At 35.4% G+C, this 72,089-nt stretch overlaps 2 protein-coding genes and 2 non-coding genes across 6 annotated transcripts; 3 read left to right on the top strand and 1 right to left on the bottom strand.

The window, feature by feature from the left end:
• Positions 1-4,362: 4,362 nt before the first annotated feature.
• On the bottom strand, positions 4,363-6,861 carry LOC110600591. The gene is made up of 2 exons (XM_021737458.1): positions 6,546-6,861; positions 4,363-5,015 (listed from the first exon to the last, which is right to left on the bottom strand). The coding sequence occupies exons 1-2, from the start codon at positions 6,859-6,861 to the stop codon at positions 4,363-4,365; spliced, it is 969 nt and encodes a 322-aa protein (XP_021593150.1).
• Positions 6,862-12,590: 5,729 nt separating this feature from the next.
• Positions 12,591-41,483, top strand: LOC110599731 (chaperone protein dnaJ A6, chloroplastic). Of its 3 annotated transcripts, none has more exons than XM_021736293.2 (8): positions 12,591-12,861; positions 25,603-25,773; positions 32,824-32,971; positions 33,917-33,974; positions 38,883-38,925; positions 39,941-39,989; positions 40,082-40,162; positions 40,274-41,483. In XM_021736293.2, exons 2-8 carry the CDS (start codon positions 25,667-25,669, stop codon positions 41,144-41,146), a joined length of 1,359 nt encoding a protein of 452 aa, XP_021591985.1. In that variant the 5' UTR covers positions 12,591-12,861; positions 25,603-25,666; the 3' UTR covers positions 41,147-41,483. The 3 variants fall into 3 exon arrangements, with proteins under 3 accessions (XP_021591985.1, XP_021591986.1, XP_021591984.1); XM_021736294.2 differs by lacking the exon at positions 12,591-12,861 and adding an exon at positions 24,578-24,777 and having other exon boundaries at positions 32,824-32,965; XM_021736292.2 differs by lacking the exon at positions 12,591-12,861 and adding an exon at positions 24,578-24,777.
• Positions 41,484-44,834: 3,351 nt separating this feature from the next.
• TRNAN-GUU lies at positions 44,835-44,908 on the top strand. Its single transcript has one exon. It is a non-coding gene; the product is annotated as a tRNA-Asn (tRNA).
• A 7,776-nt stretch (positions 44,909-52,684) lies between these two features.
• On the top strand, positions 52,685-52,758 carry TRNAN-GUU. Its single transcript has one exon. It is a non-coding gene; the product is annotated as a tRNA-Asn (tRNA).
• Positions 52,759-72,089: the final 19,331 nt, after the last annotated feature.

Below are 72,089 nucleotides of genomic sequence, written 5' to 3'. Positions count from 1 at the left end.
AAATAAAATTTTTAAAATCTAACATTATCCACGATTAATAAACAAGAAAAGAAAAGAAAAATAAAGAATAAAAGCAAAATTTCTTCTAAATGAGCATAACTTATGTTCTTTATTACTACATTCAACAATTCTCTTGGATATTACTATCATCGTATAATTAGAAATTTAACAAATTTTTAATTTGTACTACCACTATCGTACTTAAAATAATTAAATAAATTTATCCTTCTATTGCCATATTCAACAATTAACATTAATTAAATCATTTCTTCAACTCACAATATTTCTGATGGCTTTATTATCTCCTATACTGCTTACTCGCTTCCTATGATTCTTCTAAATCAAATACCGCTTCACCCACAAATCCTCTATTTTTTGAATCCTACAAACCCCTTATTACTATCTAAAGTTGTAAATTTCTTAAACTCCATAAACTTTGTATAAATACAAAAACTTAGACATTAATGATTTCTCATAAGCATTTAATAGCTATACAAAAATAAGGCACAAAATTAAAACTTACAACTCAGCATCAAATCCCAAGAGGATATAATAAGCAAATGATTTAGGATATTAAAAGAATATATGCATTAAAAATTATCGAGCAAACCATATATAAGGTAGTTGCTTGTGATAGGTTTGTGTATAACATTCATAGAGATGAAAGACATTTTAGAATTATCTCAAAGATGGTAATTGCGCCACCAAAATGCATCATAAGCCACTTTATTATTGCTCAAGTTTGTATACTTGTACTTCATTTCTAATATCTCTAGCATTTAGCAGACATAATGTGAAGTTTTGACTCCTTAACAACTTTTTTTTTATGAAGAAAAGGATTCATTAATGTGGCCGAAAAAAGCCAAAAGATTAATTACAACCATAGTTTGCTTCCAATGATTTAACAAGAAGGCCTCATTTCTAAGAGAGAGGAAAGCTAAATGGTGCGCTACACGATTAAAGCATCTATTAATACACTTGAGGGAGAAGGAGGATGAGTTGGCAGAGAGTGTCTTGACATCATTGAGAAGATCTTGAATCTTTAATGGAGTCGGATCAATATCGCCATTAAGGAAACAAAAAAGAGCTTGACAATCTCCCTGAAGGTTTAATAATGGAAAGCACAGAATAAAGAAAGTGAAAGAAGAGAAAATTGCTGCAAAGGATACACTTCATTCATGAGAATTCTTTACATTTATAGTGGTGAACTGAACTGAAAACAGAAATTGACGCAAAACTGAATCCACGATATCAATAACTGAAGTAGTGTTTGATAGCACAAAAAAAAATCTGTAGATTCCTAAAGACTCGATCTAATATTATTTAGATTGAAATCAAAATAATTTAAAAAAATAAATTTAAAAAACACATGACAAACACGTGAGTTTGAAGTAACAGAGGCAAAAACTAATACTCCTCCTTGCTTTTGTTATTGCAAACTCCAACTTTCTGCCTTAGAAGCTCAAACTTGTTAACTGGGAGTGGTTTTGTGAACAGGTCTGCTATTTGATCTTCAGTTTTGCAGTAAACCAGTGTTGCTCCTCCATTTTCTTGTATCTCTCTCAAGAAGAACAGTTTGATGTTGAAATGCTTTGTTTTTCCATGAAAGACTGGATTGTTAGAGATTGCAAATGCTGCTTGATTATCAACAAAAATCTCAATACCACTTTTCTGCTCCATATTTAGATCACACAAAAGCTTCTTTATCCACAAAACTTGATTAACTGCTACTGTTGCTGCAATAAACTCAGCTTCAGCAGTAGATTGTGCAACAATCTCTTGCTTCTTTGAGCACCAAGAGAAAAAACCTGAACCAAAATTGAAACAGTAGCCTGATGTACTTTTCATGTCATCAACTGAGCCAGCCCAATCACTATCTGAGAATCCACATAGCTTGAAATCTTTACTTTTTCCAAATTTGACACCATAAATGATTGTACCTTTAATATATCTTAACACTCTCTTTGCTGCAATTAAATGTAACTCACTAGCACAATGCATAAAGTGAGATAAGAGATTTACAGCAAATAAAATGTCAGGTCTGGTGGCAGTAAGGTACATAAGGCATCCAACCAAGCTTCTATAGTAGCCTTCATCAACTTTCTCGGTTCCATCTCCTTTGCTCAGCTTCTCTTTTTGATTCATAGGTGTAGCAACTGATTTGCATTCCCCCATTTGGAATTTCTTCAAAATTTCTTTGGAATATTTCTTTTGACAAATGAATACTTCATTCTGGCTTTGTGTAATTTCCATTCCAAGAAAATAGTTCATGATCCCAAGATCCGTCATTTCGAAAACCTGCTCCATTTCTTGTTTGAATTTTTCAACCAGCAAGGCATTATTTCCTGTCACCAAGATATCATCAACGTAAAGAGAGACTATAAGAATATTATTGTCCTTATGTTTAACATAAAGAGTTGCCTCTGATAAGCTTTTTTTGAAGCCTAAGCTTTGCAGATAATCATCTATCTTGCTATACCAGGCCTGGGTGCCTGTTTCAAGCCATAAAGAGCCTTTTTGAGCAAGTAAACTTTATCTTCTTCACCTTGCACAACAAGACCAGTAGGTTGCTCCACATATATTTCTTCCTGCAGAACACCATTCAAAAATGCAGATTTAACATCTAATTGAAATACTTTCCAGTCTTTTTGAGCAGCAATGGCTAGAAGCATTCTAATTGTGTCCAATCGAGCCACAAGAGCAAAGGTGTCTGAGTAATCAACACCAAAAATCTGGACATAACCCTTAACAACAAGTCTGGCCTTGTGTTTGTTGATGGAGCTATCAGCATTTAATTTTATTCTGAACACCCACTTCACTCCTATGATTTTTCTGTCAGCAGGTTTGTTGATTAACTCCCATGTTTTGTTCTTTTGAATCATCGACATTTCCTCCTCCATTGCTTTTTTCCATTTTGGATCTTTAAGAGCTTCTTCATGTCCAGCTGGTTCATAGACTACCATATTATACTTTTGATAGATTTCAGAAAGTGACCTGGTTCCTCTAACTGGTGAATCATCAACATTTTCTTCCAGCCATTTATCTTCTGATTGCTCTTCGGGAAGACTAAGCTCTTGTAAAAGTTTTGGTGAGTCATTCCAATCCCATTGCTCCTCTTCATTAAAGTGAACATCTCTGGTAATAGTCATCTTTCCAGTTTTGTGGATGATAGACTTTGTAAACTTTGGAAACTAAGCTGTAACCGACAAAAATACCAGGAATGGCTTTCTTGTCTAGTTTATCACGCTTATTCTGTGGAACATGAACAAAACAAACACTTCCGAACACTTTAAGAAATTTCAATGAAGGCTTAAAACCATACCAGGCCTCAAATGGTGTTTGATCCTTCAATGCCTTGTTTGGAAGTCGATTTTGAAGAAATACAGTAGTGTTGGCAGCCTCTGCCAAAAAACCTTTAGGTAAATTCTTCTCATGCAACATACATCTCACCATCTCCATCACATATATGTTCCTCCTCTCACCGACTCTGTTTTGTTGTGGCGTGTAAGGAGCTGTGAATTGATGTTCAATGCCAGCTTCTTCACACAAGGAGTTGAATTGAGATGAGGTGTATTTAGTCCCATTATCAGACCTCACAGCTTGAATTTTGCAGCCACTCTGGTTCTCCACCATATTTTTGAACTTCCAGAAAACTTTAGCCACTTCTGACTTGTATCTCAAGAAGAAAATCCAACACATTCTTGTAAAATCATCAATAAACAGAATAAAGTAGAGGCTACCTTGGAGAGATGGAGTTCTTTGTGGTCCAGCAACATCAGTATGAATTAACTGTAACTTCTGTGACGTTCTCCAGGATGACTTTGGAAAGGGCAATTTGGTTTGTTTACCAAATTGACAAGCATCACAGTTTGGCAATTGTTCAGCAAGCTTCGGCAAGTCTCTTATCATATCCCTTTTCTTCATCTCCAGCATACGTTGAATATGACAATGGCCAAGTCTCTTGTGCCATATTTCAGTGATGTTGGTTTCTGTAACAAATGCAGCTTGCTCCTCCTCTGTTGGATAAAATGAGAAGCTTTTACCTCTCATTTTGACTCGCAGAACATGCTATCTATTTGCGTCATAAATGTCGCAATTTCGATCTTCAAAAACTAATTTGAATCCTTTTTCAACTAATTGTCCTACACTCAACAAATTTTGATCGATGTCAGGCACAAAAAGAACATCAGACATTGTTTTTATACCTGACGTTGTTGTAATTGCAACAGTCCCCTTTCCTTTTGCTGGGATGTAGACACCATTACCAACTTTGACTTTAGTGATCTCAATAGGATTCAAGTCTTTAAAGAGAGTTCTGTCATAAGTCATGTGGTTTGTACAACCGCTATCGATCAACCAACATTATGAACTGCACTTAGAAGAAAAACATGTTGCCACAAAAATATGATCTTCTTCATTTTGATCAGCAACTTGTGCATCTGCTACTTGCTTCTTGTTTTTGCAAGTTATAGCTTCATGTCCAAGTTGATTGCACTTCTTACATTTTGCATCTGGCCTCCTCCAACATTTGAATGGTGAATGGCCTGTTTTGTTACAATGTTTGCAAGGAGGATATTCTTTTGAGCTTCCACCTTTGCTACGATTGCAATCAATAGTAATGTGCTCATCACTTGAAACAGCTTGCTTCTTTTGAAACTCATTATCTTCATGATGCCTGACGGGAAGAGCTCCTTCAACAAAACCATTCTGCCTCATAGACCTTTTCTGTTCTTGAGCCTGAAAAGAGTTTAATAATTCTGCCAAGGTGATTGTGGACAAATCCCTTGTATTCTCCAAAGTGGTGATCGATGCTTCATATTTTTCAGGAGCAGTAACTAACATTTTCTGGACAATTCTAGAATCATCAAAGGAAGTGCCAAGTAACCTTACTTTATTGACAATATCAAGCAGCCTTTCAGAGTATTCTTTGGCTGTCTCTGATTCCTTCATCCTTTGCAGCTCAAACTCTCTTATGTAATTGAGAGCTTTCATGCCTCGAATCCTATCATCGCCAGCTGATAAGCGGTTGTCGAAGCCGTCAAAAATAAACCTATTAAACAATCAATAATAAACTTGTAGATAGTGGCAATAGGGTCGAACCACAGGGAATTGACACCAAGTATCTTCCTAATAATGACTAAGGCAAGTAAATAACAAATAATTAAAAGAGGGGGGTTTTGATTTGATGATTAAAATTAAATAGCAAAAGAAAGCAATAACTTAAATAGATGAGAATTTCAATGAGAAAGAGATTCTAGCTGAAGTGTGAGTCTAATTCAGTTTGTTCAGAATTGATTATTGATTATTAAAGACTCCTATTTGATTTCAATAAATCAGTTTTGGTTGTGGAAGACGCTTCTCACAATCCAAATTCTTCCTTAGTTCTAGTTTGATTAGGAAACGTTCGCTAATCAAACACTAATCAACAAGTTGCCAAGGAACGTCCTTGGGGCATTGTAGCATCGAACAACTGTTGACTGCATTAAGACTTAGAAAAACCCAATTCTATCCTTGCCAACCGCGTGGTCAAGTTTAGATTATGCAACTTGATTAAATGTGTATTTGAACAACCTAAGCAATTACGGACCTAAATCATTCAAACAATATTACTTAAACAATTTAAAAGCAATGGGCCCTTATTGATTCTAAAAGCAAAGTAATAATTATGGAAAAGATCAGTTTGCATAAATATTGAAACAAACAAGAGTTCAACAATGGAGTATTAAACCTCCCAATTCATCACAAATCTGAATATTCTCAACTTCAACTAGAAAAGAATGAATTTAGCCACTCATGGTGACTAAAATACACAAAAGATGAAAAGAAAAGAAAGAAAAGCAGCTGCAGAGTTTCTGGCGAGGGAGAAGGTGCTGAGTTCCTGATCAGAAAAAAGTGCCTTTGCTGGTTTGGAGGCTCTCCTTTTATAGCTGAAGAATTCTATCTATCTAGGGTTTTGAAATCCCTTTTTGATTTGGTGTTTGGCTCCTCTTTTGATGTTGAATTTAATTGCAATTGGAATTCCTTGGATGAGAAACTCTTTCGTGGCTCTTGGTTTTATGTTGGTAGTGATTGGGTTGGATTTGGACATCTGAAAATTCGGATTTCTGTTTTCTGCCCAATTTCCCGCTCTGCTGTCAGTTTCTGCTGTCAAAGTGATTTGCCCGGTGATTTGACCAGTTTCTTCAAGTGATTGGGCAAATCACTGACCCAATCACTTTTCTGTGAGTCAGTCCAGTTTTCTGCTCTCTGTCTTCTGCGAGTGATTTGGCCAGTGTCTTCGAGTGTCTTGGGCAAATCACTGCCCATATCACTTCTGCCTGTTGCCTCCAGGTTTCTACTGTCAAAGTGATTTGCCCAGTGATTTGACTGTTTTGGGCAAATCACTGACCCAATCACTTTTCTGTCAATTTTCTGCACTTTTTCTCCAATTTTCCAATTTCTTCCTTTTCTGTAAAAACAAGATAAAAACCATAAATTAAACTAAAAAATGTGTAAATAAACAATAATAATTATGATAAAAATGTGGCTAAATTATGCTTGATCACCAGCGTACTCCTCCTTCATATAATCCCAAACTTGCTTAGCTGTTTTGAGAGACATAATTCTGGTGAAAATAGTGTTTGAAACAGCAGAAAATAAACAATTTTTGGCCTTTGATTTTCTGGTTTTCCTCTCCTTATGGTTTTTTATTTGAGCCATGGTGGGATTTTCAGGCAGCGGAACAACTTCGTAATCCGCCTCCACGACTTCCCAAAGGTCAAGGGCATCCAAGTGGGCTTCCATTCTGATTGCCCAAATTTCGTAATTTTCTCCATCAAAGATGATTGGAGCATTTGGAAAAAAATTTCCCTCAGATTCCATCTCACAAGTCCCTTAAGAAAAGGGCTCTGATACCAATTGAAGGTTTAATAATGGAAAACACAGAATAAAGAAAGTGAAAGAAGAGAAAATTGCTGCAAAGGATACACTTCATTCATGAGAATCCTTTACATTTATAGTGGTGAACTGAACTGAAAACAGAAATTGACGCAAAACTGAATCCACGATATCAATAACTGAAGTAGTGTTTGATAGCACAAAAAAAAATATGTAGATTCCTAAAGACTCGATCTAATATTATTTAGACTGAAATCAAAATAATTAAAAAAAATAAATTTAAAAAACACATGATAAACATAAACACGTGAGTTTGAAGTAAATTAAGCAAAAACTAATACTCCCTCAAAGCTGACATAATTAAAGCTTTTGGTAAGAGCTAGGATTACACTTTCTCTGCCGGCCAACGTCTCAAGAGTAAGAGGGTCCATAATACTAGGGATTCTTTTACAATACCAACCACATGCATGGTTAAGATGGTTACAAGCTAAAATTGTAATAGACCCACAATTCCTTTGTTCGTCAACCGCTGCATCAAAGGATATCACCAAGGAACCTAGTAGAGGCTGTGGTGGAGCCATTCGTTGAGATGCAAGATTAGAGGAGGAGGAGAGGTGCTGCTGGTTGTTATCTTGAGCTGCAAAAAAGGCATCATGGTGGTTTAGAGCTCTTTGAATAACCTCACAGAAAGAAACATGTTGGTGTTGGAAGCAGAGGGTATTCCTGTTCTTCCGTATGTGCCACAATAAGAAGATGAATCTATTAAACAACTCTAATCCCTGCTCCTACTGGCTAAGGAAGTTCCAAACCTCACTTCATACATCTTGCGCTGTGATTCCAGAAAGTTTTGAGGCGCGCAATTCGAGGGGCGAGTGTAACCAAACCTCAATAGCTTTTGGACATTTGAAAAAAAAATGTCGGCAAGTCTCAACTTTTCCACAATGCTCATAATTCATAGGGATATGGGGCATCAATCTATTTAAATTTGCATGGGAAGGGAGTTTATCTTTGACCATTCTCCAAAGAAACACTATAATTTTCTTAGGCACTTTGAGCTTCCAAAATAGTTTCCAAAAAGATCCCATTCTAGCTATTGATTGTGGTCCCGAGCCCGCTTGTCCTTGTTCTTCTATAGTTTTGACATATTTCTTAGCAATATAGCAATCTGAATTAACAGCATATTGTCCATGTCTAGTATAATGCTAACTTAATTTGTCAAAATTCCTTATCATCAGTATCGGAATAGCGAGTATTCGTTGAACTTCCTCCTCCTCAAAGACGTTCCTGAGCTTTGCTGTGTCCCAAGTTAGTCTAGACTCATGCATCAAATCTGCCACCCAGTGTATAGAAAGGTCATGTTGAGCCTTTACTCTTGGTGCATTTGGGAATGACTTGGGTATCCAGTGGTCCAACTTACAAAGAATAGACTTCCCATTCCTCACTTGCCAACGAACTCCTTGTTCCAACACCTGTCTTTCCCAAATCAAACTTCTCCTTCCCTATGATGGATTATTTCCAAGTTCAACATTCAAGAATGACCATGTGGGTAGTATCGATTCTTAAGGACTTTAGCTAGAATAGAATCAGCATTATCAAGCAATCTCTAGCCCTGTTTGGCTAAGAGTGCCAAGTTAAAGCCTTCCAAGTCCTTAAAACCAAGACCCCCCTATGCCTTAGGTTCATACATATACTTCCATGAAACCCAATGTAACCTTTTCTTTTCTTTTTGCCCCCACTAGAAGTTGGAAATAAGAGTACTGATATTCTGGCAAATAGATTTAGGCGTTCGAAAATAGCTTATAGCATAAACTGGGATAGCAGTTGCCACAGCTTTAATGACAACCTCCTTGCCCCCCGTAGACAACATTGTTCTTTCCAGCCTAAGATCTTGCCTTGAATTCTTTCTTTGATGTTATGGAAAACCTGTTTCTTAGACCTTGGAAAAATTGTAGGAAGCCCCAAGTATTTATTTAAACCCTCTAACTCCTTAATTTGCAAGATTTGGGAGATGTCCGAGCGAATAGTTCCAGGTGTATTACGGCTAAAAATATAGTACTAGATTTATGGAGGTTAATGGTCTGATGGCTTGCTTTTGAATAACATTGGAGTATTCGCTTGAGCATCTCCGCTTCTCTAAGAGATCCTCTAGTAAAAATTATGAAATCATTTGCAAATAGGAGGTGAGAAATAAAAAGGCCCCAATGGGAGATGGCAATACCTTGCAGAGAAGAGGACTTCAATTTATGAGATAAGCCTTCCATACAAATGAGAAAGAGGAAAGGTGATAGAGGGTCCCCTGTCTAAGGCCTCTAGATGGCTTGATTGAGCCCACCTTTTGGCCATTTAATTGCAGAGAATATGAGACAGATGTGACACATGAATAATCCATCGAATCCATTTTGAATCAAACCCAAAGCATCTAAGCATGTGTTTTAGAAAAGCCCATTCGATAGTATCATATACCTTGTTGATGTCAAGTTTAGTAGCCATTCCATAATTCATTCCCCTCTTCTGGTTCTTCGGATTGTGAAAGATCTCATGACAAAGGAGAACATTGTCTGAAATTAACCGATCCTTTGTAAAGACACTTTGTTCAGCACCGATTAAATAATTCATGAAGGGTTGGAGCCTCATAGTCAAAACTTTAGAGATTATCTTGTAAAGTACATTGTTGAGTGCTATGGGGCGTAAATCTTTCATTGTTTGCACATTCTTCACCTTTGAAATGAGAGTGATCAGTGTATGGCTCACACCGCAGAGAAGACGCCCATTATAAAAAAATTCAGTAATAGCACTACACACATCATCCCCAATAGTATCCCAATAGTTCTAGAAGAATAGTCCTGTGAGCCCATCATTGCCAGGTGCCTTTGAAGGATTAATTGAGAAGGTTGCCCTTCTAATCTCTTCCTTGGAGATAGGTTTTGTAAGCTTTGAATTCATAAGGGAAGAGACTCTAGGAACCATACCTTCTGTGATAACATGAATATCAACTAGCCTAGAGTAGGTGTACAGGCTATTAAATAATGGACGGAAACATTCGTAATGTCATTAAAGGAGGAAGTCCACCGACCCCTCTCATCTTGAATTTTCAAAATATGGTTCCTCCGTCGCCTTTGAATAACTTTGTATGGAAAAAGGTGGTGTTTTTATCTCCCGCTTTGAGCCAATCCAAACACGCCTTTTGAGACCAAAATAGATCCTCCTTAAGCACTTCATCAGTTAGATCTTTCTCAAGCTTCCTCACCTCAATCCCATTCTAGCTTGCAACATCTTTTTTGACATTCTGAAGTTGTTGTTTTATCTGAGCTATGCGATTGCTACTATTTTGGTGGTTCTGTTTGTTCCACTTTGACTATAGTATGTCTACAATTCTTGAGCTTTGTAAAGACAGAGAATATTTTAAAACCTAACACCTCATTCTTCCATGAATTTGAAATGATCTCCTGAACATGCTGGTCATTCTTCCATCGCCCATAAAAAATAAATCTACTTCTTAGTCTGTGTACCGAGGGCTCGAGGTTAAGAAGGATTAGTCTATGGTTAGAGCCCAAGTCGTCCAGACGAAATTCAATAACATTTTGGAAAAGGGATAACTAAGAAGCTATAACAAGGCATCTGTCTAGTCTCTCTTCAATATGGTGTCTCCCATTCCTTCTATTATTCCATGTCATAGTCAGGCCTTTAAAACCCAAGTCAATTAGAGCCAGTCATTAATGAAATTCCTGAAGGGAAGGTAACTAGCATTGGAAATATGGTTGCCACCCTCTTTCTCCCATGACCTCATGGTACTGTTGAAATCACCGATGAAAGCTAAATTAGCATCGAAGTTCATTTTGTAATTTGAGAGAAAATTAAACTGAGCATTACGAGTCTCATCCACACTACTAAAGTACACAAAAACTATATCTATATTAGTATTAACAGATGGGATAAAGATACAAGCATGTATGAAAAACTCCCCAACATTCACAATTGATATTGCAGTCCCATCTTTCCAGGCCAAAGCTAAACCACCTGCTCGACCAATCGGATTCATAATACAAAAATCACAAGAGCCGCAATTGTTCATTTTTCTACGGACAAAAGCCTTTTTATTCTTCGTCTCTATGATGAAGACTATATCATGGGAATGGGAATGGATAATCCCTTTAAGGTGGTGGAATGTTAAGGGATTCCTCATACCCTGACAGTTCTAACTCAAGGTCTTCATTGATCAGATTGGGGCCACTTTTGGCTGGCTATCCCTACTGTCTCAGCATTAGTGTTTAGCAAGTAAAATTTCTTCATTCTCTGTCCTTGATTAGGAACTTCTCTTAGTCTCTTGCCATTTGCAAATCCAGATCTTGAAGGTCTTATCTTCGTTACTCCCATTGTTTCTTCTAAGATATCTTGTATAATAACTGAAGAAGTTCCCATAGTATGTGCTCAAGCTCTCCTTTTTTTAATTCCTCTGGATCCAGAAAAATTCTCTTCGGAATTCTTTGTTTCGCCACTTGCTTCCTTTGTTGGTCTTGAGCTCTTCAAGCTAGGAAGAAAGAGATACACTGCTAACTCAATGAGCTTATCCAGAGGCAAGAGTGTTGTGGGCTCTAGAAGATTACTGGGTATATTGAGAGGGGTTAGATAAGATGAGAAAACCTTCTTGCATGGAGCCTAATTTTTATCACCAAGCCCACTAAGGTCCACTGGGCTTCCACCAATTAGTTGGTTCATGCATGTCCACTAGGCTTGATTGGGTGGGCCTTAAATATGTGAGCCTCTCTTCAGTTTCAGTAGTGTAAAAGGAATCTTGAGCTTGCCCGTGTTTTAATGTTTCTTGTGTCTCCTCTGATACCTTGATTAGCTTCTGGGCGATCGCCTGTTGGAAGTAGAAAGCTAAGTATGAAAACTTTTGCAAGATCTCCTTTGTGTTGACTCTTGGCATACCTATTGAGGCCAAATATTCTGCAAACAAGTATGAGATTTTATCTGTTGTATACCTCTATTCTTCCATGGCTGGCACAGGGCTCAACGCTGTCACATCTTTTGATATTTCATCAGAAGAGTAAAGAACATAAGAGCTTTTATCTATGTGGTGGTTTATCTTTAAAAAGGAAGGATCTCTATGTGTTGGCTGCTCACCAGTGCATCAGATTCCCAGCGGTGGTGGTAGTTCAGCAGAATGGATAGATTCCGGTGAGAGTTTTTCAGGTGTGAGCTTTGAGGTTGGGGATGGGTGTGGAGAAAAAGGAGTGGTGGTTACATTGGGATGAGATGAGTTTTCAACTTCCAAAGCATTAAGGGTGATTGTCTTTGGAATAAAGCAAGAAGGAGTTGAAAGAGATAGTAAAGAAAAATTTTGAGAATCACTGAGGATTTTGGTTGGAGCTGGGTATATGTCTTGAACTAGTAAGGTTAGGGTTTCTGAGGGAGTGTTAGCATGGCTGAGGATGCTCAGTAGGGAAGATGAGTTTGTGTACTAGTTTTCAAACATGTTTAAAGAGATTGGTCTTAAGCTAAGGACCAAATTTAGTTTTGTTAGTCTCTGGATTTTATTCCTGTTCCGACGTCTCCATCTTGGGGAAATCTCTGCTAAGGTGGCCCATAACTCCACAACTATAGCAAATGTCCAGTAGCTTCTCATACTTTAAATTCACCCAATTCTTCTTTCCGCTTGCAGTAGAATAATGAAAACTTGGAACAATGGGTTTCTCAATCTTTATATGTGTTTTGAAGAGGAGGAACATAGGGTTCTCGATCGCTCCCTCCAAGGACAGATCAACCTCAACAAGTTCCCCAATCAGCCACCCAATTTGTTGGGTATTTTCTTTATTTATCATATTCAGAGAAAGGCCATGTGCTTGAACTCATATTGGGGTAGAGCCAAAATTAATCTCATGAAAAGAGAGGTCTGGAGGCCACTCCTATAAAAGAAGTAATTGGTTCTACACACACCATGGTCTGTTGTTTAAGACATTGCCTGCATCTATCTCATGACTGAAGGTAAATATGAACAAATTATTTCTCCTAGAGTGAATAGTAAAATCCAATCTTATTTCCATAATTTTTGCAGAGCTGCTTTTAGGGCAGCACCACTAAGGTTCGTCGGAGAGATGAGCTTGCCAACTAAAATCCTGTGATGTTGGTTCATTTGGCACTGAAAATTGGAGGATAACTTAGGAACTTGATCTACACCGTTGAGATTCATTGCTTTGTCGATGATCTTTGAGACATTCTGTTCGTAATCTGCAGTCCTTAATAAATTGAACCTTCAAAAGTTAATGACAATAATCCATGAATTTTATATTGTTCTACTTTTCAAAAAAAAAAAAAAGTAAAAATACATGAATTTAATTAGAGTTATTGATGACCGCTGGATTTCCCTACCCCCAATCCTGAGCTTAGATTACGGCCACGGCCCATGAAAGGAAGGCCCGCACGCCCTCTCAAGTAAAACAAGCCCGGATCATCAGACTCCTGAGGCCGGACTCCACCAGATTCTTCCTCATCGAGATCGGCCCAGCCCGTATAACCTCCCCACGGATTCCTTCTCCTCCTGGGTTCATCGTCCAGCCCAGCTCTCGGCCCAGCCCAGAATCCAGAACGAGACTCGTCATACAGCCTGGCAGATCCGCTCAAGTGTACGCACGGAGGAGAATCAAAAGCCGTTACGCATGGAGCAGGCGCCTGATACCCTCGTACGCCCATATCTGTATGGCAGAGACTCGTGGTCCAATCATGGGAGAGCCGTTATACGTCACCAGCAAGCAGGAAGAAAAGGATAAAAGGGATACCCCTCTAGAGAGATACGCCAAGTTTTATTCTTCAATACACACCCTTGTAAAACCCTATTCTATTGGATCTCAGATCATCAATTGGCGCCGTCTGTGGGAAAACGACGGAGATCTTTTCATCACCGGAGTTTTCACTCTTAACAAAACCCACTGAGATCCACGATGGCTAATCACCAGGAGAGTAACCTTAACGTCCCAAATGACCTAAGCTCTGCCCAAGATGGGCAACAATTCTCATTTTCTAGTCCTACGACATTCAACAACCAAACGCCTGTTCCTCTTAATCCCTCGCCAAGTTTGGCAGGGAATACTCCCACTGTTACCCTGTCTAACCAGGATCTTCAAAACATGGCTTTCCAGTTACAAAATACCGCCCACTGGTTGGGGCAGATAATGCAACAGAGAGGCCTCAGCACCCCAGTAAATACACTCCCGGTTGTAGAGGAACCTCAGACCAATGACCCCCGACCTGTACCTGACCGTCTTCAAACCAGCAGCCGCGATACTGGAGAAAGAGGGAGAAGAGCCGGGGAAGAGGAAGAACCGGAGGCCCAAATCCATGCGAGGAGGGCGAGAGAGATGATAGAAAATGAGGAGGTGGATAACTATTCAGCCGAAACAACCAGGTGGACGGAAACTGAAGCAGAGGAGGAGGAGTACCACCTGGAGAAAAAACCCAACCCGGAAGACGAGAAGGTGGACCAAAAGTTGAAGAGATTGAGAGAACAGCTCTTAGCCGAGCTAGGTAAGAAAGACCAAAGCCAAACCTCTTTACCTACTTCTTCCCCTTTCTCAAAGTGGGTGCAGCAAGAGACTGTCCCTAAGAAGTTTATGATGCCATCAATGGCGGCCTATGACGGAGCTGGCAACCCGAGGGAGCACGTCATGAACTATAAGACCTTCATGGAGTTGCAAACTCTGTCAGATGCCTTAATGTGTAAAGTGTTTCCAACGACACTCTCGGGACCAGCGCAGGCGTGGTTCAACAGCCTTGAGGCCGAAAGTATCAGAAGTTTCGGAGACTTAGCCACTCGCTTCATCAGTCGATTCATAGTCGGGGTGCCAGCAGAGAGGAAGACGAGCTACTTGGAGACAGTAAGACAGAGAGGGGGCGAATCACTCAGAGAGTATGTCGCTCGTTTCAATACGGAGGCCCTGCAGATTCCCGAGCTCGATGAAGGAAGGACGGTAGAGGCCATGCAAAAGGGAACGACCTCTGCCGAGTTCTTCGGTTCCTTAAGCAGGAAGCCTCCGACCTCCCTGGCCGAGCTGATGAAGAGAGCGGAGAAGTATATAAGGCAGGATGACGCCTTAGTAACAAGCCGATTTGCCAAAGGGATGACAGGAAAAGAAAAAGCCTCAGAAGAAAGGAGGCCGGAGAAACATGAAAAGAAACACGGCAAGAGGCCCGAGCCGTACAAGCAGGCCTGGGAGCGAAGGGATCAAAGGCCTCCCCCTCCACGGGTCCATGAGCCAAGATTGCCTCCCCCTTGGGTCCCTGAGAAGCCGACTCCACTAAATGCGTCCAGAGCCGAGGTGCTCATGGCTGTCCAAGATAAGGAATTCCTCCAGTGGCCCCAACCTATGAAGTCAGAAGCAGACCAGCGGAATCCTGACAAATATTGTCAATATCATCGGACGCATGGCCACGATACCAACAACTGCTTCCAGTTGATAGCAGAGATCGAGAGGTTGATAAAGAGGGGGCATCTCAAGAACTTCGTGAAGAGGGATGTATCAGGCTAGAGATCCCATTATGCAGAATTACCTAGCTAAAGTAAAAACTTTAGAAGCCGAGCTCACAAGTCGAGGAGTAACCATCAGATTTCAGAGAATACCCCGAGAGGAAAACGAGGAAGCAGATCTGCTTAGCCGATTATCCAAAGAAGAATTGGAACAGCTTCCCGATGAAGTGTACATACAACATGTCCATATACCTGCTTTTAATAAAACTAACACAATATTGCAGGTAGAAAAGAACCCGACTTGGATGACCCCTTACTTAGAATACCTGGAGAAAGGTAAACTCCCCGAGGATAAAGATGAAGCCAAAAAGATAGCAGCTCGTGCCGCTAACTACCAAGCAATAAGGGGGACCTTATACAGAAAAGGAAAGTCCAGTCCGTGGCTCCGATGCGTGAGCCCGGAAGAGGCTACGAAGGTGATGGAAGAAATACATAGAGGCATGTGTGGAGCCCACAAGGGAGGAGGGACATTAGCTAATAAAGTATTCAGGCAAGGGTATTATTGGCCCACTGTTAAAAAAGAAGCAGAAGAGTTCGTCCGAAGATGCGACGTATGCCAGAGATTTGCTAATGCCATCAAAACTCCAGCCACTCCTCAAGCCAGCATATCCAGTCCATGGCCTTTCTCGCAATGGGGAATTGACATCCTGGGACCTTTCCCCAAGACTATGGGGCAGAGGAAATTTGTAGTGGTGGCTGTAGAGTACTTCTCAAAATGGCCAGAGGCGGAAGCAATAGCCACAATTACAGCTCGAAAGATGATAGATTTTGTGTGGGGACATATCATCTGCAGATTTGGTGTACCCAGAGTGCTTATTTCAGATAATGGCAGACAGTTTGATTGCAGCACCTTTAGAGCTTTCACAACGAACATGGGTATCTGGCATAAATTCTCCTCTGTGGCTCATCCTCAAACTAACGGCCAAACAGAGGTCACCAACAGAGCCATCCTACAAGGATTAAAAAAGCGGCTAGATGGGGCAAAGGCAAATTGGGCAGAAGAGCTCAACAGCATCCTGTGGGCACTCCGAACCACCCCTAGAGCACCCACTAAAGAAACGCCCTTTGCACTTGCCTATGGTACAGAGGCCGTAGTCCCAGTTGAGTTGCAGATTCCTAATCATCGAGTCCAATTTGCTAGTGAGAGCTCTAACGACGACAAGCTAAGAAGCAACCTGGATGCCCTTGAGGAAATCAGGGAAGAAGCTCAAACCTGAACTGCCGCCTATCAACAACGGGCAGCACGATACTACAACCAAAAGGTCAGAGAAAGAAGCTTGAAAGTGGGAGACCTGGCCTTAAGAAACCTGGAAGCCACAGGAAAAAGGGAGGCAGCTGGCAAGCTAGTACCGACCTGGGAGGGCCCGTTCAAGGTAACAAAAGTAGTCCGGCCAGGAGTATACCGAATTGAAGATATGCAAGGGAACCATGAGCCCCACGCTTGGAATATTCAACACCTAAAGAGGTATTTCCCCTGATATAGTTGTAAAGAAAAACATTGTATTATGATAAATATGAAGGAAACAAATTGTTTACACAATAAGATTATCTTTATGAATAAAACTCCTCCATGACAAAGAAAGAACAGGGCTCGGAGAGACCCCTTAGAGGAACAAGACCTCAGGGAGGTAGGTGTACAGGATCCCCTAAATTTCCTAACACCATGAACCAAACTGAGAAGACAAACAGTCGGCGGGGCCCCGAGGTCACCCCGGAACAAAAACGACCAGGATCTCGTGAGATCTCCTGGAGCACAAACAGCCGGCGGGGCCCCGAGGTCACCCCGGAATAAAAACGACCAGGATCTCGTGAGATCTCCTGGAGCACAAACAACCGGCGGGGCCCCGAGGTCACCCAGGAACAAAAACGACCAGGATCTTGTGAGATCTCCTGGAGTACAAACAACCGGCGGGGCCCCGAGGTCACCCCGGAACAAAAACGACCAGGATCTCGTGAGATCTCCTGGAGCACAAACAGTCGGCGGGGCCCCGAGGTCACCCCGGAATAAAAACGACCAGGATCTCGTGAGATCTCCTGGAGCACAAACAGTCGGCGGGGCCCCGAGGTCACCCCGGAACAAAAATAGCCAGGATCTCGTAAGATCTCTTGGAACACAAACAACCGGCGAGGCCCCGAGGCCATCCCGTAAAAATAAAAGAAGACCGGGATCCCCTAAGAACTCCCGGGAAAACAAAGCAAAAACAGCTGATGAAGGCCTTAAGGCCATCCTTAAGCAAAAAATTCCCCATATCATATGCAGGGACAATTCATAAAAATACAGTTCCGACCTCACAGAAAGATGAGTCCAAAGGCATCAAAGAAAGGTCAAACTCCGATCTCCCGAAGGAGCTCGGAGCACCATAGCCAAAAGGCACTAAACTTAAAAAGTGATCGCTGACGCTAAGCTAGCTCAGCTTACAAAGAGGTCTAGACAGCAAATAGCCGGGAAAACACCCAGGGGTATGAGAAGCATCACAGGCCATAGGTGTAAAAAAGCCTAAGTGAAGAGTGAAGAGCCGAGCTCTCAGCTCGGATAAAAAAAAAAAAAAAAAAAGGGACCGTGCTCATAACTCGAGTCAGTTCGCCATAAATAGACATCCGAGCTCACAACCAAGGAAAAAGGAAAAAATTATTTAAAATAAGCCCCCACAAACATATACAGAGTTTAAGGATTTACCCCCTCAACACTCATGTAATGAAAGGTTGAGGAGGCAAAGGGGCAACTTGGGAAAAAAGGGAGCCCAGCTAAGTACCATTAAAAGGTATGTGATCGGACTTCTCATAAGCTCAGACAATTAGCTGAGAACCGAGCTCATAACTAAAGGCTAGTTTAGTTCGGAAAAAACTTATACAGTGTAAATATTACAACTACGAAAAGAAGAGATAAATTCCAAGATATATGAAAAACAATAAGTAATTCAAGTAACAAGAAATTAAAATTCCATTGAGAAAAATGGCTATTACAATCTATTTATCTGCGGAGGTTGAAGGGAAAATAGTCCTTAAGGGACTTACATTTTTAAGAACATCCTCGCCTACACTATTTTTATTTACAATCATATCTGAAGGAAGCCCGGTATCCTTTGGGTCAGATTTCTCCATATCAACAACCGGGGCAATCTCCAACCCTGGGTCGAGGTCTTCCCCTTCAAAATCGGGGTCGCCTCCTTCAGATTCAGGGACTTCTATGTCCTCCCCATCCGGCTCGGATTCTTCTTCAGAAGACACAGCTAACGAGCCTACAACGCGACAATCACCTCTAGGCATAGGGAAATCATCTTCCCCATATAACACCGGCTCGCCATCAGAGTCCACTTCGGCCATACGAAGCTTTTCCAGAGGAGTATCAGGAGCATGTCTAGCTTCCCTTATGCCGCGATTGTAGCCAGTTACGTACATGCGGAAGGCCTTCTGAAGAACAACAGCTTTCATGTCTGCAGAGGCTTTATATTCATCAAGATGTGATTCACAGGCCTCAGCTATAAATGCCTTCAACTCAGGGGAATCCTTGTAGTCTTGAAGGTAAGCTTCACAGGCCTGCTCAATCTTTCTTTTCAGCTCCTCCGACTCCTGATACTCCGCTAGACATTTCTCGCGTTCTAGCTGGACTTTGCTTTCAGCGTGTTTCACTACCTCGAGCAGGGCTGAACATTTACGTTCCAAAGTCCTGACTTCATGGTTAAGCTGTTGATGGCGAAGTTGGAATTCCTCCACCGATGAAGCCAGGTCTCTGATACGTTCAGAACTCGTGCTCAGCTCCTGCTCAAGGACTTCCACCCGAGCTAGGGCTTTCTCTTTCTGAACGTTCACCTCATTCAGGTGAACCTGAAGTCCTTCAGAATCAGCCTTTAAGGCTTCATATTGGCGTTGGACCTCATTTCTTTGATTCATAGCCTCGTCTCTTTCCCGAAGAGCTTCCGTCATAGAGGACAGCTGCTTTAAAACTCCTTCACAACGAACTTCCACGGCAGCCATCCTCTCATCAGACTCCTTAAGAACCCTGCGAGTACGAGATAACTCTACTTCCAGGGACTTGGCGTGCTCCTCTGTCTCAGTTGCCTTTCCTTCAGCTCTTTTAAGGGCCTCCAACGCAAAATGCAACTCCGCCTGGAGGGATTGGGTATGCTCTCGGGCAGCTAAGAGATTGCCTCTGGCATCGCTGGTGGCAGATATATTCTCCTCCAAGCGCGCGTCTTCAATCCGGCGATCCACAGACTCCCGGATAGAGTGGTCCCGAGCGTCCACCTCCATAAAGAGGCCCGTCACCTAACACAAAAGAACAACCGATTAAAAGAAAGAAATAAAGAAAACCAAAAGAGAAATGGAAAAATAGCTTACCATCAGAAGCATCTCCCTGATTGTATTCCCGAGCTCCTCACGAGATCGAGATCGGAAGGATGCTTGTTCCTTGGTAGAACTGGCTAAAAGACCAGTAAGGGCAAGTAGACGTGGATCCGAGGCCTCTGTGGTTCCACCGAACATTTGTTTCCTAAGAAGTTCGGCGACAGCACTGGCCGGAGATTGAGAGGTGATATTCGCCGCATTCAGAGTATCGTTGTCAGGAGAAGACAACAGAGGTACAATAGGAACATTCTTCTCCTTCCCAATAGAAGGAAGGGCTGGAGAAGATCCTTTGGCAGCCCTGGATTTCTTCCGAGCAGGAGGCGGGGCAGACATCTCAGGAGGGGCTGGACGCTTGTCCCCAGTCTTCTCTATGATGCCTCCAGACCCAGACCCGGTCTTCGCAGGGGCAGCGACATCTGTGATAGGGACCTCTGGGACTTTGTCCTCTATAAGAACGATCTCTTTACCCTTCCCAGAAGCCTCCTTATCTTCAGTAATGGGGGACCTAAATTTCCCCCTGACACCTCTTCAGAAGAATGAGCAAGACCCAACTGCGCTTGTTCAACGACCTCGGTCTACTCCATGATGGCAGAGAAATTTCCCTCACGCCCTCTGAAGAAGCTTGAGCGGACTTAGGCTCTTCAATAGGCTTAATAGTCAAGGCCGACTTGCCACGACTGGATAGCCGAGATGATTTGGTGCCGCGGGAGCTCGGCTTAGGATCTCGGGAGGAAGCCTTGGCAGGAGGTCGGCTAACTTTCTTGGAAGAAGCAACTTGAGCCACCTCTGCAGCGACCTCAGGCACTGAACGCCTAGCCCGAAGGGCATCGAAAATGGCATGCATATTATCCCGAGACAGGACTAAGTTCTTCGGATACTTGATCTCTTCCATTTTAACGTCAGAAGCTGCAAAAACACGAAACTACAAAGAATTAACGGATTTCATGATATCATTTACAAAGAAGAAACAGAATCGCTGGACAAGGCACTATACCCGTGTCCCGGATATCCCTAAGATTAGACACGAACATACACTTCTCGACGTCATATTTCCTCTCAACAGAAGTCAATCGAAGCAACCCCACCTGCTCAATAAGGCTTAATCGGGGCAGGTCATTGCAGCCCGGAGGAACATCCTCCCAACTTAGATCTACTCCCCACGATAAGGCGGATTCTAATTTCAGCTCCGCCACAAGGAAACTCTCTACCCATCCCTTTATGGAATCCTTATAGCCCGTGAAGAGGGATAACCCACTACGAGGGGAGAAATAATAAAAATTCTGGACCGCCTTGACAAGACGGAAGAAAGTGACAAACAAACATGTCGTGGGTGTAAAACCCCAACTTCGGCAGATGGACTCAAAGCAACACATGAACAGAATGGAATTCGGAGACAACATCCGGGGGGTTACTCCGAAGTATTGGAAAACCTCGATAAAGAAAGGGGTAAAAGGGAAAGGTAGACCAAAATCTCTCTGTTTAAGGAAAAAGACTATACAACGCCCCCTTTGGGGATCCATCAAACCAGGAGGGGGAGGGTTTGGAAGAACTATCCTTTCATTTTGAAAAGGAGCTCGAATAAGATAAAGTAGAGTATCTAAATACCTCCGAGAAATGTGTTTAGTTATGGTAGAGGAAGTAATATGCGATCTAAGATTAGCAACGTCGGGGTTGGACCCTCCATGGAAGAACAAAGAAGCGTACCTGAAAACGCAATAGGGTGGAAAAAGCAGAAGAAGTTGCAGGAAAACAGAGAGCAGAAGAGAGCGAGTTTCTTCGGAAGACAGGGAGAATTCGAAATGAAAGGCAATAATGAGATGAAACGTTGTTCTGAGCAGTTTTGTCTTGGAGCGGCGCGATCATTAATTACTCTCGAAGTTTACCCTCTCAACGGTTAGATAGTAACCGGCGAGAAGGTAAAGGGGCAAAGAGATGACCGCTGGGCTTCTCCACCCCTACAAAGGGCCAGGCCCACGGCAATAGCCCATCAGCCGAAGGCCCACACGCTATCTACATAAAACAAACCTAAATTGTCAAAACCTTGAGACCGAGCTCCAATTGAATCTCTCGCTCAGGACGACCTGACATGCAAAATAAAGAGAAAATCATAGAAAGATCCAAGGAGACAAAACAGGGGGAAGCATGATAAAGGTCAGACTTGCTTATCACTTAAAAAGGTACAGGATTTGACTCATCATCATTAAGCAGAGGCTACGAGCCCAGAACGAAGCGATAAGGACGCCGCGGAATCATGCAAAGTTATGGGTCAGAAGCTCAACTCATTGATTAAAAGCAGGGCTCACAAGTCAGTTAGCCCAGCTCGGAAAAAGTAAACCGAAAGCTCAGTGGGCTAGTGGAACTCGGAGCTCGACTCATTGATTAAAGACAGAGCTCGCAGGTCGGTTAGTCTCGCTTGGATAAAGTAAACCGAAAGCGAGCTCGCAGGTCGGTTGGTACAGCTCGGAAAGAGTAAACTGAAAACTCAGATTAGCTAAATGGATTCTGGGTCTGATCAATTAAAAGGCAAGACGAAAAAAATAATATCGCAGATTTCTCAGAAAAAACCATGAAGAAAGCAGTCTCAATACCTCATTCATAATAAAGAAGGAACAGTTCGAGTATGAACGAAAAAACAAAAGTTTCATTACAGCACGTTACGAATACCCACATTACAGAATAAAAAGCTATCCTCAGAGGATTTACATGACCAGATACATCATCTACGCTTCCATCACTATCACCTATCACACTATCCTAGTTTTCGATACAGAGGAACTCTCGGATACGGAAAACGAGTCCTATAGGCCGGCCGAGTTCTGCTTCGTTATTATAGGGGAATTGAATAAGTTGATTCCCACAAGTATTTCTCACTGTTCCCCTATAGGCAAACATTCGGTTGCCCAAGTGTGATTCATGGTACATACGAACAAGCTCAGATATTATGTGCTGTTCGTATATCACGCATGAAAAATATAAGTCTTCGAGTTACGGCTTCAAGGAGATCACAGAGCATATATTCGAAGGCATCGACGGAAGCTTGACTGAGTACAGTAGATCTCAGCCTCTCATAATACAGGTATTCCACACCAAAGGGGACAATAAATTGATCATTTTCGCCACCTCCATTTATATCAAAAGCAGACAACAAGGGCATCGGGGAAATTTCCTTCTCGAAGGAAGGTAAAGTCAAAGCAGACCCCTCAACAGCCCATATCCTCTTTGGAGCACGAACAACAACCAGAGGAGGAGGCCAGCCAAACGATCTGGGCAGAACAGTTTCAACGACCTGCCAAATGGCCCTACCCATCAACCGCCCTACTAGAAGGACCTCTGAAGCAACCTTCAGACTCCCTCGAGGTAATATCAGATTTTCAAGAGGTTTGGACTGACCCATCTTTATCTCAGGTACTGCAAAAAGTTCCAAACAGAGATAAGTCAGGATGATCTTTTGTCAAGACAATGAAAGCAAGATTAAAGCAAACCTCTGGGGCAACAAAGCAATGAAGCCCCAAGCTCACCTCAATCCGTTTGAAGAAGGCGTCAGATAGATCCTTTGCAGAAAAAACAGGAGAATCTCGCTGGAAGAAGGAAATAGACAGAGGGCTGGAAGGAAAGACTCCCCTTCTTCGACAAAGGGCCTAAGAGTGAAGAGGAGTTGACGTTGATATATACTCAAAATCTGAAGTCTTAGCACAAAGTAAAGTAACTCTAGACTCTGAGCCCACGATGTCAGGATCTTTAAAAGATATTCATGGAAAAGGAAAAAAGAGGCATGTCCAGGCGATAATGACAGGAAAGTAAAAAGAGCAGAGTATATGAGGGGCAAGGAAAGGCCAGAAAGGGAAAGAGGTAGATAGGATTCAAGAAATGAGGAATGACAAAAAGATGAAAGGGAGTTATGAAGACACCTACACGCGAACAGGCGCGGTCATAATGGTTCTCGATATTCACCCCCTCGGCAGTCGGAGCAATAACTGCCAAGAAGGTGAAGGGGCAATTGATGACCGCTGGATTTCCCTACCCCCAATCCTGGGCTTAGATTACGGCCACGGCCCATGAAAGGAAGGCCCGCACGCCCTCTCAAGTAAAACAGGCTCGGATCATCAGACCCCTGAGGCCGAACTTCACCAGATTCTTCCTCATCGAGATCGGCCCAGCCCGTATAACCTCCCCACAGATTCCTTCTCCTCCTGGGTTCATCGTCCAGCCCAGCTCTCGGCCCAGCCCAGAATCCAGAATGAGACTCGTCATACAGCCTGGCAGATCTGCTCAAGTGTACGCACGGGGGAGAATCAAAAGCCATTACGCATGGAGCAGGCGCCTGATACCCTCGTACGCCCATATCTGTATGGCAGAGACGCGTGGTCCAATCATGGGAGAGCCGTTATACATCACCAGCAAGCAGAAAGAAAAGGATAAAAGGGATACCCCTCTAGAGAGATAGGCCAAGTTTTATTCTTCAATACACAAACCCTTGTAAAACCCTATTCTATTGGATCTCAGATCATCAGTTATATTCCAATGAAATTAGAGTAGAAAAAGATTTTTAAGTCGTTCTGTAACATACGTGCATACTTACCTTTTAATATTAGTAAAAATAAGAAAATTAATTTGAATGACTTTTTGTTAATAGTTAAAAATTATAAGTAATTTTTAAAAATATAAAAACTGATTTGTAAATGATTATAACATTCAGGACCAAATCGTAAATGACCTCTCTTTAAACTTTAATACAACGTAGTCGATCGAACGGTGGATAATAAGGGTACACGCAGATGAAATAGAATAAGGAAAGCAGGGAAGTGTAACTGAGTTAGTGAGGTTTTCTTCTTCTCCAATGAGAAAACTCTACTTCGATTAAAATATATATATTTATGAAAAAAAGAGAAAGCTCTAGCCCCATCTTTCACCTGCGCGTCTGGGCGTCTCTGCTTCTTCTTCTTCTGCCTGCAACTAATCAATCTCTCTCTCTCTCTCTCTCTCTCTCTCTGCGCGTGGGAGCGAAGTATCCACCGACTCTCCAATTGAAGACGCAGGTCTTTTCATCTCTCTCTCCCCCTTTTGTTGAACAGAAAACTTAGTTTCTTTTGTGGGCGTTTGTTGGTGTATTTCTGTAATCGAAATTGATTACGTTGGGTGCATGAAACTACAAATACATTGCATGAGTAGTAGATGGGCATTTGTTATTCTTTCATGATTTGGAATGTCCTCTATCTGCAATTGGAAGGGTTTTTCTGGTTTTTGAGCTAAACGTCATTTCTAGGCTTTCAAGAATCAGTGTGAATAATTCCAAAATTTCTGGAGAAATAAGGGTTTGTAGGCTTAGTTAAATGTTGTGAATTGAGGCACTTTTGGGCAAAAATTACCGTGCTTTTTACGCGTTTGAGAAGCTCTGTTGCGGAAGTTTTTGCATTTTTTAGTAAATGATCCTTTTTATATTCATATTCTGTATGGACATTTGATTTAGAGACCTATGAATGGTTGTTATTGTCAAGAGTCTCAAACGTCCAGTGGTAAACGCTTGGAATCTCCCTCAACTTTGATCCTGCTGGTTGGGGTGAGAGGGGTTACCAGAACTTCAATTGAAAGAGGACATGCTTATTATTCAATTCCTTTTAAACATGGATATCCCTTGCATTATAATGCTTCAAAGCCTCTAATCTTGTCAGTGAGACATCATCTACTAAAATGGTTTCACCTTTCCTGAACAAAATAGACAAGTGTATTGTTCTTGAGGTGAAATTACTTAGCACATACATGCACAACCATGTCAATGTGATATATACTTTGAATATCCCTGTTTTGTGACTCAGGTGTGATTATGAGCTTTAACTAAATTTCCCAAGTTTTATGTTTTTCAGCCTGAAGAAGGATATCAGGTGCATACTTGTTGATTGGTTCTCGCCATCACCAAAAATCTATTGGATGGCCATTATACCTTGTGGAAGCACATCTGTTGCTGAATGGGGTATTCGACCTCAGTTTGTGATTAGATCGTATATGCACACTGGGGTAGTGACTGCTCAATATGGGTGAGCATATCTATTTAATCTCCCTTCTCTGTTTTTCTCCTGTATAGTTGCACTTTTCTGTGTGTTTGTGTTTAGAGGAACTGAAAGTACAAAATCAGCTAGTTTGGTGTAACTTTTTCCATCGTTCATGTTGTGCCATAACCAGGTTCTTAGTTGAAGTCTATCTGACTTGCTTATAGTGGATTTCTTGCCTTTTGAGTACCTATTGTCATGTGAAGGTTATCTGTTAAGAATTCACTCTAACTTGAGGATTTTGTCAGTTAGAAGAACACATATCCTAGTAAACCTACCCATCTCTGAATTGTCTTGTTTATGTCCATTTCATTACCTGTAGGCTCTTCAGGTCCTAAAATCCACAAATAGTTGAACTAAACCAAATAGATTTTATATCCTAATAAGTTAAATTTTATCAGATCATGTCTTGTAATGTTGTTTTCAAAATGAAATGAGTTGCTAGAAACCTGTACAGTTCTTTGCTTTTCACTAAATTATAATTTACAATGAGAAAAGAAGGTATAATTTGAAAGACCTTATACAAACAAAATATGAGAATCCAACAAGAGAAAGGTGCGTGTTAATAATGAAGAATGGTTTCTCAGTGTCATGGTGTGACTTCTCTACCTATTGAATTTGGGGATCAACAATCACCTGTTTGCTTGTTGATAAAACCTTGTGAGTCTTCCTGCATGACTAACTGAATTACATGCTCTTGTAGTTTAGATTGTTACATAATTGGAATCTCAGTTTGGTTGTCCATCTTTCACCCGTTTCTTTTTTTTCTTTTTTAATTTTAAATTTCTCATTTCGTGATTTAGGAGTTTCTATTTGGTTTTTATTCTTCAATATCAAATAGTAGATTAGTAGTGATTGTTGTGGCCCGAGATTGTGAACTGTGCCATATGGTTCTCCAGATTAGCTTTTTGAGACATGGATGGCTAAATATATGCTTACACCATGGTTTTAAATCACGGTCGTGGTCACGTTCGCGGCCATGTTCGCTGTCGCGGTCGCAGGTAATGGAAATAGGTCTATAACGGCCGTAACGTAACAGTAACGGCTTGGCGTTATGCAAAACTTTCAAAAAAATTAGCAAAGTTCATAAATGAAATGATTTTAATTAAATTTAATTCAGAACAATGTATACAAATGCATAATAAACATAAATACAAAAAATATAGATTATTTAACTTAAGTTAAATATCATATAGTTTAAAATAAGAAAAATCAATATAATCTTTATAGATCGAGTAAACTAATAGCTCACAGTATAATTTTAACTCAAAACTTGTTATAAGTTATAGAAAGTAAATATGTTAATATAGGAGGTAAATATTGATAGATGGGTCAGTTGCTTAATCTAGGGATTGTATAATCATAGACTTGATTTTCCTTCCTATTTAGATACCCTCTCTCATGTATAAATAGATTGTAATCTCTATTGTGAAATATAACAAATATTATCCTTCTACATGGTATCAGAGCTTTTCTCGTAGAAATTTAATTTTTCTCTCCCGTCAAAGTTTTTTTTCAAAAAAAAAAAAAAAAAAAAAAAAATTTTTTTTTTTGGAGACTTAGGGCTCTGTTTATTTGGGTTGCCCATAACGGGTAATATTTGGATCTCACCATCGCTGGAGTCGCCACATCGTTCCCTTGTCAGATCTGAGGTTTATTTGCCGTTCGGGTTTTGGGGAGGTGTTTTTATCGGTACTGTTCATCGGACTGTTCACGGGGTACTGTTCATCGGTACTATTCACGAGTACTGTTCATCGGTACTGTTCACGAGTACTGTTCATCGACACTGTTCACGAGTACTGTTCACGTGGTACTGTTTACCGGTACTGTTCACGTGGTACTGTTCACGCCGGGTACTGTTTTCTGATTCTGTGTTTCTTTTGTTGCTGTCGTTTTGGGTTTGTTGTCATGGTTGAAGTGAAAACCACCACCGTAACTGATGTGATTCCTATGATGACTAAAATCACGGAACACAAATTGAATGGATCTTCCAATCAAGGAATTTTGATATCTGCAGATGAGTATGCACAATTCGTCCAATACCAGGCATCTCTAAAATCCTCTAATTCCTCCTCCATCACTGCAATTGCCGAGTCAGGTAACTCTACTACATGTCTTGTGTCTTCATCCTCAAAATGGGTTATTGATTCTGGTGCTACCGATCATATGTCAGGTAATTCTACCCTTTTGTCCAATCTTGAGTCTCGTACATCGCCTTCTTATGTTACTCTTGCTGATGGCACTAAATCTTCTGTCATTGGTTCTGGTCATGTCAACTTAACCCCTTCTCTTTCTGTATCCTCTGTGTTATGTCTCCCTAAGTTCGCATTTAATTTGCTTTCCGTTAGTAAACTCACTCGTGCATTGAATTGTTGTGTCTCATTCTTTCCTGATCACTGTGTTTTTCAGGATCTTTCGACGAAGCAGATTATTGGTAGAGGGAGTGAGTCAGAGGGTCTTTACGTCTTGGATCAGCAACTACCTCGATCTCCTCGATCTCTGGTATGCTCCACGCGTTTAACACCTTTTGATGTTCATTGTCGTTTGGGGCATCCTTCTCTCTCAGTTTTAAAGAAGTTATATCCACAGTTTCATTCTTTGTCTACTCTAGATTGTGAGTCTTGTCAATTTGCCAAACATCATCGTTTACCTACACTGCCTCGAGTCAATAAACGGGCTTCGTCCCCCTTTGAGTTAGTACATTCAGATGTTTGGGGTCCTTGTCCTGTTGTGTCTAAGTCTGGCTTTAAGTATTTTGTTACTTTTGTTGATGATTTCTCTCGTACTACTTGGTTATTTTTAATGAAGAGTCGTTCAGAATTATTTTCTGTTTTTTGTGCATTTTATGCTGAAATCCAAACCCAATTCAATACTTCCATCCGTATATTGCAAAGTGATAATGCTAAAGAGTATCTCTCTGGGGAATTTCAATCTTATTTGGTACAAAAAGGGATTCTTCATCAGTCATCTTGTGTTGCCACTCCTTCACAAAATGGAGTTGCTGAAAGAAAAAATCGACATCTTCTTGAAGTAGCCAGAGCTCTCTTATTCCAAATGAAGGTACCTAAATGTTTTTGGGCTGATGCTGTCTCCACTGCTTGTTTTTTGATCAATCGCATGCCTTCCTCCATCCTTCATGGTGATATCCCTTATAACATTTTGTTTCCCACTAAATCTTTGTTTCCTATTGAGCCACGTATGTTTGGTTGTACATGTTTTGTTCGTGATGTTCGTCCACAGGTTACTAAATTGGATCCTAAATCACTCAAATGTGTCTTCCTTGGCTACTCTCGACGTCAGAAAGGGTATCGTTGTTTTTCTCCTGATCTGAATCGGTATCTTGTGTCTGCGGATGTAACATTCTTTGAGTCCACTCCATTTTTTCCGCCATCATCTGTTTATAACACTGAGGGGGAGGAAGATGACCTCTTGTTATACACTGTTCGCTCTTTGTCTCCTCAGACTACTCCTACACCTTTCGCTCATATGCCAGGTCGCCCTCCCATCTTTCATGTGTATTCCAGACGCTTAGAGGACTCTGACTTCGTTCCGCTACCTGCTTCTTCGTCGACAGATCCTGCTCCCACTGATCCTTCACCGTCTGATTTGGATTTGCCCATTGCTCTTCGCAAAGGTAAACGTACTTGCACTTATCCTATTTCATCTTGTGTCTCTTATGATCAATTATCCTCCTCTTCTCGTTGTTTTGTCACTGCTTTAGATTCTATTTCAATTCCCAAAACTGTTATTGAGGCTTTGTCCCATCCTGGTTGGCGTGCTGCAATGGAAGAGGAAATGATGGCCCTTGACACTAATGGTACTTGGGAGTTGATGTCCTTGCCCCCAGGAAAGCAGGCTATTGGGTGCAAATGGGTGTTTGCAGTAAAAGTAAACCCTGATGGATCTATTGCTCGCCTCAAGGCCCGTTTAGTGGCCAAAGGTTATGCACAAACTTATGGAGTTGACTATTCTGATACATTCTCTCCAGTTGCCAAGCTCGCATCTGTCCGATTGTTTATTTCCTTAGCGGCTACTCATGATTGGCCCTTGCATCAACTGGATATTAAAAATGCTTTTCTTCATGGTGATCTTCAGGAGGAGGTTTATATTGAGCAACCACCTGGTTTTGTTGCTCAGGGGGAGTTAGGTAAGGTTTGTAGACTTCGAAAATCCCTTTATGGCTTGAAACAGAGTCTTCGAGCATGGTTTGGCAGGTTTAGTGAGGTGGTCCAACAGTTTGGAATGAAGATGAGTAAGTGTGATCACTCAGTGTTTTATAGAAATTCTGATAGTGGAGTAATTCTGCTTGTAGTATATGTGGATGATATCGTTATTACAGGAAGTGACATTGCTGGCATCACATCCTTAAAAGAATTTCTTAAAACACAGTTTCATACAAAGGATTTGGGTTCCTTGAAATATTTCTTGGGAATTGAAGTTATGCGGTGTAAGAAAGGCATCTTCTTATCTCAAAGAAAATATGTTCTTGATTTGTTGGTAGAAACAGGAAAATTGGGTGCTAAGCCTTGTAGTACCCCAATGACCCCTAACCTTCAACTTACCACAGAAGACAGTGAGCCATTTGCAGATCCTGGAAGGTACAGAAGATTAGTTGGTAAGCTGAATTATTTGACTGTGACTCGTCCTGATATTGCATATTCAGTGAGTGTGGTAAGTCAGTTTATGTCCTCTCCTACTGTTGCCCAGTGGGATGCTCTGGGACAGATTCTTTGTTACCTTAAAGGGGCCCCAGGGCGAGGTCTATTCTATGGTAACCATGGGCACTCAAATATTGAATGCTTTTCTGATGCTGATTGGGCAGGCTCGAAAGTTGATAGGAGGTCAACTACTGGGTATTGTGTTTTTGTGGGAGGTAACTTGGTCTCATGGAAAAGTAAGAAGCAAAATGTGGTCTCCCGTTCTAGTGCTGAATCTGAATATCGAGCCATGGCACAAGCCGTTTGTGAAATCTTGTGGGTACGTCAACTGTTGGAAGAAGTTGGGTTTTCAAATTCGGTGCCTGCTAAGTTGTGGTGTGATAATCAAGCAGCTATCCACATTGCCTCCAATCCAGTATTTCACGAGAGGACCAAACACATCGAGATTGATTGTCATTTTGTTCGTGAAAAGGTTCAACAAAAGATAATATCAACAGAACATATCCGAACTGGAGAACAATTAGGAGATATTTTCACTAAAGCTCTAAATGGGACTCGAGTCGATTATATATGTAACAAGTTGGGCATGATTAACATTTATGATCCAACTTGAGGGGGAGTGTTATAAGTTATAGAAAGTAAATATGTTAATATAGGAAGTAAATATTGATAGATGGGTCAGTTGCTTAATCTAGGGATTGTATAATCATAGACTTGATTTTCCTTCCTATTTAGATACCCTCTCTCATGTATAAATAGATTGTAATCTCTATTGTGAAATATAACAAATATTATCCTTCTACAAAACTAACATTTTAATCCACAAAAACTTTAAAAAATGGGGGAAAAAACAACAATTAAAAACTAAAATAGATAAAATTTAACTAACCTTTTAGAAGAAATAAGCTTGGAAATAGAGTAGTTTATGATAGATCTAAGCTTATATGAGAAATATGTAGAGAAAGATTGAAATTTGAAAGAGAAAGGGAAGAGAAAACTTAAAAAATATAGTCTTTGAAGCCGCTGAAAAGTATAGAAACTAATAGAAATGAGAATAGAGAGCGAGAATAGAGAGCGAGAATAGAGAGCAGAAGAGGAAGGATATAAAAGAATTTTAATTATTGATAATGGCCGTTGATCACGGGGGGGGCCGGTGTATAATGGGGTAACCGGGCTGTTGTATAATGGGGTAACAGATAACTGCCGCTATTTAAAACCATGGCTTACACCCTTATACTACTTGGGGTTGACCTATTAAACACTTAAGTAAAAATCACAACCCATTGAATGTGTGAACTTATAAAAATCATAACAAGCAAATAAAAATTAGCCATGTCTAATAAAAAGTTAGAAATTGCCCTATTTCTTATTGATTATATAAGTTTTGCTCACTGTGCTCTAAGTTTTTATGCAATGACAAAGTTACCCTCAATAAAATTGAAAATTTAGAGCACATTTAGCTAAATTTAAAGTGTGATTGACAAAATTTGAAGTAAAGTCAGCCAAGTGATTTCTGACTTTTTTGTTAAGATGTGGCTAATTTGTGTTTAATTTTTATATTTTTAAGTTAGGTGTTCAATAGGTTAATACCAAATAGTACAAGAGTATAAGTATGAAAGAAGTTAAAACTGATGCGGATGAAAACAAGAAGCTTGAAGAATCTATCCTAGTAAACATAGAAAATCAAGCCTTAGAAACTTCAATGGAGACCAAAGAAAATCAAACAAATTTTCGAATACCCTTTTTGCTTGTGAATTGAAGAGCCATTAAACTTTAATTGCAATTGATTTTCTATTTAGATGTTTCCAAGGATGCAAGGGAAATTTGTGAAGCTGTCTTTCAATCTTGTTACCACAAGAAAATAAAGTTGTTGTTCTCCAAAGTTAATTCTTGATTCTTCTGCACTATAAGACTCAAGTTTGTGTTTTCTCCAACTAGGCGAGAATGTTGCAGTATTAATAGAAGACTCAATTTAAAATAATTAGGAATTATATTCATTGTAAAATTAGAAAATTATATTTTTATGCTAGATTTTTTTAAAAAATAATTTTGTTAGGTTTATTACCTCCTAGTTAGGATTGGATGATTTACTTTGTCTACAATTCTAATAGTCTTTGATTAAGGTTTCTTATTCCTAACCGCAGAATATAGGATACTTCTCTTAGAATTATTGTTATGATATTACTGAAATTGAAAATAAATGAAGCTTGGAGAAGTAGTTTATCTAGAACATTTGGTTCTCTTCTTTTGAATATTGAGAATTTTTTTTCTCTTGATCCATCGGTTCCTTCTTGCTTTACATCAAGAACACTATTGATAATTTCAGAGCTCAGATCTAGTGCCGTAAAAGATAATTCAATGAATTTAAACCCTTTTGCAGTTTTAACAACAAGATGAGCTATTTGGCAGCAACAAGTTCAAGCCTGTTTTCACGGAATTCCTTCTCCATATTATCTTATGTGGGGCCATCTCAAGCTTCACATCATCATAGAGGATCACGATTTACAGTTAGAGCTGATGCTGTGAGTGTAACCACTTTTTTCTTTGCTTTATATGACAATCATAGTTGTCAATTTGAGATTCGAATCGAGAATCGAAATCTTTATTTCATAAATTGAGAATTGAGAATCGAATCCAATCGTAAGGTTTGCTAAGAGCCTAAGACTTCCAAAAATCAATTAAAAATAATATATATTCTAAAATTAAGTAAAAAAATATCAATAATGGCATTTTAATAAATAAAGAATTATCATTTATCTAATTAGAAATATTCTTCATAATAGAATAATATATATGTATCATGTTATAAATTATGAAATTTGGAATTGTAAACAATAGTTATCATTTTACATATATTGAAACTCTCATTTAAATTTAATCAAATAATTAAATAGTAAAAAAAGATATCGGATTAGAATATTGTAAATATAAATTGTCATAACTTGACAAATACAATTAGTTAAATAAATTAACTAAAAAGAAAATGACAGAAGAGGGAGAGGGAAAAGAATGGTTGGTGGAAGAAAAATAGCTAAGAAAATGTTTTGTATAAATATTTTTTATAGCAAAAATGAATAAGATCTTAAATTTTGAAAATATGAGTCCTAACAAATTCTTTATAAAAAATTAATTGGATTGAGTGAAATTCGGTCGATTCATATTAATTCACCTTATTCATTATCAATTTTTTTAATTTAGTCACAATTCATGTATCCTTTAGATTTGAATCATTAGGATGTAGAATCGAATCAAATGGAGAATCGTAAGATTTAGGTACATTTAAGATTCACTCCATAGATTTTAATTGATTTGTTGGAAAATAGATTTGAATTGTAAGATTCGAATCGAGAATCGTAAGATTCTAACAACAACGATGAGAATGAGGGCAATATTGGCTCTCGCTAATGTACTCTCTGCTTTTCAAAATATTTGCTTGATTCTATAGTCAAACACAAACATTTTTTGAATTGCAGGATTTCTACTCTATACTTGGAGTGTCAAAAAATGCAACTAAATCTGAAATAAAAAACGGTATGTGCACCCTCTAAACTCGGTTTATTGCAGTATAAAGTCATCCTTCCTTTGATGGATTCTGTGTGGAGGGAAACAGGATGCCTGAATGCCTAATATTCCATAAATGGTTGACAATTTGATATGAAAATAATTTCATTTCATTTTCCCCCATCTTTATTATGGAGATTTTATTTGTTATATAGGAATTTCTGTAGAGAAGGAAAATGTAAATGATAAAAAATTAGAAATGACATAGCAACTCCAATCATATAAAGCAATCCAACAAAAATATCCCCTTTGAAATCTCCAGATGCAGAACACCATTGAGAAGTTGAAAACAATTTTTTCATGTAATAACTACAAAGATTGATACTGACCTTTAAAAGTCATTGCTCTCCTCTCTAATTAAATATGCCAAGTACAAATGTTGTGCAACAACATAATTGTTTGGCCCCTTTCTGACACTTAAATTCATTGAATAATGAATTCTACAAATTTTGTTGGTGTACTTATTATTCCGTAGAAACGTTGAAGTCTGTGAGTCTGTTTTAGATTTTCCAAGGGATGTAACAGTGGAAAAAAGAATATAATTGTTGTACTTGCTGCTAGAATGGTGCAAAACACAAAGTTGGGAACATCAGGAATCAATGCTTTGGAAGGCCTTCTCATCTGTACAAATCATTGTTTTTAATTCAATTGATTACTATTAATTAACTTAAGTAAAACATTGACTTCATAAAAAATTGTTTGTTCACTCTACTATTCAGTGGCAGAATGAACTGTTATTCTGGGTGACCTTGGAAAGGATAGAATTGCTGTTCTCATCTAAGTTGGGAGAAAATACAACAGTAGAACTGTACATCTTCTGCCCTGGTTAATTTGTGGGATTTTCTATGTTGTTGGCTTGTTGCCTTGTGTGCTTCACATAAAATAATGATGTGAGCTTCTGCAAGCATTTTTAGTGTAAAACTTAGTTGCTCTATTATTGTGGAAGTCAATAAAAGCCATTAAATGAAAAGGACACTGTACCATCATATTTCTGCTTGACACTGTCAAACGGCAGTGGGAGGATTGATGTAGCATCTATGGTTCTAATTCTCATAGAAGGTTCAAATTTTAAGTGTCTTTACCTAGAAGAATAAAACTAGGACTAGAATTTTCATGTCAAATTAGATGGAAGAAAGACGATTTTGCTGGATGATTTGTGGTTCCAAATTGAGGAAATCAGATGCAGGGACATCTTGCAGTGTCTGAAATTTCAACTGGTTATTTATTTGGTGAGCTAAACAAAGACATCACTTTAGATGATTGGGCAAGAAAGACTGATAAGGTAGCTGTTCAAGGTGTTTGAAATTGAAGCATCAAAAATAGCTGAGGATTTTAATTAAGCTGTTGGGGAAGAATTTTACTGTTATGGCCATTCCTATTTATTAGGGTAGGAAAGATGGTACATAATGGATTTTGACCTTCTGTCTGCTTTAGAATAAATGCAGTATGACCCAGAGATTATTGTTTTTCAACTTGTTATATTTGTTATAATAACAACATTGGGAATAACTATAAAGGAGGAGGAGGGTGAAGGATGGACTGGAATAGAGAACAAAGATAAAGCGATGTGGACATTGTTAGACATAGTGGAATAAACTTCCAACTGATGTAGGCAGCATCAGAGAAAGTAGGATCTTTTGGAAAAGGAAATTGATAGAAATAAATTAGGGTTTTCCAAAAGAAGTCTAAGAGATGTCAGCTTTCCCATCTAAATTGATTTGGGTATGGCATGATTGATTCTATTGGAATTTTCTTTTGAGGTTAAAGTTTGCATCCAATCTCAACGAAATTGCAGGAAATTATTTGAGATAGTTAGGGTAGATCATGCAGCAACATATGTAGAGTTACTAACTTCTTGGAGTTAACTGGGAGTTATGGAGGAACACCTTAGAATCTTTAGATTTTAAGTTAAGTAGAACTAGAAATGCATTGCAATTTTATCAATTAAATTAGAAGTGATAAAAAATGGGATTGGCATACCTGTAAAGCACACACACTTAAAATATCTTGGCTCTACCATATAAAGAGATGGGGAGAGTGAGGAACCATAAGATTACAACCAGATGGGTGTAGTGGAGTGCAATCACATGCCAACAAAGTTATAGGGAAATTTTAGAGGTGTTTTTTGACCAGCAGTATCCATGAGGGTGTTAAGATGGATTTCCCAAAATACAATTGGATAAGTAAATGAATAATTCATAGGAAGATGCAAGTGATACCTATTGAGGAAAGTTGAGAGAAGGGACGTGTATCATAGACCAACAAATGTGTTTACATGGAAGGTTGAGCCAATGAAGCTGTAAAAGATTAAAAAAAATAAAAATAAAAATAAAAATAAAAATAAAAATCTTCTATGATTTCCCATTTCTTAGCTATTTTGATGGGTTTCTTCCTTGAACATTTAAAAAATATTCATATAATTTCTCAAATATCTCTTACTTGTAGCTGTAAGATCAAGAATCAAAATTTTCATTTGCATCGGAAATTGAGAATCAAATTGAATTGTAAGGTTCTGAAAAACTTTAAAAATTAATTAAAAGTAATATATGCTCTAAAAAATAAGTATAAAAATATCATAATCACATATTTTAATAAATATAGAATTATCATTCATCTAAGAAAAAATATATTATATAATAGAATAATATGCTTATTATGTTATATATACAATAATTATCATCAAGTATGTGATGAAACTCTCATTAAATTTTGTCAAATAATTAAATAATAAAAAAAGATAGATTGATACATTAAAAGATTAAAATATATTAATATAAAATGTCTTAACTGGATGACTATAGTTAGAGAAGCAAACAAACTTAGAAAAGAAAAAAGAAAGAAAAAGAAGAGGGAGAGGGAAAAGAATGGGTGATGGAAGAAAATAGATAAGGGTTTTTAAGTGCACTTTTCATAGCAAAAATGAATGAAATATGAAACTAACAACTTTGAAAACATAATCCCTTGAATTGAGTGAAGAATCTATCTTTTCATATTGATTCACCTAATTCACTTGAATTATCGATGCTTTCGACTTAGTTGCAATTTAGGTACATTTGTGATTTATCTCACAGATTGGGATCGTTAGGATGTGGAATCGAATCAAGAATTTACATATTCAAATTAAGAATTTTAAGATTTTTTCAACTTAGTTGCAATTTAGGTACATTTGTGATTTACCCCCTCCCCCCAGAAGCGAATCATTAGGATGTGGAATTGAATCAAGAATTGTAAGGTTCGAATTAATAATTGCAATAAGTACATTTAAGATTCGCGGCATATATTTGAATCGATATGGTGGGAAATAGAGTCAAATCTTAATCGTAAGATTCTAACAACAACGATCATACTCACCATCCAAAGTACGTTCTAGTAAACTTATTTGAGTAATTGTCTTTCAAGATCTTGACTAAGAAATTCAACTTTTACATTTGATTTAGCTTTTGCCGCTTGTCAAAGAATTCTACAATATTAAATCGATGCAAGAATGTTAGGAGGATTGAGAACTTCTGGAAATTAATGTAGCTCGACATGGAATTCAAATTTTGCCTATTTTTGAAACTTGCTTTTGATTTCTTTTTATATATATATCACGGTTTTAAATCTCAGTTGCGGTCATGAGTAACGGAAATTGACCGATAATGGTCATAAGACAACAGTAACGACATGTCTAACGCAAATCTTTTTGAAAAATTTGCAACGTTCGTGAAATTAGCAAATATATTAAGATATAATCAAAATTAAGTTATACAACTTAATAAGGATAAATATATCTAATAAACATAAAATCTATAGTTTTTAAACATCATATATAATAACTAACCTCAATTACCACTAGAATGAACATTTACTATTTACATTATGCAAAATAATTTAAAATATTTGAAGAAACTACATTTTAATTCAAAATCATGTTCTTTTTTTATGCTAATTTCTTGGGAGGAAAGTGGAAGGTTTCAAATGTGAAGAAAAAAAAAAGCGTCTTCTACTTTCAATAATTCATACATTACATTATAAGTGGTCTCTTGCAGCAATTCTAAAGATTTCTACCCATCAAATGAGGGTAACAGCCTTTATGGCTGTTAAGTCACAGCCAATAACAGCCTAGACCATTACAGCTGTTACCGACACAATTTTTTATTGATGTGAAATAACAGCCTTATTGGTAACGGTTCCTTTAAAAAACCTTGAAATAACGCTGTTATTTTTTAAAACCATGATATATATTTGTTTGGGCCTTGGTTGAGAGGGTGGGGGTGGGAGGAGGTCAATTTCTTTTTCAGAGTGTTTGGGATAAAACAACAAACTGAGGCCTTTTTTTTTAAAAAAAAAAAAAGAAGAAGAAAAATGAATAAGTGGGTCAAACTTGCAATATGAGGTGCTCAAGTGGTCCCCACCAGGAGTTGTAATGCCAAATGAATTCACATAGTGCATAAGAAACTTTTACCCTTTTTAAAGAGATTAAATGTTTATTGGTATGGTGTAAATTAGGTTTAAACTTGAATTACATAATTCCATGTTTTGTTTATAGAATAGTATGGGATTGGATTACTATTCCATATTGAATAGTTGTTCTCAACTTTGGTTCAAAATTTTGATGTGGAATCGTTGTTCTATAGAGTAACCAACTATTCCACAATCTCAACTTTGGTTAAATACACTAGTAAAAAATAGCCATTTTACAACCTTCGGAATAGGCATGGATATATCCTATTTTGTCAACCAAATGAAGCACAAATCTATATATCATTTGAACTCCAAAATGGGAAAACAAAAATTTTAATGACTTCAAAACACAAACTTCTATATAGTGAAGTTAATTGAGCTATTATTCTAAAAACTTAAGATGTACTAACTCTTTTTATGCTTCTTGGTTTTCAGCTTACCGAAAACTTGCTAGGAGTTACCATCCAGATGTGAACAAGTAAGTTTAGCTTTTAGATGAGCATGATCATTCCCCTTCCTCTTTTATCTCATTGGTATTTTTGTTGTCTGATAAGTTCTGAAGCATTCTTAGTTTATATTTTGAGCTGTGGGCTAAATTTAGGTGGTCACTCTTGTCATTCTTTTAGTGACACTGATATCATATTTAGTTGCATATGATGGGTACAAGCCTATGGAAGATAGTATCCTCTGACTGGCTTCTCTGAGCTTCCCTCTCCCTACAATCCTGACTAATGATATTTGGACTGGCTAATGAATGCTAAATTTAAGAAATGTACAATGTACAATGTGTCATAACTCATAATTGTTCTTGCCATGTATGAAGGTAGCCCAGAGGCACTTTATGTCATTTGTCATCTTCAGTGCAAATTCCCAACTGTGCAGGAGGCTATAGCTTCAATTCACACCCCTTTTTCTTCTATATAACCCATTCAAAGAGAATCTATATTATACAAGTGGATCCTGCCCCTAATTTTGCTGAGAACAGGGGTACACTACTTACTGACTAGATCAATACAGGACCTGTTTCATTACCCTTTATATTGTTTGGAGGTTAAAATAGGGAGCTAATCACATTTTTGGGCCTTTAGTTTTCAATGGGGCAGCACCTTTTTGTTTCTTTCTCATGTCCTAAGGGTATTAAGTTTCCTAGTTGTATGAAATGTGGTCCATGTGAAGATAACTAGTTGTGTATGGGGACAAAATTTGCTGTTGAAGGGGCATATGGATTATAGCTTTACTAACAGAACGAATGTAAACTCATTACGCGTTGCTTAGAGTGGTAGGGGTGTCATCCTACATCCTATAGATCTTATTTTATATTTATACTCAAATATATAAAAGAAACTTAGAAAATAAAAGTTATAGATCTTCAAAAGTCGGTTGCTTTTCTACTTTAATTGCATGGAACATAATGTTATTGAAGTTCTGGTTTGTGGACAATATTTCTTGCATTGTCCAGACCTTTTTGAATTATATTCCATCCTATGTTGCAGGGAACCTGGGGCAGAGCAGAAGTTTAAGGAAATTAGCAATGCATATGAGGTAGTTCATTTTCATGGTTATGCCGTTTTCTGGTTTAGTATTAGGCAACTGCGTATTTTTATCACCATGATCTACAATAATTTGTCCTGCAGGTTTTGTCAGATGATGAGAAACGATCTTTATATGATAGGTATGGTGAGGCTGGACTTAAAGGTGCTGGTATGGGCATGGGGGTAAGTTAATTTCCGTGAATGCATAATATCATGGCTTCTAGAGTTCATAGTCTGTCATCTTTTCATTTTCTGCCTTCACATTGTTTGGTCTGTGTCTCTGTGATATACCAGGACTTCAGCAATCCTTTTGATTTGTTTGAATCACTATTTGAGGGCATGGGAGGAATGGGAGGCATGGGAGGCATGGGTGGCATGGGAGGCATGGGAGGTAGAGCTTCCAGGAATAGGGCAGTAGATGGCCAGGATGAATATTACAATCTTGTCTTAACTTTTAAAGAAGCTGTTTTTGGGGTTGAGAAAGAGATCGAGATAACCCGCCTTGAGAGCTGTGGAACCTGCAATGGTTCAGGTGCAAAACCTGGGACCAATCCGTCTAAATGTAGTAAATGTGGTGGCCAAGGTCAGGTTGTCTCATCAGCAAGGACTCCATTAGGTGTTTTCCAGCAGGTAATGACCTGCTCTTCGTGTGGTGGGACAGGGGAAACATCTACCCCTTGCAACACATGTTCTGGGGATGGCAGAGTAAGGAGAACAAAGCGTATCGGTTTGAAAGTGCCAGCTGGCGTGGACTCTGGAAGCCGTTTGAGGGTCCGATCTGAAGGTAATGCTGGAAGGAGAGGTGGCTCACCTGGTGACCTCTTTGTTATTATTGAAGTCATCCCAGACCCTGTGCTAAAACGTGATGACACCAACATCTTGTACACGTGCAAAGTCTCGTACATAGATGCAATTCTGGGTACAACGATTCAGGTACCAACAGTTGATGGTATGGTTGATCTCAAGGTCCCAGCTGGAACTCAGCCGAACACCACACTTGTAATGGCGAAGAAAGGAGTCCCTGTGCTAAACAAAAGCAACATGAGGGGTGATCAGTTGGTTCGCGTACAAGTTGAAATCCCAAAAAGATTGAGCAGTGAAGAAAGAAAGCTCATCGAGGAGCTTGCAGAACTAAGCAAGAGAAAAACAGCAAGTAGTCGAAGATAGCTGCCAAGACATCATCTTTCTCCATTCATATGCTGCTGGCCAGATCAGTGATGAAATCTCACTCCCCCTCTGGATGCAACTTTGGAGTTAATTGTTGCATGAAAATTTAGCACTTGAGAAATCTTAATAGTTTTAGAATGAGTAAGCAAGTTTCTGAAATGGTAAGCCAAAGCCATTGTGATAATTTTGTCCCATATAATTTGATAGAGGAGATGAAATAGGAAATGTTAGTTGGAGATATATTGCCCTTTAATTTTATGTCTTGGTTTTGGTAGTACTCGACACTTTCTTATTAATTATTCTTTGGGATAGGCAAAAGCATAATCTCTTGCGTTTATATTTCAACTTCATTTGTCTGTGGATTGGATTGTATCAATTATTAAAGGATGCTTGAACTGCTTAGTACAGAAATTTATCTTGAACTAAGTGAAAAAGGAAAAATCAATTACACTTTTGTTTTGAGCTATTATGTTTTTTTGATATAATTTTTTTATTGGTATGTCTATTAATTAACTATGGTCAAAATTTATTTTTGTTTGATCTTATTATCAATGGTAACATATTGGGTAAAAATAAAATGCAAAAACAATAAGCAAAAATGGAGGTTGATGTAATAAATTTTTTTAAAAAGTAATATAAAAACAAAGTAAAAAGATAATAAATTATTTCAAATGGTTATATCATCATATATTGAAATAATTAACTGTGCATATTAGACCTCAATATAACATGAAAAATTTGAAGTTAATTGAAAAAAAAGTTAAAAAAAAAGTCATAAATTTGGCATAGAGAAAGAGTAAGAACTTAGGACAAAAATCCATTATTCTATTGATAAAGCTTATTTGAAAGAGAAATTATTAGGAGGATAAGTTTAGAGATTTGAAGGTGGGTGTTGTTGGGCAATAGAAGGACAAGGATTACAAAAGCATTGCCCATCACACTTGATTGCAACCTATCATTCTAGAACATCTTAAATGAAATGCTCCTCCTCCTCCCCACAAACCTGCCGATTCATATCTTACTAACTCAAATTTTTATAAATAATTTATTATATTTGCAAAAATTTTATTAATTTTTTTTAATTAAAATACAAACGTATTAAATTTCATATCAGTCTGGAATAAGATAACATGTTCTAGATTATTGCGCACTTCTTCTCCCTTACATGAGAGCCTTCCAATAATGTTGAGGCTATTGTAAATAACTTGAAATTAAAAAAAAATACTTAATTAAAAAAAATATCCAATCCATTATTACTAAATATTTTTAATAATAATTAATTTATAGTTAAAATAACAATATAGATAATATGAATAATAAAAAATAATTTTTTATACTTTAAATTTATAAAAAAAAATTATTATCCAACATTATTATAGTTAGCAAAAAAGTAAAATAAAAATAAATAACTTAAATTTTATATTATAAAATATAAATGTATAAAATTAGAAAGATAAATGAAGATTTTAATTTAAAAAAATAAAAGAGAAAATAGTTAACTTTTTAATAGAAATTTGAAAAAACAGATATAACCGTATAAAACTTTTAAATTTTCGTAGCTTTTGAAAGAAAAATTAAATAATAAATTATTTTAAAAAATTAAATAATAAATTATTAAAAAAATAAATAATGAACTATTATTATTATTTAATGGTAAATAACAGTAGTTATTATTATAGTAGCCTAGCCACCACAGGAATAAATTTTTATTACCATTTAAAAAATATTAAAAGATTTTTTGATAACATAGTAACCTTTATTTAAAACTATAATAGAAATTTCTTGAAAAAATGCTAGTCCCACTTGAGAATATTTCACTCCTCATAGTCTAATAATTCTATTTATACCCTTTAAAAATTCAAAATAAAAATTTTTTTAGAATAATAAAAAAAAAAGTTGTAATTGATCCTATTTGTTTTTGGATTTGTTTTCCTTCTATATCTTGACCAATCAATAAACATGTGGTCATGGTGGTGGTGGACGACAGAAGCTCATGAAAAGGACGACTAATCCCAAGAGGCAACAAAGAAAAAATGTCAACTTAAGTGAAGTTGTTTCCACTGTCTCCAGCTGAGAAGAAGAAACACAAAGTTGTGTACCTGATTTGGATTGTGAGAACCTTCTCAGAAGAAGAAGAAGAAGAAAGAAAGAAAGAAAGTGAGTTTTTGTTTATGGATTTTATCAGATTTTCTTTACTTTTCAACAGAATCTGCTGCTATTAATTGTAATCAGTTCATTTCCTTCCACTTGTATTAAAAAGATCAAGTGTATATTGGAAATACTTCGGTAGATTTCTTCTTATGGTCAAGTTAGATTTTAGAATTTTGTATTGTGAAAACTTCAACAGAATTGTAGAGAAAGAAAAGAAAAGAAAAGGAAAGGAAAAATCCTAGTATTAAAAAACAGCCTTTTTTTCTAGCATTTCTTATGAGCAGTGGAAGAATATTTTTTGGTATATTTTTAAGTTAGATGATTTTTTAAATTAAATAATTTTATATATTATCAACGGTCAAATTTAGAGATTGAATTTATTCTATATTTTTAGAGAGTTTCTATAAATGAATTGTTTATTCATTCAAAATTAAAATATAAGGCTATGATTATGAAAAAATTTAAAGATTTTATTTTATTTTTATCTAACATGCTTTTATGATTTGAAATTAAACATTATTAAAAATTAAAAAATATATATAAATATAATATGTGAATTTAATTAAAATTAATTTTAAATATTAATTATAATCGTGATAAAATTAAAATAATAAATTTTATCATATGAAATTGAAAGATTAGGGTATAATAGTCGAAAAGGGCAAAGACTATCTATATGAGTAGACTGCTTAATAGTATTTAATTTAAATTAAAAAAATTGATTGAATTTAAAGATTGGATTTGATTTTTTTATTTTTTATTTGATTTTTATTTTTAAAAAATTTAATTATTTTAATTTAAATTTAATCAGAAAAAATTAATAAAATTAAATTGAATTAATTAATGATAATAGTATATTATTTTTATAATATAAAAAATTATACTATAATTAAAATTAAAATATTTTAATTAAATTTTAAAATATTAAAAATAAAAATTAAAAATTAAAAATAATCAATTAAACCAAATCAAATCAAATCAATTTAATTCATATTAATTTTTATGATATAATTTTAAAATCTAAAATTAAATATTAAAACATCTACACCATTAAAAGTAAAAAAAAAATTACTATTTAATTTTTTCATAAGAAACTTATTATTTTTTTAAAAAAAATATATATTAAAATATTATTTTAAATCATAAAAAATTACGTAAAAAATTAAAATATCCTCAATATAAAAAAATTAAATAGTAAAAATTTATACGAAATTAAAAAAATTAATTAATGAATTTTTTATACTATATAAATTAAATAATAAAATATTTAATGGATTAAATTAATAATGATAAATTAATTAATTTTTTAGAATTTTTAAAAAATTTAATATATTTTTTAAATTAAAAAATTAATTAATTAACTTCTTTAGAATATAGATATTAAATAATAAAAATATTAAAAATGCAGAATGCAGCTAATACAACTGGTAACCGGTATACGCGTAAAACGCAGCCTTAGTCGCTCACACCTAAGCCTCAACTCAAAGCTTGCTCTGTCAAAGAAATTAAATTACAAATTTGACTTCTATTATGAATAGCTGGAATAGCTCAGTTGGTTAGAGCGTGTGGCTGTTAACCACAAGGTCGGAGGTTCAAGCCCTCCTTCTAGCGAATAGCGATATTCAAATTTTCACATCTTTTATTAAAACTTTAAATATTATTTTTCAATAACCTCAATAATAAATGAATTCCCATTAATTTTTTTTAATCTCTACATAAGCGTTATATTTTGTGGAAACTTTTTTTTTTAGTCTTTAGTTTTTTTACTTAAATTTTAAATTAGAGCACTTGAATTATTTTAAACATAATTTAAATTATAAGTTAAATTTTACAATATTTTGAAGAAATAATTTTACACATAAAACTTAAAATTATGAAAGTACAATGTTTACTTAATTATATACATGTGTTTAAAATTATTAAATTAATCAATAGAATTTTAATATTTTTAATTTATTATTGTTGTTTATCCAACCATTTATAAAATGGATAAGTTTATTAATTGTATTATCCATGTATTTTCTGATTTTTCTAGAGTTTTTTTTGCTTTTTTATCTTCTCTTTATTTTAAAATTTTTGATAAAATTATATCATCTATCCCTCACATTCATTTTCATTTTATTACTAAAAAATTTCCCAATTTTAATTTAATCCAACTATCTGCAAGGTTTACAGATTACAAAGAATGAAAGTTTTTTTCCTCCTTTTTATTCCTCTTTTTACTTTTACAATAAAATTAATTACGGTTAATTATTATGTTTATTATTAAAATAAAATGCTATACAATTTATATTATTTTATTATTATTTTGTAAAATTTTTAAAATTCTCTATTTATTTATTTAAATAAATTAATATTAAGAATCCTAATTAAAATATTACATAAATAAATATTATAAAGTAAGAGAGAAAAAATAGGAAAAAGCCATCTTTTAAACCTTCAAACTTATTGTTGCTAGTAGGAAGAATGATTGTTGATGCTAACAAATATAACTCAATGCTACTTATAAGAATATTCTAAAACCTTAGGAAAGTCCTAACAAAAACTTAGGTATAGTGCATGCAAATGGAAGGAAATATGCCTTTTATCGGCCATAATACATCATATTGCTTCTTCATATTCATGAGTACTTTGATTAGTTTTTTCTCTTCCATAAAGTTGGTTTTGTTGGAAATAATCACTAAAAGTTTTTTTTTTTTCAGCTCCTAAATATGCATATTTTAGGTGGCTTGGTAGTGGCTTCAATTCAAATTTAGGAGCCTACAAAAATGAGGGCAAAAACTGAAAAAAAAATAGAGGATGTAAGTGGTGAAGGCTGAAAAAAATCTATTTACCTTAATATCACAAAGGGACCTGTACAAATATTTATATACAGGTTACATATCAATTCTTTATGCACTTAGCAACTTGATTTGGCATTATTAGTGCTTGATTTCTGTAATGATCTAAAAATCAGATCGCTACCGATAGTAGGGTTTAGATCGACTTAAGATTGTAGGAACCCGTAGCAAGACTGCTTTACATCCTACTACATCTGACACAATCCCAACATGATCTTAAAAAAAATACATAAAATATTATTATAACGTAAAAAAAAACTCGGCGTACATACATAATTGTAAACATAAACCTATGCTAAACCCCTCATCAAATGCTCCAGTATAGTCAGTATTACATACCTGTCACATTCTGATCAAACCCATAGTTAGAAATAGTGACACCACTAGTTATAATTAGGCTATTTCACTGTTAGAGCAAGTGGCATTACGGGAAATACTAATATAATTCTAAGTTTTTAATAATTGAATCATAGAAAATTTAAATAAAGAAATAGACATATCTAAAATTAAAGTAGAATGTGATCAGCGAGTCGGAAATGAGTCTCCTCCGGAAGATGCTTAGGGTTTCTCGATATACCCAGTTGAGGTGCTTGTTAAAATCCAACGTGCTTGCCTAGGTGAAATAGACCCCAAAGGTTAAAAGTATAATTTATTAGATCAATTTATGAATATTGAAAATTTAAAAACTAAATTGAAACATGGTAAAAAATTTAATAGGTTAAAGTGTGAATATGAAAGTTTAAAGGCAAAATTAATTTTTAGTCCTTCATTTTTTCACCTCTTCAACTTAGTCCTCTATGTGTCACCTAAATAAATATAAGGAAGACGATAAATCAAAAGGAAAAGGAGTTGTCTTTTTTCTTTCTTCTTATGGTAGAAGCTTACTCCATTAAAAAAATAAAAGTTTTATTTTTCTTTCTTACACCAAATCAACTTCTTTCTTCATAAAAAATTCACTTTAATATCAAGAACAAAAGAAAAAGAGTCATATATTAAAAGAATTGAAAAAGGAAATATTAGGGTTACATATGTACCAAGCTTGAAAATCAAAGGTGAGCATAGAAATATGTAAAAAATAAAAACCTCTCACTTTTTTATGTATGAATTTAAATATAAAGTTTTAATATTTCAAGTTATGCAAACCTTACCTGATATACAAATTGACCTAGGTGAAGGAATAGTAAAGAGAAAGTAGATAGCTAGAGAATAGAAGTAGAAAGCAAAGAGAATTTCAAGAAAGGTTTGGTGTTGTATGCATTTCTATTTTCCTTTGATTTTCTTATGAATGTATGAAATTAAGAATTGATTTTTCTTACTGGAAATATTGTTTTGATTGCATAATATAAATGTTGAAATGATATTTGGAAGGTTTAAAGTAAAGAAATTTATGATGGAAGTTAAAAGTATAAATCTGGCAGAATAAATTTTAACAAGGCAATCTATGTTGGTAGTTTTATACCTCACTATGTAGTTGTCAAAATTAGACCTAAAATATACCAAATAAAATATGAAATAAAGATTTAAAACTTTCATATATTGACTAAATTCTGAAAATGACAAGTGGATCCAAACTGATCATAGTGGTAGTGCATCCACAACAATCTGTATTAATTATACCATAACTAATTTTGTACTCATTGAAATGAGTTAATGCTAATGCCAAATAAACCTTGAGAATTATATTTAAAACTTGATAGCAGACACGTAAGTTTTAATCCATATGCAAAAGTATGTTGCTTTTCTAATAAATTTAAGATGAAATTACGAAAAGTACTCTTCATCTTTTTCAAATTAGGGTTTGAAATTAAGTTTGTGTTAAAATGGTTCTCGTGATTATGCACCGCTAAGAAAGGAAAGCTTTTCACCCTAATACCGATCAATATTTGCTAATGTGGCATCAATTACGATACACATACCTGGTTCACCATAGGTCAAAATATAAATTATGTGTTGCATGTAATTTTTATATGAAAGGACTTATATATTGCATCTTGAGTTTATATTAAAATGGATCTCAACAAGAATTGTCGTATAAAAATATTTTTTTAACTATAAATATGCCTCTATCTCTCTTCTCTCTCCACTTTGGCAGCTATTTGAATTCATGGTATAGGGACAATGATATCGGGTTTATAGACCTCTCCAAGCATTTACATAGAGGTGAGCAGTATTCAGTTCGAATTGAAAAAACTAACCGAACAAAATTAATTCAGAAATTCGGTTCAGTTTTTATTTTTGAAAATTTCGATTATTTCATTCCTGTTCAATTTTAATTAAAAAAAAATGGTAAAACCAAACTAAACCGATTAGCGATAATAGTGTATTATTTTTTATAATATAGAGATATTAAATCATAACCAAGATTGAAATATTTTAATTAAATTTTAAAATATTAAAAATAAAGTATAAGAAATAAAAAGTCTATTAAAAAGGTCAACTGATTAAATGGAATCGAATCAAATCTATTCGATTCATATTGATTTTTACTCAAAATTGGTTCATTTCAATTTTTACAAATACAAAAATTTTATTTTTAATTTATTTAATTCAATTTAATTTTGATCTGAATCGACCGAATACTCATCTCTACATATGCATAATGATACTAAACCTAGCAAGAGAGAGAAAGAATAGGAAAAAACCATCTTTTAAACCTTCAAACTTATTGTTGCTAGTACGAAGAAGGATTGTTGATGCTAACAAATATAAGTCAATGCTACTTATAAGAATATTCTAAAACCTTAGAAAAGTTCTAACAAAACCTTAGGTATAATGCATGCAAATGGAAGGAGATATGCCTTTTATCGGCTATAATACATCATATTGCTTCTTCATACTCATGAGTACTCTGATTAGTTTTTTCTCTTCTATAAAGTTGATTTTTTTGGAAATAATCACTAAAAGTATTTTTTTGAGCTCCTAAATATATATATTTGAGGTGACTTGATAATGGCTTTAATTCAAATTTAGGAGCCTACAAAAATGAGGGCAAAAATTGAAAAAAAAAAATAGAGGATGTAAGTGGTGAAGGGCTAAAAAAAATCTATTTACCTTAATATCGTAAAAGGACTAGTATAAATATTTATATATAGGTTACATATCAATTTTTTATGCACTTAGCACCTTGATTTGACATTATTAGTGCTTGATTTCTATAATAACCTAATAATCAGACCGCTACTGACAGCAGAGTTTAAATCGACTTAAAGTTGCAAGAACCCGTAGCAAGTCTACTATACATCCTACTACATCTGATACAACCCCAACATGATCTTAAAAAAAATACATAAAATATTATTATAACATAAAAAAAACTCGGCATACATACATAATTTTAAACATAAACATATGATAAACCCCTCATCAAATGCTCTAGTATAGTTAATATTACATATCTGTCACATTCTCAAACCCATAGTTAGGAATAGTGACACCACTAGCTATGAATTAGGCTATTTTACTGTTAGAGCAAATGGCATTATGGGAAGTACTAACATAACCCTAAGTTTTTAATAATCGAATCATAGAAAATTCAAATAAAGAAATAGACATATCCAAAATTAAAGTAGAATGTGATCAGCGAGTCGGAAATGAGTCTCCTCTGAGAGATCTTGGGGTTTCTCGACGTATCCACTTGAGATGCTTATTAAAATCTGGCGTGCTTACCTAAGTGAAATAGACCGTAAAGATTAAAAGCATAACTTATTAGGTCAATCTATGAATATTGAAAACTTGAAAACTAAATTGAAACATGGTAAGGAATTTAGTAGGTTAAAGTGTGAATATGGAAAGTTTAAAGGCAAAATTCATTTTTATCCTTCATTTTTTCACCTCTTTAACTTAGCCCTCTATGTGTCACCTAAATAAATATAAGAAAGACGATAAATCAAAAGGAAAAGGAGTTGTATTTTTTCTTTCTTCTTATGGCAGAAGCTTACTCCATTAAAAAAATAAAAGATTTATTTTTCTTTCTTATACCAAATCAACTTCTTTCTTCATAAAAAATTCATTTTAATATCAAGAACAAAAGAAAAAGAGTTGTATATTAAAAGAATCAAAGAAGGAAATATTAGGGTTCCATATGTACCAAGTTTGAAAATCAAAGGTGAGCATAGAAATATGTAGGAAATAAAAACCTCTCACTTTTTCATGTATGAATTTAAATATAAAGTTTTAATTTTTCAAGTTCTGCAAACCTTACCTGATACAAATTAACCTAGGTGAAGGAATACTAAAGAGAAAGTAGATAGCTAGAGAATAGAAGTAGAAAGCAAAGAAAATTTCAAGAAAGATTTGGTGTTTGTATGCATTTCTATTTTCCTTTGATTTTCTTATGAATGTGTGAAATTAAGGATTGATTTTTCTTGCTGTAAATGTTGTTTTGATTGAATAATTGCGTAATATGAATGTTAAAGTGATATTTGGAAGGTTTAAAGTAAATAAATTTATGATGGAAGTTAAAAGTGTAAATTTGACAGAATAGATTTTAACAAGGCAATCTATGTTGGTAACTTCGTACTTCATTGTGTAGGTGTCAAAATTAGGCTTAAAATATATCAAATGAAAGCTGAAATAAAGATTTAAAACTTTCATGTATTGACCAAATTCTAAACCTATAGCTAAGTTAATATAAATGGCAAGTGAACCTAAATCAGTCATAGTGATAGTGCATCCACAATAATCTGTATTGATTATACTATAATTAATTTTGTACTCATTGAAATGAGTTAATGCTAGTGCCAAATAAATTTTGAGAATTATACTTAAAACTTGATAGTAAACACGTAAGCTTGAATCTATATGCAAAAGTGTGTTGCTTTTCTAATAAATTTAAGGTGCAATTACAAAAAGTACTCTTCATCTTTTTTAAATTAGGGTTTGAAATTAAATTTATGTTAAAATGGACCTCGTGCACCCCTAAGAAAGGAAAGTTTTTCACCCTAATACCAATCAATATTTGCTAATGTGGCATCGATTACTATTATAAAAAAACTTACATATAACTGGTTCACCATACCTAGTTCACCATAGGTTAAAACATAAATTATGTATTTCATGTAATTTTTATATGAAAGGACTTATATATTGCATCTTGAGATCATATTAAAATAGATCTCAATAATATAAATATGCCTCTATCTCTCTTCTCTCTCGCTATTGAATTCATTGTACAGGGACAATGATATTAGGTTTATAGACCTCTCCAAGCATTTACATAGAAGTGAGCAGTATTCAGTTCGAACTGAAAAAACTAACCGAATAAAATTAATTCGGAAATTCGGTTCAATTTTTTATTTTTTTCGATTCGATTTTTATTTTTAAAAATTTTGATTATTTCGTTCCTATTCGATTTTGATAAAAAAAAAAAAAACTGAACTGAACCGATTAGTAATAATAGTGTATTACTTTTGATAATATAAAGATATTAGATCATAACCAATGTTGAAATGCTTTAGTTAAATTTTAAAATATTAAAAATAAGATATAAAAAGTAAAAATTCTATTAAAAAAGCTAACTGATCAAATCGAATCAAATCAAATCTATTCGATTCATATTGGTTTTTATTTAAAATCGATTCGTTTCGATTTTCATAAATACAAAAAAAAATTAATTTTTAATTTATTCAATTTAATTTAATTTTAATCCGAATCGACCGAATGATAATCTCAACATATACATAATGATACTAAAACTTAGCAAGCATTTAAGTTAAATACATGGAAATATAGAAATAAGAAAGCCACGACATTAAAAATAAGAAAATTACAAAGATCAAGCCGCTACACATATATATATCAAGATATCAATCATATCAAAGAGGACATTATTAAATACAAAATTATTTATTAAATAAATTTTGAAAATTTTATGACAGGAGAATAAAAAAATATTGTATTAGAATAAATATAAAACATTGTAGATGCTAAAGTTATCATAATATTACATTTTCAATTTAGGAAAATAATTAATAAATATATAAAAATAAACATTTAATTAAATTTTTGGTAAGCATATAATTACATAATATTTCAATGCAAAATTAAACCATAATTAACTAAAAAATTACATCATTACACCATTTAATTTTTTTTTATAGAAAATTTATTAGTTAATTTTTTTAAAAAAATACATTAAAATATTACTAATATTTTAAAATTCTGCTAATTATTCACTTTGTTAATTTTAAACCATTAAGTATTGCATAAAAATTTAAAATGTCTTTAATGTTCATGAGGTTTTTTATACCACATAAATTAAATAATAAAAAATTTAATGGTAAAATTAATAAATAACTAATTAATTAATTTTTTAAAAATTTAAAAAATTAATATATTTTTTAATTAATAAATAAATACAATAAAAATTAAATAGTAAATATATAAAAAATAATGGAACAGAATGCAGCTAATACAACTGCTCACACTTAAGCCTCTAAGTCAAAACTTGCTTTAAATTAAGAAAATTTTTTTAAAAAAACAAAAGCACTTGGTGAACCTACCAAAATTTTTGTCAATATATGTATTTTAATAACCTCAATAGTGCATTGCTGGAATAGCTCAGCTGGTTAGAGCGTGTGGCTGTTAACCACAAGGTCGGAGGTTCAAGCCCTCCTTCTAGCGAAATTCAAATTTTCATTTCTTTTATTAAAAATTTAAAGATTATCTTTAATAACCTCAATAATAAATGAATTCCCATTAATTTTCTTAATCTCTACATAAGCGATATATTTTGTGGAAACTTTTTTTTTAGTCTTTAGTTTTTTTACTTAAATTTTAAATTAGAGCACTTGAATTATTTTAAACAGAATTCAAATTATAAGTTAAATTTTACAATATTTTGAATAAATAATTTTACACATAAAACTTAAAAATTATGAAAGTATAAAGTTTACTTAATTATATACATATGTTTAAAATTAATTAAATTATTCAATAAAATTCTAATATTTCTAATTTATTGTTGCTGGTGAGGGATTATTGTTGAGATAAAACTAAAAGGAGGAATTTTTTTTGATAAAGAAGCGAAGTCGATGGACGAATACAAAACTATTTTTAAAGAATAAATAATATAATTTACTTCTAAAATTTTCTCCCGACCCAATTTTTTTTTTGTGATTATAAAGAGAGAATATTAATTTTATATTATATTATAATATGCTTGTATATCGGACATAAATATGTTTTTATATCTGATATGAATATTTTTATAAATATATTTATTTATTTTTCTATCGAGTTGAAGAGTTTTATATTGATTGATTGAGATTTTTAAATTTGAAGATGTGTTGCTATACAGGTGCTGTTTTGAGTTTGTTAGTTTATCTCTCATTTTAATTGGTTTACTGCTTTTTTACTTTGGTTCGAACCTTGTCCAAGACTTATTTCTACACTACTCCTTAAATTGAAGCATAACAGTATCATAGCACGTATTTGACGAATCCTTCTAGGAGTCACAATTGCAAACAATAACCTTAATAAAAATCTTTAATACAAATAGAAAAGTTCAACCATTTCATACTCAATCACACACAATTTTAAATAGCATTTTATGGAGTGATCATTAGGCCTTACCTTAGTCAATCTCATATGGTTTAAAACTAAAATTCAAGTATAGAAAAGGGGATTCAAGTCTTTTATTATTGAGCACTTCTGATGCCTTGTCTAAAACGTTACTAACCTTTTTATATGGAGGTAAATATTTGTGATATTCACTTTCGGTTATTCAGTTGATCATAATTTCATGCTGGAAAACAAGAAAGGTCATGCCAACGAATGCTAAAAAACGATTAATGATTCAATTCAATTTTAAGATTTCAAAAGTGAGTGAATTAATGGGTCTCGAGATTAAAATTGATAATCTAACTGCAATGTTCATATGGCAAAGAAAAAACTTCATCAAAATGTATGAAAAGAAAATAAAAAAATGTAATATATATATATATAGCATTCCTCCCCCACACTTGACCAACCCGTTGTCCTTAATGTATTTAAACATAAGAAAGTAAAAGAATAAGACAAAGTGTAAGAAATAGACTTTTCTTATCAACATGGACTTGGGCAAAGCATTAAGCGATAAGTGATTGGAAAGAGATCTCAACATGATAAAAAAGACACTACAATATGCCTTCCATCCTCTATAATTAGGCCTCCAATCTATCCAACCGTGTCTCAATAATAGCAAGATGTACAAGTGGGACCTCTTGAGTTGTTGGTATGATATGGTACATGCAAGTGGAAGGAGATATACCTTTTATATCGGCTATAATACATCATATTGCTTCTTTACATCGATGAGCACCCTGATTAGTTTTTCCTCTTCTATAAAGTTGGTTTTGTTAAAAATAATCACTAAAAGTATTTTTTTTCAGCTCCTAAATGTGGATATTTGAGGTGACTTGATAGTGGCTTCAATTCAAATTTAAGAGCCTACAAAAATGAGGGCAAAAACTAAAAGAAAAAAAAAAAGAGGATGTAAGAGGTGAAGACTGAAGAAAATCCATTTACCTTAATATCACAAAGGGACAAGTATAAATATTTATATACAGTTTACATATCAATTCTTTGTGCACTTAGCACCTTGATTTGACATTATTAGTGCTTGATTTCTATAACGATTTAAAAATCAGACTACTACCGATACTAGGGTTTAGACTAACTTAAAATCGCAGGAACCCTTAGCAAGCCTATTATACATCCTACTACATTTGATACAACCCCAACACGATCTTAGAAAAAATATATAAAACTCGATATATGCATATATATATAATTGTAAAAATAAATTTCTACTAAATCTCTCATCAAATGCTTCAGTATAGTCAGCATTACATACTAGTCACATCCCCAAACTCATAACTAGGAATAGTGACACCACTAGTTATGAATTAAGCTATTTCACTATTAAAGTAAGTGGCATTATGGGAGGTACTAGTATAACTCTAAATTCAAATAAAGAAATAGACATATCCAAAATTAAAGTAGACAATGTGATCAGCAAGTTGGAAACAAGTCTCCTTCGGAAGGTGCTTAGGGTTTCTCGACATACCCAATTGAGGTGCTTGTTAAAATCCAACGTGCTTACCTAGGTGAAATGGACTCCTAAAGGTTAAAAGTATAATTTAGTAGGTCAACCTATGAATATTAAAAGTTTGAAAACTAAATTGAAATATAGTCAAGAGTTTATTAGGTTAAAGTGTGAATAAGGAAAGTTTAAAGGTAAAATTCATTTTTCTATCTTTTCAACTTAGTCCTTCATGTGTCACCTAAAAAAAATATAAGGAAGATGATAAATGAAAAGGAAAAAGAATTGTCTTCTTTCTTTCTCTTTATGGCTGAAGCTTACTCCATTAAACAACTAAAAGTTTTGATTTTGTTTCCTACACCAAATCAACTTCTTTTGTAACATCCTCAAACACATAGCTAGAGTAGTGACATCACTAGGTATGAGAGGCTATTTCACTACTAGAGCAAGTGGCATTAGGGGAGGTGCTAGTTTACCCCGAGCTACTTAGAAGAAGTGTTAGTATAACTCTAAACTGCTAATAACTTAATAATAAAAAAACTCAAATAAAGAAACAAACATATCTAGAAATAAAGTAGAGAGTGTGATTAATGAGTCGGGAATGAGTCATTTTCCGGAGGTGCTTAGGGTTTCTTGACGTGCTTGCTTGAGGTGCTTGCTTGAGGTGCTTGTGTAAATTCGTCATGCTTACTTAAGTGAAAAGGACTTCTGAAGGCTAAAAGCATAATTTAGTAGGTCAATCTATGATTATTGAAAGTTTAAAAACTAAATTGAAACATGGTAAATAGTTTAGTAGGTTAAAGTGTGAATATGAAAAGTTTAAAGAAAAAAATTCAATTTCATCCTTCATGTTTTCTACCTCTTCACCTAAACCCTCCATGTGTCACCTAACTATGCATGAAAGAAATTACAACGCAAAGTGAAAAAGTGGGTTGTCTTCTCCACCCACCTCATTGTCATAGCTCACACCATTGAAAAACCAAGATTTGTTTTGTCTTCCTTCCACCAAATCCAAGTCAAAATCTCACCAAATCAACTGCTTTCTTTAACTAAAATTCACCCTAAGATCAATAGCTAAAGAAAGCGCCAAATATTGAAAGAATTGAAGAAGAAAATTTTAGGGTTCCATATACACCAAGCTTAAAAATCAAATGTGAGCTTATAAATGTGTAGAAAGTAGCATCTTCTCATTTCTTCATGCATGAATTTGAATTATAAAGTTTTAATTTATAATTTATTCAATCCTTCTCTAAGATATAAATTGACCTAAGTGTAGGAACATCAAATGGAAAGGAGATAGTTAGAGAATAGAAGAGGAAAAGAAAGAGAAATTCAAGAAAGGTTTGGTGTTTGTATGATTTTCTCATGGATATGTGAAGTTAGGGATTGATTTTACTTGCTGGAAATGTGGCTTTGATTTTATAAATATGTTATATGAAAGTTAAAATGGTGTTTGAAAGGCTTAAAGTAAAAAAACCTAATATGAGAGCTAAAAGTGTAAACCTGGCAGGATAGGTTTTAACAGTGCAGCATGAGTTAGTAACTTCATAACTTATCATGTAGTTATTGAAATTAGACCTAAAATATACCAAATAAAAGCTGAGACAAAGAGCTAAAATTTTCACGAGTTGACCAAATTCTGAAACTTTGGGTAAGATGATATAAATTACTAGTAAAAATAAACTAGACACAGTGATAGTGTATTCAGAATAGAGTGTATTGATTATACCATAACTAATTATGTACTCTGTGAAATTTGTTAAGACCAGTGCCAAATGAATATTAAGAAGTATACCTAAAACTTTGTAGAAGACACGTAAGCTTGAATTTGTATGAAAATGCATGAATCTGATATGTTTTGTGATACTATAAACAAGTACCAATATTGGACTGATTAAGACCTTATTGAGCAGCTTGTAAAAAAAAATTCATAAATTAAGCTAGGGTGATCAGATTTGCATGAATTATATCTTGTTGGAAAGATAAGACATAAATGTACATTTGTTATGAAGAAACTAAAGTCAAATTGTAATTTTAAACTGCTTGAAAAGTTTATGAAATATATGGCAGAATGCAGTTCTCTCAAATTAGAATGCATAAAAATTGACATGCTTGCTTAATCGGTAAAAATTACGCACGTACTGACTTATCGTACTTGAATTTTGCACATGCTTGCTTGATAATAAAACCTATTTGTACATGATGATTTGAGTAAAACTTGTCATTCTTTACTTGTTAATGTTATGAAATGCAAGAAGCGAATTGACTTGATGCGATATTGGAATGCTAAGTCAATAAAGTTTTACACTATTTACCATGATTTTCTCATCTCGTTAATCTTGGCATATAATATATGTACTTTGGAAATAAATTCAAATAGCTTGAAAAGACATGCATTTATATTGAATGATTGATACATTGAATTAATGATACTTGGCCCTGATAAACTTAATAGGAGTCGATGTTAGTTTAAGGGTATGGCATGCCATATAAACATACAAAGTTCACAGTACTGCTACCGATACATGATCTATATTTGAGGTTACATATCAAGTACCTCATAAGCATGGCCACAGAGCCCTGCTATCACAATTTCAGCCTCTAAGCCTACCGTTTGGCACCCTGTGCCTACCGTTGTAACTCCTTATCTACCTAGTCGACCTTACTATGTGTTCATAAAAGCTGAGAACCTAATTAAGATTGATACTTGATTTTGTGAAATCACTAGTGAATGTTAACATGTTTACATCTATTACATGCACTAAGTTATGGTGATTTGCTATAAATATAAAATGTGCAATAAAGGTAAAATAAAATGTTTTTATTGAATGTGAAGGAAATTCCTGTCATGCACAAGGATACATATGGCACTCATATTTTACACTGAGAAGATTGATAAATATGTTTTGTATCATGTTAACAACATTTGAATAGTTTGTAATTGTTTACTTAATTATTTATATATATGAATGTAACGACCCGAAAATCGGACCGCTACCGGCGCTAGGATCCAGATCGGCTTAAGGCCGCCGGGACCCGTAGCAAGCCTAACATGCCTCCTGTTAACATGTTTAATCCCATACATGATCGACAAAATACATAAAAATTTAAAACTTTTACCTTCATACATTCTATCATACACCAAACTCAACCTGTGCATGCACTGAACATAAACATAACCATAATATTGACCCTTCTGTGGGATCTCATCAAAGCCCCAAAGGGCTACATAATATGCGTTGAATTGGTTCACATATACATCATAAAACATCTGAGATCACGTATTACAAGGGATAAAAACATACTATGGTCAAGCACACTTCTAACATCCTTAAACATCATTACATTACATATCTATACTGTACTTTTACATTACATCATTCTACAATTCGTCATGTCCACATTCTATCTATTACATACACAAGACTTCATTACTCTTGCTGACCTCCTGGTCTACCCTATACCTGCAAACCTGGGGGTTAAGGGAGAGGGGTGAGCTACAAGAGCCCAGTGAGCAGAATAATAAAACATTTAAATTATATGATAACATGAAATGCATCACATCACAGCTAATCACATCAAGGATGAATTTGTCACCAATAGTCCCCTATATGGTCCAACTGTGCCAGGGGCGTAGAATGGGCCTCGCTGGTCTTTCTCTTACATAACATAACATAACATGGTCCAACTGTGCCAGGGGCGTAGAATGGGCCTCGCTGGTCTTCCGTACCGTATCATCATCATCATAACATATGAGGACTAAAGGATCATCCAACATTCATCCACATCATCAACATATTATGCAATGCAACATATTCGTGAGTTCTAATGCAAACACCCTATTATATCTCATGATGCGTGAATCATGCTAAAACTGATTTATTTATTTTAAAGCATAGAAAGTTATTCCACTCACCTCTGGCTGAAGCTCTACTGACTCAGAAGCAGCTGAACTCACTGCTGGGGTCCTCGGTTCCTCGGGTCCGAACCTACATAGGTGGACTCAAATGAGGGACCAAACAACTAGAACATAACTCTAAAAACATCCCCCCAAAACCCCCTAGAACATCATGAAACGATCATAGAAAAACATGCAAAAGAGGGCTGGACAGGGCACTTTCGGCGGCAGGTTCGGCGGCCGAAAGTCCCTCCAGAGCCGAAAGTCAGGCAGGTTCGGCGGCACCTTCGACGGCCGAAACTCCCAGACAGAGGCGAAACTCATGCATGTTCGGCGGCACTTTCGGCGGCCGAAACTCCCAGACAGAGGCGAAAGTCCTCTTTCGGGGGCAAGCTTCGGCAACCGAAGGCTGCATCCACAAGCATGTTCGGCGGCCGAAAGTTCCTTCGGCTGCCGAACCTGGTTTCTCCCAGAATGGCAGAAACTCAGCTCTTCTATGCACATTTGCCTCCAAAACTTTTCAAACATGCATAAACCTATTCTACAACACACATATACAAGCATACAAGCTCCTAGGGGCTTCAAACTATCCTAAGCCCCATCTACAACACATCAAACATGCATTGGCAAGCCACATTATTCAAAAACACAACATAAACTCAAAAGTCTAACTATAAGCTAAACATGCATTATACCCCATAGATCTTCATAAAACTTACTTAAAACATGGAATGAGCTTAAGATCGGCTCTTACCTCTTGAAGATCGAGAGAGAGACGACCTAATCTTGGAGATGGGAGATTTTCAACTTCCTTGGGTCTCCAAGCTCAAAACTTGCTCAAAACTTGAAAATCTTCAAAACAAAGTAAAAACTTGTGAAAATTGTGAAAGATCTGAAGGAAGAACTCAAAGATTGGTGAGGGACGGCGGAGAACTCACCTTGGCCGACAATGGGGAGAAAAGCTCGCCCGTTTTCGGCTAAGGGACCCTTTTATAGTGGCTGGCCAGGCCACGTTCGGGGGCCGAATGTGCCTCCGCATGCATGCCATGTTCGGCGGCCGAACTTGAGGTTCGGCGGCCGAACCTGGGTTTTCCTCCAAGGTTGTTTTCATGCAAAACTCATTTCCATCTTGCTTAAAACCATAAAACACATTAAAACATTTTATGAAAACATGGTTTTACCCTTCTAGAGGTCTCCGACATCCGAGATTCCACCGGACGGTAGAAATTCCGATACCGGAGTCTAGCCGGGTATTACAATGAATATGTTTGCTCTATTTTATTATTTGCTTGCAATCACCCACTGAGCATTAACTCAGCGTGTTGATTTTTACCTCACACAGGTTGTAGATAAAGTAGGCACGCGGAGCTCATCAGAGGTCTATATCAGACGTCAAGGCCATTATCATAGCCGGTTGTTTTGAGTCTTTGATTCATAGTACAGTTATATTTTGGCATGTACATATTAAATAGAGTAGCTTATGAAGGTTATGTAAGTCAAAATATTGTAATCATATATGGATAAAGAGAAAGAGTTAAGCGTTTGCATGTGATGAGATTCGTACAAAAAAATAAGTAATGATGTTGCTATGAAATGTGTGCCAAATTAAAAATAGTAAGATGTCAAATGACAATTGATAATTATACATGTGTTTTTCATATGTGCTACAGGTTAAATACTGATGAAACTGAGAAAACTCTGTCAAAATTTTGGTTTAAAATCTCACATTTACTTTAATCACTTTATGAAATTTACGTGAAATAACCTAATAACTTGGTAATTATAGATAAAGAAAATTGTTTAGTTGATATATCTAAAAATGTATAGTTTGAGACATTCCTTGCTCTGTCTACACCTTGATAGGGTAAGGGTTGTTACAATTAGTGGTATCAAAGCAAAGGTTTAAGCGATTCTAGGTCATAGTATGTATGTGTATATGTGTAGTATATGTACATGCCAAAATAAGTTACAGCGATGATATGGTTCTGATGTAAATATCTTCTTTATGTCTTTAGGTCTGATAGAAGATGTCATCTGAGTCACAGAGAGCAATAGATGAAGAGGTAGAAAGTCATGCTCCCTCTGAGGCAACTGCACTTGCTGCTGCTCCTCCACTTGCTGCTGCTAGCGAACTAAGGCAGGATGCATTATTTCAACAAATAGCTGAGTTACTTAGGAGGGATACATAAAATGTGCCAAAGGTACCACCACCACCACCACCTGTAGCAGTCCAGGTTCCCCCACCTGTTGTAGCCTAGGCACAAACTAGGCCTCCAATAGAAAAACTTAGGAAGTATGGTGCTACAGATTTTAGATGTAAAAAGGAAGATAATCCATCAACTACAGAATTCTAGTTACAAAGTACAGAATGGGTTTTACAGCAGCTACAATATTCACCATTAGAGAGTTTAATGTGTGCAATATCACTACTAAAGGATGAAGCCTATAGATGGTGGACAACATTAATACAGACAGTTCGACCAGAGCGGTAGACATGGAAATTCTTTTTGACAGAGTTTAAGAAGAAATATGTTGGGGCCTTATATATGGAGGAAAGGAGAAAAGAGTTCTTGTACCTCAAACAAAGCAGGCTTACAGTAACTAAGTATGAGCGAGAATTGGTCAGACTTAGTAAGTATGCCATAGAGATAGTTCCTATTGAGGAAGAAAGATGTAAACGCTTTGAGCAAGGATCACATGCTGATATCAGGATGTACCTCACAACTATGCACATCAAGGAACTTTCAGTTTTAACGGAGACATCCCACAGCCTGAAGCGAATTAAAGAAGAAGAGCAAAGTAGAAAGCAGAAAGGGCAGCAGAAGAGGGGCCAGAGCAAGTATCAGGGATAATCCTCTGCATCTCAAACAACTAGTAAGAGACAGAGGGAATTTCAGCAGACAGGGTAGAGAGAGCCACCTAGGTAGATTCAGAGACTTGGGCAGAGAGCTATAATGAGGTATGAACAACAGACTACCTCAATATCTAGTACAGCAGGACCAGGTAGAGGGTTGCCACCAATATCTGAGCATTGTGGCAGGAGATATGGTGAAGTATGCAGGAGATTAACTAGGGCTTACTACTTATGTGGAAGCTCATACCACTTTATGAGGGATTGTCCTAGAGGCCAGTCAGTGCAGCTTATGCAGACAGAGAGATCTATGCCGACAGGGTCTAGAGGCAGAGGTAGAGGTAGAGGTGAATATACTAATGTTCAGAGTCACAGAGTATTAGAGACAATATACAGACCAGACATTAGAGCACCTACCAGGGTATATGCTATTTGTGCAAAGGAAGATCAGGACAAACCAGATGTTATAGCTGGTAAATTTTCTATCTTTGGTAACTATGTTTATGCATTAATTGATCCTGGTTCCACACATTCATACATCAGCATACCCATTAGTAATGAGAAGGGAATTCAAGTAAAACCTTTAGAATATGACATATCAGTGACCAATCCCTTAGGACATCTTATGATTGTGAATAGGGTTTACAGATATTGTCCTATATGTGTGCAAGGTCACACCTTTTTAGGTGGCTTGATAGAGTTACCTTTTAGAGAGTTTGATGTGAATTTGGGCATGGACTGGTTGTTTAGACATCATGTTATAGTTTACTATAAGTTAAAGCGAGTTACACTCAGAACATTAGAGGGTTTTGAGGTTCTAATTGTGGATAAGAGGTCAAATTACCTCTCTAATGTCACATCTGCCACTGCAGCTAGGAGGTTGATTAGAAAAGGTTGTACAACCTATCTAGCTAGTGTGATTGAAACTAAGAAGGAAGGTCTTAGTGTGTCAAATCTACCCACAGTATGTCATTTTCTAGATGTATTTCCTGAAGAGTTGTCAGGGTTACCTCCAGAAAGGGAAGTGGATTTTACTATAGAAGTTATGCCAGGCACTGCACCTATTTCAATTGCTCCTTACAGAATGGATCCTACAGAATTGAAAGAGTTAAAATTACAGTTACAAGAGTTACTTGATAAGGGCTTTATTCGACCTAGTGTTTCACCATAGGGTGTACCAGTGTTGTTCGTGAAAAAGAAAGATGGATCCCTTCGATTGTGCATTGATTATAGACAGTTGAATAAGGTAACTATAAAGAATAAATATCCACTACCCAGAATAGATGATTTGTTTGATCAGTTGAAAGGGGCCAGCATTTGCTCTAAGATAGATTTCAGATCAGGTTACCATCAGTTGAGAGTTAAAGGGACAGATGTGCCTAAGACTGTATTCAGGACACGATATGGACATTATGAGTTCCTGGTTATGCCATTCGGGTTAACAAATGCACCTACATCATTTATGGATCTGATGAACCGTATTTTCTATCCATACGTAGACCAGTTTATTGTAGTATTCATTGATGATATTCTGGTATACTCTAAAACTAGGGAAGACCATGCAGACTCTAAGGGAAAAGCAACTTTATGCTAAGTTCAGTAATTGTGATTTCTGACTCAATGAAATAACAGTTTTGGGACACGTTGTATCAGCAGAAGGAATCAAGGTAGATCCACAGAAGATTAAAGCTATTTTGGAATGGAAGCTACCAAAGAATATTGCAGAGGTCAGGAGTTTCTTGGGTCTAGCTGGGTACTACAGACAGTTTGTGAAAGGGTTTTCACTTATAACAACTCTACTGACTAAGTTATTACATAAGGATGTTAAGTATGTTTGGGATGATAGATGTTAGGCAAACTTTGACAGATTAAAGACTATACTCACTGAAGCACCTACACTTACATAACCTATTTCTGGCAAGGAATTTGTGATATATAGTGATACTTCTCACAATGGACTTGGATGTGTTTTGATGCAGGAAGATAAAGTGATTGCCTATGCTTCTAGACAACTAAAACCACATGAGAAGAACTATCCTACCCATGATCTAGAGTTGGCTGCCATAGTTTTTGCACTAAAGATATGGGGGCATTACTTATATGGTGAGAAATGTTACATTTATACAAATAATAAAAGTCTTAAATACTTACCCATACAGAAGGAGCTAACCCTGAGACAGAGAAGATGGCTAGAGTTACTGAAAGATTATGATTGCATTATAGATTATCATCCAGGCAAAGCTAATCTGGTAGCAGATGCACTAAGCAGGAAATTCTTATTTGCATTAAGAGCAATGAATGCGCGGTTGACTGTACCGGATGATGGAGCTATCATAGCAGAATTAAAAGTTAGGCCCAGCTTACTACAACAAATTAAAGAAGTATAGAAAGAAGATATATAGATAGCTTTATGGACTAGACAAGTACAAAAGGGAAGGAAGCAGAAGCATGTGATAAGTGATGATGACTACTTGTACTATGATAATAGAATATATGTACCTAACATTGGAGAGTTGAAACATAGTATTCTTACAGAGGCACACAATAGTACATATGTTATGCATCCAGGTAGCACTAAGATGTGTCAAGATCTGAAGGCGCATTAGTAGTGGCCGGGTGTGAAAATAGATATAGTTAAATTTGTAACAAAATGTTTAACATGTCAACGGATAAAAGCAGAACATCAGGTTCCATCAGGGTTATTGTAGCCTATCACTATACCAGAATAGAAATGGGATAGAATTACCACGGATTTTATAACAGGATTGCCACTCACACCAAGGAAAAAAGATGCTATCTGGGTAAAAGTTGACAAGTAAACTAAATCAACGCATTTCTTGCCAATTAGAATGGATTATACATTAGAAAAGTATGTAGAATTGTACATTAATGAAATTGTGAGACTACATGGTGTTCCTATCTCTATCATATCAGACAGAGATCCAAGATTCATATTCAGATTCTGGAAAAAACTACATGAAGCTCTAGGGATCAAATTAAATTTTAGTATAGTTTTTCATCCTCAGACAGATGGCCAATCAGAGAGAGTAATTCAAGTTTTGGAAGATATGCTCAGAAGTTGTGTAATTGAATTTGAAGAAAGCTGGGAAAGATATCTTCCACTAGTAGAATTTGCTGACAACAATAATTATCAGGCTAGTATTAAGATGGCCCCTTATGAAACATTATATGGTAGAAAATATAGAACCCTATTATGCTGAATAGAACTTAGTAAAGTTAAACTTGTAGGTCCAGAGTTAATAAGACAGATTGAGGAGAAAGTGAAAATTATCAAAGAAAGATTGAAAACTGCAACAAATAGGTAAAAATCATATGCAGATTTGAGAAGAAAAGATGTAGAATTTGTTATCGGGGACAAAGTGTTTTTAAAAGTTTCTCTATCGAAGAAAGTGCTAAGATTTGGCAAGAAAGGTAAGCTAAGCCCTCGGTTTATTAGTCCACATGAAATAATTGAGCATGTGGGTCCAGTAGCCTACAAGCTAATTTTACCTCTAAAGTTAGACAGAATACACAATGTCTTCCATGTATCCATGTTAAGAAGATACAGATCTGACCCGTCACATGTCATTCCATCTAAAATCATTGATGTACAATCTGACCTAACTTATGAAGAAGAACCAATGAAAATTTTAGCAAGGGAAACGAAAGAGTTAAGAAATAATAAAATTCCCCTAGTGAAAGTGTTGTGGAGAAATCACAAGGTAGAAGAAGCTACATAGGAGAGTGAAGAAGTGATGAAACAACAATATCCATAGCTATTCAAAGCAGGTAAAATTCGAGGACGAAATTTCTTAAGAGGGGAAGAGTTGTAACATCCTCAAACTCATAGCTAGAGTAGTGACATCACTAAGCATGGGTTAGACTATTTCACTACTAGAGCAAGTGGCATTAGGGGAGATACTAGCTTACCCCAAGCTACTTAGGAGAGGTGTTAACATAACTCTAAGCTGCTAATAACTGAATCAAAGAAAACTCAAATAAAGAAACGGACATATCCAGAAATAAAGTAGACAGTGTGATTAGCGAGTCGGGAATGAGTCACTTTCGGGAGGTGCTTAAGGTTTTCTAACATGCTTGCTTGTGGTGCTTGTTTAAATCCATCATGTTTACTTAAGTGAAAAGGACTTCTAAAGGCTAAAAACATAATTTAGTAGGTCAATCTATGATTATTGAAAGTTTGAAAACTAAATTGAAATATGGTAAAGAGTTTAATAGGTTAAAGTGTGAATATGGAAAGTTTAAAGAAAGAATTCAGTTTAGTCCTTCATGGGGTTATGCCAAGCTTTAATTTTTTGAGTTATGCATACCTTACCTAATATACAAATTGAACTAGGTGAAGAAACATTAAAGGAAAAGTAGATAGCTAGAGAATAGAAGTTGAAAGGAAAGAGAATTTCGAGAAAGGTTTGGTGTTTGTATGCATTTCTATTTTCCTTTAATTTTCTTATGAATATGTGAAATTAGTGATTGATTGTTCTTGCTGGAAATATTGCTTTAATTGCATAATTGTGTAATATGAATATTGAAATACTGTTTGGAAAGCTTAAAGTAAAGAAATTTAAGATGGAAGTTAAAAGTGTAAATATGACAGAATAGGTTTTAACAAGGCAGTCTGTGTTGGTAACTTCATACCTCACTGTGCAGTTGTCAAAATTAACCTAAAATAATACCAAATGAAAGCTGAAACAAAGAGTTAAAAATTTCATAGATTGATCAAATTCTGAACTGTAACGACCCTAAAATCGGACTGCTACCGGCGCTAGGATTCAGATCGACTTAAGGTCACCGAAACCCATAGCAAGCCTACTATACATCCTATGTACCTGATAAAATCTCATACATGATCATACATTATAACAAAACTTAAACATTTCATGAACCATGGCTCGACCTATGCATGTATCAAAACTGTAAACATAAAACCCATACTAGAGCCCTCATCAAATGCTCTAGTATGGTTAACATCACATGCCTCAAGCTTAGTTCAAACATAACTCATAATTAAAAATTTTATATAAGGATCATGTTAACATGAATTACAAGGATAAAAACTAGGGCAAAGCTCAATTCTAATCCATTAAAATTTACATGTCCACACTATTCTATTACATCAGACAATACCAGCTACTATGCCAACTTCCTGAGCTATCCTTGACCCTGCAAACCTGGGGTTAAGGGAAAGGGATAAGCTATAAGATCCTAGTGAGCAGAACATAAAAATAGTGTAATAAACATATGCTCGTATGAAATGCATCACAACACAAACAATTCACATCAAGATGGACTTGTCACCAGTAACCCTCTACATATTCCAATGTGTCCGGCCCTCGACGGAGCTCCTCAGGACTTTCGCTTAAACATAACATAACATATACATAATGCCAGGGGTGTAGAATGAGCCTCACCTGGACTTCTGTATCGTATCATATCATATCATCTCGAGGGCTAGTGGGTCATCTAATATCCATCCACATCAACAGTAAATTATGCAATGCATCATATTCGTGAATTCTAATGCAAACATCCTAATACATAAACATGGCATTCGTGATGCATGAACATGCTTAAAAGTTTGATTACTTTAAAACAATAGTTTAGTTCAGTTCTACTCACCTCTGGCTGACGCTCGCCTAAAACTGGTGCAGTTATCTCACTGCAGGCCTCTACGGTCTCCTAGGTCCAATCCTACACAGATGGACTCAAATAAGGGACCAAACATAACTATTAAATGACTCTTAAACAACTCCCCATAAATCCCCTTAAACATACTAGAACATGAATACAAAACAAGCAAAAGAAGGCTGGGCAGGGGACTTTCGGCGGCAGGTTTGGCGGCCGAAGGTCCTCCACAGATCCGAAAGTCAGGAACTTTCCGGGGGCAGGTTCAGCGGCCTAAACTCCACATAGATCCGAAAGTCAGCAACCTTCGGGGACAGGTTCGGCGGTCTAAACCCCTTCATAGATCTGAAAGTCCATGCTTTCGTGGGCAGGTTAGGTGGCCAAAAGGCTGCCTTCACCAGCAGATTCGGCGGCTGAGCCTTACTTTGGCGGCCGAATCTGGGTTCTCTAGCAAGGCAGAACCCGATTTTGCCTTATAAACTCAGCCACCAAAACTCTCAAATCCTCACACCCAACTCCTCAAAATATGCATACTCACTCATCAAGTTTAAGGGGCATAAAAACTAGTCTAAACCCCAACAAACAACAATAAAAATACATAAGACCAAACATTCTTTAAAAACCCAACTCAAACTCTAAAACTTTAGATCTAACCATTTCATGCATTTTTAATCCTTTATCCCTTCTTAAAACTTGATTAAAAACATAAGAAAAACAAGGATCTAGGCTTACCTCTTGGAGATCTAAGGGTAGCAACAACCCAAACTTGGAGATGAGAGAAAAACGATCTCCGGAGGTCTCCAAGGTTTAAAAACTTGGATTCAACTCAAATCTTAAAAAACAAACGGAAACTCATGAATTTTCTGAAAGATTTGATGGAAGAACAACAAAAATCACAAAGGGAGGGCATGAACCTACCTCTGCCCGAAAATGGAGAGAAAGCTCTCCCATTTTTGGGCTGAAGGCCTCTTATAGGTGGCTGGATAAACCACTTTCGGGAGCCGAAAGAGAAGGTCCCGCGGCAGCACCACCTTCGGCAACCGAACTTGAAGGTTTGGCGGCCGAACCTGGTTTTTCCCTTCCAAAACTATTTTCTTCAAAACTCTTTTCTTTCTTTCTTAAAACCTTAAAATTTTAAAAATTCATTTTATAAAAACCTTATTTTACCCTTCCTAAGGAGATTCCAGCTTCGAGATTCCGGATTCCAACGGATTTTCCGTCGGAAGATTGGAATTCCGACGCCGGAGTCTAGCCGGGTATTATATGAACCTAGCTAAATTAATGTAAATGGCAAGTGAACCTATAGCTAAATTAATATAAATGGCAAGTGAACCTAAAATGGTCACAGTGATAGTACATACAGAACAATCTGTATTGATTATACCATAACTAATTTTGTACTCAATGAAATGAGTTAATACTAGTGTCATATGAACCTTGAGAATTATAGTTAAAACTTAATAGTAGACACGTAAGCTTCAATCTATATACAAATATATGTTGTTTTTCTAATAAATTTAAGATGAAATTACGAATAATACTCTTCGTCTTTTTCAAATTAGGGTTTGAAATTAAGTTTGTGTTAAAATGGACCTCGATTATGAACCACTAAGAAAGGAAAGCTTTTCACCTTGACACTCTCTATATTTGTTAATGTGGTATCAATTATCATTATATAAAAAAAACTTGCTAATGTGGTATCAATTACCATTATATACAAAAACCTAGATATACCTCGTTCACCATAGGTCAAAACATAAATTGTGTGTTCCATATAATTTTTATATGAAAGGACGTATATAGCCTTGAGTTCATATTAAAATGGATCTCAAAAAGAATTATCATATAAAAATGTTTTTTTTAACTATAAATATGTCTCTATCTCTCTTCTCTCTCCACTTTCGCAAATATTTGAATTCATTGTACAATGGCAACAATATCATGTTTATGAGACCTCTCCAAGCATATACATAGGGATAATCAGAATTCGTTTCGAATTAAAAAATGACTTTTAGTTCAGAAATTCTGTTCGATTTTTTGTTCTTTTCAATTTGATTTTTATTTTTAAAAATTTTGATTATTTTATTTTGGTTCGATTTTTTTATTAAAAAAATTGGTAAAACTAAACCGAATTGATTAGTGATAATATTATATTATTTTTGATGATGTAGAGATATTAGACCATAACTAAGAATGAAATAGTTTAATTAAATTTTAAAATATTAAAATTAAGGTGTAAGAAATAAAAACTCTATTAAAAAGCTCAACCGATCAAACCAAATCGAATCAAATCGAATCAAATCTATTCGATTCATATTGATTTTTATCCAAAATCAATTCGTTTCAATTTTTATAAATACTAAAAATTTTAATTTTTAATTTATTCAATTCGATTTTGAATTAAATTGATCGAATGCTCGCCAATCGAATCGATCGAATGCTGGCATCTTATGATATTAAATCCTGACAAGCATGTAAGTTAAATCCATGGAAGTGTAGAAACAAGAAAGCCATGATATTAAAAATAAGAAAATTACAAAGTTCAAGCCAAAATGGGAGGACATATATATCAAGATGTCCATCCTATTAAAGAGGACATTATTAAATACAAAATTATTTATTAAATAATTTTTGAAAATTTTATGACAGGAGAGTAAAAAAATATTGTATTAGAATAAATATAAAACTTTGTAGATGCTAAAGTTATTATAATATTACACTTTTACAAAGAAATTAGGAAAATAATTAATAAATATATAAAAATAAACATTTAATAATATTTTTGATAAGCATATAATTAGATAATATTTCAATGTAAAATTAAACTATAATTAACTAAAAAATTACATCATTACGTAGATTTTTAAGATATAATTTTAAAATCTAAAATCTACAATTTAAATATTAAAACATGTATACTATTAAAAATATAAAAAAATTACCATTTAGTTTTTTGATGTAAGAAACTTATTAGTTAATTTTTTTTAACTATATCAAAAGATTCTTAATATTTTTAGAAATTTATTAATTATTCTTGATGTAATATAATAAATGTCTAAAGTGATACCTGAGTTGTTACTATAAGATAGGTTTAAATGGTAAGAATTTGATAAGTAAATGCAGCGAGCTTAAGAAAGGAGGATTTGGACACCTTAACACTTGAAATATCATCAAGACTCGCCCTTTTTTCGATAGGGCGAGTCTCAATGTGAAGTTACCATTAATAAGTACAGTCCAATATATCTTCGTTATACCTGCAATAGTAGAATTACTAACCTATTAACTGCCAATACTCCATATCAAACAGTCGATCACATCATTGCTAAATTATCAGAAAATATCATTTTTATTTTTATTTTTTTATAATATAAAATAAAAAAAATTATAAAAATAAAAATACGCTATTTTTTAAGCTTTTTGCAGTTTCAAAGTGAAAAAAATATAATTCTCAAACCCTATTTGAAAAAAAAAAATAGAGGATTGGGACAAAACGGGACTCTACTGCTTTAAAATCATGATAGAAATCATCTATCATCGTTTACCATGCTCTAAAATTATTGTAAACTATTAATAAAAAAAATTATAAACGTTACCGCAGTTTAACATTTATAATATTACCTAAAGTTTTTCAGGCAATCTGCACGCATTTTAGTGCGGTATTCTACGCAATTAATTTAAATTAGTAATTTAATTTTTATTTATTTAATTTTTATATTTTATTATATTAATTTAATTTATTTAGTTATATATTAAATTTATATAAATATTATTATAAAATTATATTAATATTATAATAAATATTAATTATTTAAATTTATTTATAAATATTAATTATTTAAATTTATTTAGAATATAAATTATATTTTTCATATTTATCCTTGTATTTTATTATTTTTATTAGAATTAATTTATAAATAATTAATATAAATATTTATGAATCATAGAAACTATAAAAAATTAAATAAAAAAAGACATATAAATAATTAGGAATCGTGAAATGTATAAAAATAAAATAATATATTTACAAATAATAAAGTCGAAAAATAATGTTAAGAATGATGCAAATTTCCTTTTGTACCACATGGACGTCCCCTTCTTTCATGTGGATATCGACTTCTATATGACTGGCGATCAGCGCTTGTACCTTCACCTTCAGCAGTAGCAGGATCAATATTTGTGGAGGTCATGGGAATATTAAGATCAGGAGCCACCGACTTCGAATCTTGTGTGCAGTATAATGTGATAGTAAAAAGATATTATTAGATGCAAAAGTAGAGTAGTGCTGGTCTGATGTGTATTGTATAAAATTGTCAGAGAATGTTTATGCTCCTAGAATAGATGATAAAATATCCACAGAATGTCTAGCTGAAAATGCATTAACGGAGCTAGCATGTTGGGCAAAAGTATCAAAGTACTACCTACCGAGGTCTGCATCTGAAATGGATGATCTTGAATACCAACCTGCTAGAAAGACCACTCCATCGGGGTTATATGAGGTGGTGGCATATAACTACCATGTCTCCACGTAGTATATTGTCATC

Source organism: Manihot esculenta, chromosome 14 (genome assembly GCF_001659605.2).
Source record: "Manihot esculenta cultivar AM560-2 chromosome 14, M.esculenta_v8, whole genome shotgun sequence".
In the NCBI taxonomy this organism is placed as follows: Eukaryota; Viridiplantae; Streptophyta; class Magnoliopsida; order Malpighiales; family Euphorbiaceae; genus Manihot; species Manihot esculenta.
The sequence above is the reverse complement of the archived record's forward strand: the minus strand, read 5'-3'. Positions and strand labels throughout refer to the sequence as shown.

Excerpts from the sequence above, each read along its gene's own strand:
- LOC110600591 (XM_021737458.1), bottom strand. The coding sequence starts at position 6,861 with ATGGAATCTGAGGGAAATTTTTTTCCAAATGCTCCAATCATCTTTGAT. Across the intron at positions 5,016-6,545 it reads TATGAAGGAGGAGTACGCTG|CTGGCGATGATAGGATTCGA; the intron begins GTGATCAAGCAT and ends ACCGCTTATCAG.
- LOC110599731 (XM_021736293.2), top strand. The coding sequence starts at position 25,667 with ATGGCCATTATACCTTGTGGAAGCACATCTGTTGCTGAATGGGGTATT. Across the intron at positions 32,972-33,916 it reads TTAGAGCTGATGCTGTGAGT|GATTTCTACTCTATACTTGG; the intron begins GTAACCACTTTT and ends TTTGAATTGCAG. Across the intron at positions 40,163-40,273 it reads GTGCTGGTATGGGCATGGGG|GACTTCAGCAATCCTTTTGA; the intron begins GTAAGTTAATTT and ends GTGATATACCAG.